We start from the raw sequence: 72089 nt of genomic DNA, 5'->3' as shown, positions 1-72089 counted from the left end.
TTATTAATAAATAATGGATAATATATATCAGAGTGTGTTAAAACCATGGCAAAACATAGTAAAATGGTATGATATCCCCTAGCATGGAATATTTCAGGCTAAAAGCAAAAAATATATATATATATAAAACTAAATATATGTCCGATCTGGGAAAAGAGGTTATATAAAAAGTGATGATATAAAAAATACACATTTCACAGATTACATTATATCATTTCATTCAAACCCTTGGGTGATAGGGTGTGAATCCAGAAATTTTCTCTCCTCCTTAACGTATTAAATCTCTGATTCACACTCCTAGCAATCTGTTCAATGGGGGTGGCATGAATACAGTTGAAATCCCCATTGTGTCTCTCAGTCAGGTGTCGAGAGACACTAAATTGGAGGAAACCATGAACTGTGTTGCGCCGATGTTTGTTGAGGCGTTCCCTGAAACATCTAATCGTCCTTCCCACGTATTGCAAGCCACAAGGGCACTGCAGTAAGTATATAATATATTGGGATCCGCAATTTAACAGTGATTTAATAGGAAAAGTATCCACCGTAGTTGTAGAGGTAAAGGTTTTGCATTTATGTGAGATACTCGAGCAGCATTTGCACCGTGCAATTCCACAGCTGTAGCTCCCTGTAGTATCAAGAAAAGTGGAGGAGTGTGCAGTCTGAGATTTCAGTTTACTGGGAGTTATCAGATTACGTAGAGTACGGGCTCTACGAAATGTAATTGGGGGTTTGGATGGAAGAAGGCTATTGAGATGGGGGTCTGCAAGTAAGATAGACCAATGCTTGGTTAAAATCTTTCTAATATCTTGATGTTCTCTACTATAGGTAGTTATGAAATTAGCAGAACGATCAGTGTTACTAGAGGATGAACACTACCCCAGCACACTCCATATGCATGTTAGAACAAAACAGTGTTATACATTTTAATGTAGATTCGCCGCAAATAAATTCGGATCGAACCAAATTATTTTGAAAAATTTTGGGAATCGGCCAAATCGAACTTTTCAAAAGTTATTAAATAGAGACAAAAAGGAACAAACGGTAAAACCTGGAGTAATGCTAGTGTCACACTACCTGCCATTTCTTTTGAAATACAGGGTGGGCCATTTATATGGATACACCTTAATAAATTGGGAATGGTTGGTGATATTAACTTCCTGTTTGTGGCACATTAGTATATGTGAGGGGGGAAACTTTCAAGGTGGATGGTGACCATGGCAGCCATTTTGAAGTCGGCCATTTTGAATCCAACTTTTGTTTTTTCAATAGGAAGAGGGTCATGTGACACGTCAAACTTATTGGGAATTTCACAAGAAAAACAATGATGTGCTTGTTTTTATTATTTATTCTTTCATGAGTTATTTACAAGTCTCTGAACACTTATAAAATATGTTCAATGTGCTGCCCATTGTGTTGGATTGTCAATGCAACCCTCTTCTCACACACTGATAGCAACACCGCAGGAGACATGCTAGCACAGGCTTCCAGTATCCGTAGTTTCATGTGCTGCAGGATGGGCAAAACAAAAATTGGAACAGGACCCTTCAGCCAAAGATTTTGTTCAGTGATGAGGCAAACTTTTATGTGAATGGTGAAGTTAACATCATCGCTATTGGTCTGACACTAACCCACATTGGATAGATCCCTCCAAGACTGTTGGAACACAGGACATTATCCCATTTTATATTGTTAAGGGCTTCTCTGAGTTGATCGAACTTTGCCTTCCTAAAGTTCATTGTTTTTGTGGCCCCTCGAGAGATTCCATTATTGAAGAACAAGTTATAATGTATTATATTATGATCACTATTTCCTAGGTGTCCATCTACTTGCACATTAATTACTCTGTCAGGTACATTGGTTAATATTAAGTATAGTAGGGCGCCCCCTCTGGTAGGGCCCTGCACCATTTGGGACAGATAATTGTCTTTAGCTATAGTCAGAAACCTGTTTCCTTTATGAGATTCCCAGGTCTCAGTATCTCAGTTTATACCAGGATAGTTAAAGTCCCCCATTATCTTCACATCATTTTGATTTGTTGCCTTGTTTATTTGCCTCAACAATTGATCTTCTGGCTCTTCCATTATGTTTGGTGGCTTATAGCAAACCCCTATCAGAATTTTTTTATTTTTATCTCCATATATTTCTACCCATAATGACTCCACATTATCGTTTCCCTCCCAAATATCCTCCAGTAGTGCGGCCTTCAAATTGGACAGTGTGGCACTTAAAATGGATGATTGGATCGCCCGCAGCGCTGCTGCAGGGATCAAATCATCTATAATGGCAGATGGATGTCCCCTCACGTGCCTATGTTCACTTACTGGGGTCTTCTACTCTGATCTGAGATCGAGCAGACCGGAGCAGAAGGTTGCTACAAATTTTCTCCTATCGGACATGAAAAGTGTAAAAATAAAAATGTAAAAAAAAAAGTAAAAAAAATGCGAAAAATCCCCTCCCCCAATAAAATTGTAAATCATCCCTTTTTCCCATTTTGATCCCAAAATGCGTAAAAAAAATTAATAAACATATTTGGTATCGCTGCATGTGTAAATTTCAGATCTATCAAATTTTAATATTAATTATACGGCGTTTAGGTTTAAAAAAAAAAAAGTCCAAAACTGCTGCTTTTTTGTCACATTTTTTTCCAAAAAAATTCATAAAAAGTGATTGAAAAGTAAAATGTAAGCAAAAGTGGTACCGATAAAACTACAAATTACGGCGCAAAAAATTAGCCATCATACCACCTTGTATTCTGAAAAATTAGAAAGTTATAGGTGGTAAAAATAGTGCAATTTCAACCACACTAATTTTGTTAAAATAGTTTGAGATTTTTTTAAGCGGTTCAATTATAGAAAATCATATAACATGGGTATCATTTTAATTGTTTTGACCCACAGAATAAAGAAAACATATCAGTTTTACTGTAAAATGCCCAATTTGAAAACCTTTCAAAACCTTCCAAAATTAGTTTCTTCTCAATTTCTCCACATAAATATTTTTTTTTGCTTGCGCCGTACATTTATGGTAAAATGAGTGATGTCATTACAAAGTATAATTGATCACGCAAAAAACAAGCCTCATATAGGTCTGTGCATGAAAATGTAAAAGAGTTATGATTTTTAGAAGGCATGGAGGAAAAAATGAAAATGCACAAATAAAATTGGCCTGGTCCTTAAAGGGGTACTCCTGTGGAAAACAGTTTTTTTTTAAATCAACTGGTGCCAGAAAGTTAAACAGATTTGTAAATGACATCTATTAAAAAACTTTTACGCTTACAGTACTTTTTAGCAGCTGTATGCTACAGAGGAAATTCTTTTATTTTTGAATTTCTTTTTTGTCTTGTCCACAGTGCTCTCTGCTGTCACCTGATGCCTGTATCAGGAACTGTGCAGAGCAGGAGAAAATCCTCATAGAAAACCTATGCTTCTCTGGACAGTTCCTGACATGGACAGAGGTGTCAGCAGAAAGCACTGTGGACAAGACAAAAAATAAATTCAAAAAGTAAAGAATTTCCTCTGTAGCATACAGCTGCTAGTAAGTACTGGAAGCTTGCTCTTTTTGAGTGTTGCTGTGTAAGAGGGGGCGTGAAAGAGGAGTTTCAAAAACTGTGATTATCTGTTGTGCGGAGTGAATCTGTGGAGTGGTTGCGACTGCCTATAGCCCACATTCTTATTTTGGGTAAGTTTTTCTCTTTTGCACATAGTGGGATAACTGTTAGAGTTTAAACACCCTTTTTCATTTTTTTTTTTTTTTTCTCTGTTCCACCTCTAGGGGGAGGAGGAGTAGATTGGGCACAGGTGTATAAATCTTAGCTTGGGACTCTTATTGAGAGCTTGCTCTTTTTGAGTGTTGCTGTGTAAGAGGGGGCGTGAAAGAGGAGTTTCAAAAACTGGAGTTTGAAAGCAGGAGGTTGAGATCGCTGTGAGTTTTCATTTTTGAACCTACAAGGTCTACAAAAAATTTTAAGTGTCATTTTGACTGTCTGTTTTTTTTTGTGAAATCCCCATAATTAGATGGCCTCCATGTTGGAAAATGCAGTCCAATGTACATCCTGTTCAATGTATGCAATCCTTGAACAACAGTTTGAGGGTGCATATTGTTGTGCGAGATGTGTGCTAGTTGTCCGTTTGGAAGCCCAGATCCTGCATCTAGAGGGGCGACTGGCAACAATGAGAAGCATTAACAACATGGAGAGGAGTCTCCTGCTCACTGAGCAGGCACTCTCGGGAATAGAGGTGGGGGAGGACAGTGGGACGGAGTTGCAGGACAGTCAGGCAGTTAGCTGGGTTACAGTTAGAAAGAGGGGTAGGGGAAAAAGTGTCAGGGAGGCTAGTCCTGAACTGGCACACCCCAACAAGTTTGCCCGCTTGGCAGATGAGGGGGATGCCATTACAGAGCTAGCAGAACTGCAGCAGGATACCGCCTCTGACCGCCAGGGGGGTGTCTGCTCCAGTAAGGAGGGAGGGAGGAGTACAGGGCAGGCCAGACAGGTACTAGTGGTGGGGGACTCAATTATTAGGGGGACAGACAGGGCAATCTGTCACAAAGACCGGGATCGCCGAACAGTGTGCTGTCTGCCTGGCGCACGAGTTCGGCACATCGCGGATCGGGTTGACAGGTTGTTGGGCGGGGCTGGAGAGGACCCAGCAGTCATGGTACATATTGGCACCAATGACAAAGTAAGAGGTAGGTGGAGTGTCCTTAAAAATGATTTCAGGGACTTAGGCCGCAAGCTTAAGGCAAGGACCTCCAAGGTAGTCTTTTCTGAAATACTACCAGTACCACGAGCCGCACCAGAGAGGCAGCGGGAGATCAGGGAGGTAAACAAGTGGCTCAGAAGCTGGTGTAGGAAGGAAGGGTTTGGGTTCATGGAGAACTGGGCTGACTTCGCTGTCGGTTACCGGCTCTACCGTAGGGACGGGCTGCACCTCAATGGGGAGGGTGCAGCTTTGCTTGGGGAGAAGATGGCTAGAAGGGTGGAGGAGTGTTTAAACTAGGGACTTGGGGGGAGGGAACCTACAGCAAAGAGGGGGAAGATAGTGTAGATAGAGAGGTGGGAATTATAAATGTACCTGGGGGTGGAGCGGAGGGAGGGGTTAGAATAGTTAATAGGAATAGGCTTCATAGGAAAATAAAACTTACACCCTTGAATCCCATTAACCCCAATAACATAAAGGATGGAAATGTAAAGTGTATGTTCACAAATGCCAGAAGCCTAGCAAATAAAATGGGGGAGCTTGAGGCCTTGATACTGGAGGAACATATTGATATAGTTGGGGTCACTGAGACATGGCTGGACTCCTCGCATGACTGGGCTGTCAATCTGCAGGGGTTTACATTGTTTCGCAAGGACAGAACGAACAGAAAAGGTGGTGGAGTCTGTCTGTATGTAAGAAGTGGTATGAAAGTCAGTGTGAACGATGCCATAGTGTGTGATGATTCTGAGGATGTGGAATCATTGTGGGTAGAATTACAAAAGGAGGGAAATACTGAAAAAATAATATTTGGGGTAATCTACAGACCCCCTAATATCACTGAAGAGATAGAAGTTCGGCTTCATAAACAAATAGAGAGGGCCGCCCGGGCAGGTACAGTGGTAATAATGGGAGATTTTAACTATCCAGATATAGATTGGGGTCCGGGGTTGGCTAAAACTACAAAGGGGCGACAATTCCTAAATTTATTGCAGGATAATTTTATGGGCCAGTTTGTGGAGGACCCAACAAGAAGTGATGCCTTGTTGGATCTGATCATTTCCAACAACGCAGAGCTGGTTGGTAATGTAACTGTGCGGGAAAACCTTGGTAATAGCGACCACAATATAGTTACTTTTGACTTAAAATGTAGAAAACAAAGACAGGCGGGGAAGGCAAAAACATATAACTTTAAAAAGGCAAATTTCCCTGGGCTGAGGGCTGCACTACAGGACATAGACTGGGGGGAGGTGTTCTCAAATACTGATACAGAAGGTAAATGGGACATCTTTAAATTAACTCTAAATAACTATACAGCTAAATATATACCAAAGGGGAACAAATATAAACGATTGAAACTAAATCCTACATGGCTGACACATGATGTTAAAAGAGCAATAAACAGCAAAAAAATAGCCTTCAAAAAATACAAATCTGATGGGTCAGCGATAACATTTAAACAGTACAAGGAGCTTAATAAAATCTGTAAAAATGTAATAAAAACAGCAAAAATTCTAAATGAGAGACAGGTGGCCAAAGAAAGCAAAACTAATCCTAAATATTTTTTTAGATATATAAATGCAAAAAAACCAAGGACAGAGCATGTAGGACCCCTTAATAATGATAATGGGGAGGTTGTCACAGGCGATCAAGAGAAGGCGGAGCTACTGAATGGGTTCTTTAGTTCTGTATACACTATGGAAGAAGGAGCTGACATTGGCCAGGTCAGTGCTGGTAACACATCATGTAATGTACTGAACTGGCTTAATGTAGAGATGGTACAAGGTAAGTTAAGTGATATAAATGTAAGCAAATCCCCAGGACCGGATGGACTACACCCAAGAGTTCTTAGAGAGGTAAGTTCAGTAATATCTGTACCCCTGTTCATGATATTTAGAGATTCTCTGGTGTCTGGTATTGTGCCAAGGGACTGGCGCAAGGCGAATGTGGTGCCAATCTTCAAAAAGGGCTCTAGGTCTTCCCCAGGAAACTATAGACCGGTAAGTTTAACGTGCATTGTGGGTAAATTGTTTGAAGGACTTATAAGGGATTACATACAGGAATACATAGGGGATAATTGTATTATAAGTGATAGCCAGCATGGGTTTACTAAGGATAGAAGTTGTCAAACCAATCTAATTTGCTTTTATGAAGAGGTGAGTAGAAGCCTTGACAGAGGAATGGCTGTGGATATAGTGTTTCTGGATTTTGCTAAAGCATTTGATACTGTCCCTCATAGACGTCTGACAGGTAAGTTAAGGTCTTTGGGTTTGGAAATTTTAGTTTGTAACTGGATTGAACACTGGCTCATGGATCGTACCCAGAGAGTGGTGGTCAATGATTCGTACTCTGATTGGTCCCCGGTTATTAGTGGTGTACCCCAAGGTTCAGTACTGGGACCGCTGTTGTTTAATTTATTTATCAATGATATAGAGGATGGTATTAACAGCTCTGTTTCTATCTTTGCAGATGACACCAAGCTTTGTAGCACAGTACAGTCTATAGAGGATGTGCATAAGTTACAAGATGACTTGGATAGACTAAGTGTCTGGGCATCCACTTGGCAAATGAGGTTCAATGTGGATAAATGTAAAGTTATGCATCTGGGTACTAATAACCTGCATGCATCGTATGTCTTAGGGGGGATTAAACTGGCAGAGTCACTGGTAGAGAAGGATCTGGGTGTACTTGTAGATCACAGACTACAGAATAGCATGCAATGTCAGGCTGCTGCTTCCAAAGCCGGCAGGATATTGTCATGTATCAAAAGAGGCATGGACTCAAGGGACAGGGACATAATACTCCCCCTTTATAAAGCATTGGTACGGCCTCACCTGGAATATGCTGTTCAGTTTTGGTCACCTGTCCATAAAAGGGACACTGCGGAGTTGGAAAGGGTGCAGAGACGCGCGACTAAACTAATATGGGGCATGGAACATCTTAGCTATGAGGAGCGATTAAAGGAGTTACAATTGTTTAGTCTTGAGAAGAGACGTTTAAGGGGGGATATGATAAACGTATATAAGTATATTAATGGCCCATACAAAAAATATGGAGAAAAACTGTTCCAGGTTAAACCCCCCCAAAGGACGAGGGGGCACTCCCTCCGTCTGGAGAAAAAAAAGTTTAGTCTCAAGGGGCGACACGCCTTCTTTACCGTGAGGACTGTGAATTTATGGAACGGTCTACCTCAGGAACTGGTCACAGCAGGAACAATTAACAGCTTTAAAACAGGATTAGATACATTCCTGGAACAAAATAAGATTAATGCTTATGAAGAAATATAAAATCTCATCCCTTCCCCAATATCGCGCCACACCCCTACCCCTTAATTCCCTGGTTGAACTTGATGGACATATGTCTTTTTTCGACCGTACTAACTATGTAACTATGTAACTATGATAAAGATTTTTAAATAGAAGTAATTTACAAATCTGTTTAACTTTCTTGCACCAGTTCATTTAAAAAAAAAAAACGTTTTCCCCCGGAGTACCCGTTTTTAAGGCCAAAATGGGCTTGGTCCTTATGGGGTTAAAGGAGATAACTCATGAAGAAACTCAGGCCCCCTGCATTCTCCTGTATGGGGCCCCAGCTCTCCCATGGAGTGAACGTCATGACCCCCACCCATAGCACGGGCTGCCATGCCCCCTCCATATATCTCTATGGGAAAGCCAAAAATAGCCGAGCAGCTCTCCCATAGAGATATATGGAGGAGGCGTGGCAGCCGCTGGTTCGCGTGGGTGTCATGAGGCACCGCTCCAGGGGAGAGCTGGGGCCCCGTACAGGAGATCGCGTGGGGCCCAAGCACTCGGACCCTCCCATAAGCTTAAACTAAAACGTATGCGTTTTTTTTCATGAGACTACTCCTCATGAGTTGGCAGAGGAGGAGATTGCACTTGCTTAGGATTACCTCTGACATTTACTGAAGTGGACACAGTAAAGCCAAGTAAAGAAACAGCAGGCAAGACCATACTAACAATGCATTGCATTACTATTGTAAATGACCCAGAAGAAATTATTAGAGGTGAGCGAATTTTAGAAAGATTTGATTTGGCCGATTCACCGAATTCTCCAAAAAACTGTGGTTCGGTCCGAATTTATTTGTGGTGTATCTGTATTGAAAAGCGGCTATTTATGGCCCACAGAGAGCCTCAAAAGGGGTGTAGAACACTTTGCCTTTCTGTAAAATGCATGGGGTCTGCGCTGGGTTAGTGAAATAATACTGTTATTCAGTATGACATGCAGATTAGAGGCGTTGCTATTAGAATCACGGTCGCAGAGCAGTACAATGACAGAGCATGGCATCACCATGAGGAGCCTGTATAGTGGTTGAATGACACAGCGTGGAGTTAGCGGCAGCATGAGGAGACCATATAGTGGCTGAATGACCCAGCCTGGAGGTGGCAAAAGCCCGGCGAGATCACAGGGCCTCACAATTGAAAAGATTAAAGATAGTTTTTTACATTTAAAATGAAGATTTCAAATAGATGAACCTTAAAAGTTTTATTTAATGTGCCAGCAGCATAGACCACATGGCAGTACAGTGACACAGCCTGGAGGTGGCAGAAGCATGAGAAGACCATATTGTGGCTGAACGACACAGCCTGGAGTTGGCGAATGCATGAGGAGACCATATAGTGGCTAAATGACACAGCCTGGAGTTGGCGGTAGCAAGAGCAGACCATATAGTGGCTGAATGACAGCCTGGATTTGGCAGCAGCATGAGGAGACCATATAGTGGTTGAATGACAGCCTGGAGTTAGCGGCAGCATGAGGCGACCATATAGTCGCTGAATGACACAGCCTTGAGGTGGCAGAAGCATGAGGAGACCATATAATTGCAGAATGAGACAGACTGGAGCTGGAATCAGCATGAGGAGAATATATGGTGGAAGTGTGAGACAGCCTGGTGTTGGCATCAGCAGCATCCTGAAGTCCTGAAAGTGACCCGGTGGCATAGTAGGGTGGTGGATGGCAATACCAGTACCCGGTGACAAAGGTGGGTGAAAAAAGGAAAACTTGGAATCAGATGTGTGGCATCAGGTGGGTGGCAGGATCAAAACAGTAGCTGAGGCAGGTAGGCAGAAGAAAATTGTCACTTTTCTAAAAGTGTTAGTGTGCACAAGTAAGTATTGAGGATATGCATTACGTAAAACTTAACTTTTAATAATATTTAAGATAAAATATATGTACCCAAAATTTTTTTGAAATCAAACAAAAGGAAAGGTGTGCAAAAAACACCATTTGCCACCTACATCACCAAGTATTGATGTGATGCAAAGACCTCTAAAAGGTGGAAGGGAACAACATATGATTCATTGTAACTGGTGGGGGGAAAAACTTCCCAAGTAAGGCCCTACTCTCCCATTATTAATTCCCTTCTTGGCAAGTGTTACTCGCCCTAAAAAGGGCAGCCCCACACAGGAACCTCTCCATATTTCCACCTACAAACACTGTCATTTCACATGGTTTTTAGGTGGAAATAGAGAGAGGTTCCTGTGTGGGGCGGCCCTTTTTAACCCCTTAAGGACCAAGGGCATATGGGTATGCCCTGGCTCCCTGGTAGTTAAGGAACAAGGGCGTACCTGTATCAGTAGCCATCCCGTGCAAATGCCCTGGGGACCCCCCCAAGTTGGCGATCGACGCAAATCGCCAGTCAATTCAGACCGATCAATCACTGTCCTGCTGGGTGGTGATTGGGGTCGGCGGGGGTCTCTTACCTTTCCCTGATCTGGTGCAGCAGCGGCGATGGTCCCGGCGGTGCAGGCGGCAGGATACAGCAGGAAGTGAGGCATGTTCCCATCCTGCTGTTGCTTGGCAACAACTCTCAGCACGCACAGCCAAAGGGCATGCTGGGAGTAGTAGTTTTGCAACAGCTGGAGTTCCAAGTACAACTCCCAGCATGCCCTTTGGTAGTCTGTGCATGCTGGGGGTTGTAGTTATGCAACAGCTGGAGGCACATTTTTTCTATTACAGCTGGAGGCACATATTTCTATCACACTGCTGGGAGTTTTAGAAGTGTTCCTCCAGCTGTTGCAAAACTACAACTCTCAACATGCCCTTCGACTGTCTATGCATGCTGAGTGTTTAAGTTTTGATCGGACTTTTTGATCACTTTTTATTCATTTTTTAATGGTATAAAAAGTGACCAAAAATGCGCTTTTTTTAACTTTGGAATTTTTTTGCGCGTACGCCATTGACCGTGCGGTTTAATTAATGATATATTTTTATAGTTCGGACATTTACGCACGCGGCAATACCACATATGTTTATTTATTTTATTTTTTTACACTGTCATTTTTTTTATGGGAAAAGGGGGGTGATTCAAACTTTTATTAGGGAAGGGGTTAAATGACCTTTATTAACACTTTTTTTTTACTTTTTATTTTGCAGTGTTATAGGTCCCATAGGGACCTATAACATTGCACACACTGATCTGGATCTCAGGCACGGAGCAGTCATTCGCCGATCGGACACCGAGGAGGCAGGTAAGGGCCCTCCCGGTGTCCTGTAAGCTGTTCGGGATGTCCCGAACAGCCCGACTGAGCAGCCGGGTCACTTTCACTTTCACTTTAGAAGCGGCGGTCAGCTTTGACCGCCACTTCTAAAGGGTTAATACCGCATTTCGCCGCGATCGGCGATGTGTGGTATTAGTGCGGGTCCCGGCCGTTGATGAGCGCCGGGACCGACGTAATATGATGCGGGATCGCGGCGCGATCCCGCTTCATATCGCGGGAGCCGGCTCAGGACTTAAATATACGTCCTGCGTTGTTAAGGGGTTAAATGTGACATGCCCCCCAAAAACCATTTCAGAAACACTCACTCTCCAAAATCCCACTGTCGCTCCTTCCCTTCTGAGCCCTCTAGTGTACCCACAGAGCACTTGACATTCACATATGAGGTATTTCCTTACTAGAGAGAAATTGGGTTACAAATTTTAGAAAGATTTCTCTCCTTTTACCCCTTGTAAAAATTCAAAAACTAGGTCTACAAGAACATGCCAGTGTAAAAAAAATGAAGATTTAGAATTCTCACCTTCAATTTGCTGCTATTCCTGTGAAACACCTACAGGGTTAAACTTTTTGAATGTAATTTTGAATACTTTGAGGGGTGCAGTTTTTATATTGGGATAATTTATAGGGTATTTCTAATAAGAAGGCCCTTAATAAGAAGGCCCTTGAAATCCACTTCAAAACTGAACTGGTCCCGGAAATTTTTTTGAAAAACTTGGAAAATTGCTGCTGAAATTTGAAACCCTCTGATGTCTTCCAAAAGTAAAAACATGTCAACTTTATGATGCAAACATAAAGTATATTCAATGCAGCCTCCAGCCTCCAGTGACCATAGGTCGCACTTCAGACTACCTCCACACACGGCTATACGCCGGCTCTTTACTCTGACCTCCACAGCAATCCGGATCTGATGAAGGTCCAGGTAGGACCGAAACGTCATACTGTTTAACTATTGGATTGCTAATAAAATCTAAATCTACTTCACCGTGAGAAGTGGTGTGCAAAGTTTTTTCTTTTATATGCAAACATAAAGTAGACATATTGTATATGTGAATCAATATATAATTTATTTGAAATATCAATTTTCCTTATAAGCAGAGAGCTTCAAAGTTAAACAAATGCAAAATTTTAAATTTTTTCATCAAATTTTTGCATTTTTCCACCAAGAAATGCTGCAAGTATTGATGACATTTTACCACTAACATAAAGTAGAATAAGTTACGAAAAAACTGTCTCGGAATCAGAATGAAAGGTGAAAGCATTCCATAGTTATTAATGCTTACAGTGACAGTGGTCAGATGTGCAAAAAATGGCCGGGTCCTAATGTGAAAATGGGCTGGGTCCTTAAGGGATTAAGAGAAGTAACACTTTCCTCGAAAAGATGGAAGGGAACAACGTATTGTCCATTGTAGCAGGTGGGGGTAAAAAAATTCCCCTGTAATGCCCTACTCTCGCCCTATTAATTCCCTTCTTGGCGAGTGTTGTTCTCCCAAAAAGGGCGGCCCACACAGGAAACTCTCCCTATTTCCACCTAAAAACCCTGTGAAATGGCAGTATTTGTAGGTGGAAATAGGGGGAGGTTACTGTGTGGGGGTGCCCTTTTTAGGGCAAGTAACACTTGCCTAGAAGGGAATTAATAATGGGAGGGTAGGGCCTTACAGGGGAAGTATTCACCCCCACCGGTTACAATGGACCATATGTTGTACCCTTCCACCTTTTAGAGGTCTGTGCATCACATCAATACTTGGTGGTGTAGGTGGCACATGGTATTTTTGCACACCTTTCCTTTTGTTTGATTACAAAAAGAATTTTGGGTACATATATTTTATCCTTAGAAAAATTACGTTTTAGCTAATGCATATCCGCAAAACTTACTTGTGATCTGATGCCAAGGAATGTCTGAAACTGGGGAGCAGCACCTTAAATATGTTTTGCACTATCCATATTTGTGAAGTGTTGGTGTGGCACCATGGTCAATCTACTCTGATGCATCAGGCATTGGTGGGTGGAAATCCTGGCTGATCCATGCCTGATTCGTCTTCACAAAGGACAGTCTTTCCACATCTTTAGTTAACAGACGACTTCTCCTTGGGGTTGCTATGGCCCCCGCCACACTAAACACCTGCTCTGATGGCACACTACTGGCCGGGCAGCATGGCTTTTCCAGGACAAACTCTGCTAGTTGCTGCCACAAATCAAGTTTTGCTGCCCAGAAGTCCAGTGGATCTTCAAGGTGTGTTGGTCATGTCAAGATATGCCACCACCTGCTGGTTCAGGTCCTGCTCCAGGTCTGCCTGCTGCTGATGAGTTGCTTCACTATGTGGGTGAAGAATGCAATTTAAAGGACAACTGCATCGGGTGTCTGTCTATTAGTACAGGTACTACAGTAGCTCCCAGCATGGAACAGTCTGTTCCATGCTGATAATAGTAGTACCTACGGTAAATACACCCTGTTCCAAATTATGATGCGAATGATATTTTTCTCATTTACCCAATTAATTGATGTAAATAACAGTCAGCATAATTCTCATATTATCACCTATTAAGAGTATAATTCAAATTTTATTGAACAAACCTAATAACGATAACAGTATATATATATTTTTTTTTTAAATAAAAAAAAACATACAATGCACTGTTACAAATTATTATGCACAGTAAGTTTCAAAACACTTAATAGGTTGTAAAGAACTGAATGTTGTCATTTTTTTGCAGTTGCAGCTTATTTACTGAAATCAAAAGCTATTTCAATCAAACTTTTAAAAACATTTGAACTTGTTACGCCGAGCGCTCCGGGTCCCCGCTCCTCCCCGGAGCGCTCGCAGCATTCTCTCATTCGCAGCACCCCGGTCAGACCTGCTGACCCGGTGCGCTGCGATATTACTCCCAGCCGGGATGCGATTCGCGATGCCGGACGCCCCCGCTCGTGATGCGCATCTCGGCTCCCGTACCTGACCCGTTCCCCGTCTGTGTTGTCCCGGCGCGCACGGCCCCGCTCCTTAGGGCGCGCGCGCGCCGGGTCTCTGCCATTTAAAGGGCCGCTGCGCCACTGATTGCCGCAGCAGGCCTAATCAGTATTCTCACCTGTGCACTCCCTACTTATACCTCACTTCCCCTGCACTCCCTCGCCGGATCTTGTTGCCATTGTGCCAGTGAAAGCGTTTCCTTGTGTGTTCCTAGCCTGTGTTCCAGACCTCCTGCCGTTGCCCCTGACTACGATTCTTGCTGCCTGCCCTGACCTTCTGCTACGTCCGACCTTGCTCTTGTCTACTCCCTTGTACCGCGCCTATCTTCAGCAGTCAGAGAGGTTGAGCCGTTGCTGGTGGATACGACCTGGTTGCTACCGCCGCTGCAAGACCATCCCGCTTTGCGGCGGGCTCTGGTGAATACCAGTAGCAACTTAGAACCGGTCCACCAACACGGTCCACGCCAATCCCTCTCTGGCACAGAGGATCCACCTCCAGCCAGCCGAATCGTGACAGTAGATCCGGCCATGGATCCCGCTGAAGTCCCACTGCCAGTTGTCGCCGACCTCACCACGGTGGTCGCCCAGCAGTCGCAACAGATAGCGCAACAAGGTCACCAGCTGTCTCAACTGACCGTGATGCTACAGCAGCTATTACCACAGCTCCAGCAACAATCTCCTCCGCCAGCTCCTGCACCTCCTCCGCAGCGAGTGGCCGCTTCCGGCTTACGATTATCCTTGCCGGATAAATTTGATGGGGACTCTAAGTTTTGCCGTGGCTTTCTTTCGCAATGTTCCCTGCACTTGGAGATGATGTCGGACCAGTTTCCAACTGAAAGGTCTAAGGTGGCTTTCGTAGTCAGCCTTCTGTCTGGGAAAGCTCTGTCATGGGCCACACCGCTCTGGGACCGCAATGACCCTGTCACTGCCTTTGTACACTCCTTCTTCACGGAGATCCGAAGTGTCTTTGAGGAACCTGCCCGAGCCTCTTCTGCTGAGACTGCCCTGCTGAACCTTGTGCAGGGTAATTCTTCTGTTGGCGAGTACGCCATCCAATTCCGTACTCTTGCCTCCGAATTATCCTGGAATAATGAGGCCCTCTGCGCGACCTTTAAAAAAGGCCTATCCAGCAACATTAAAGATGTGCTGGCCGCACGAGAAATTCCTGCTAACCTGCATGAACTTATTCATCTTGCCACCCGCATTGACATGCGTTTTTCCGAAAGGCGTCAGGAGCTCCGCCAGGATATGGACTTTGTTCGCACAAGGCGGTTTCTCTCCCCGGCTCCTCTCTCCTCTGGTCCTCTGCAATCCGTCCCTGTGCCTCCCACCGTGGAGGCTATGCAAGTTGACCGGTCTCGCTTGACACCTCTAGAGAGGACACGACGCCGCATGGAGAACCTATGCCTGTACTGTGCCGGTACCGAACACTTCTTGAAAGATTGTCCTATCCGTCCTCCCCGCCTGGAAAGACATATGCTGACTCCGCACAAAGATGAGACAGTTCTTGATGTCTACTCTGCTTCTCCACGCCTTACTGTGCCTGTGCGGATATCTTCCTCTACCTTCTCCTTCTCTGCTACGGCCTTCTTGGATTCCGAATCTGCAGGAAATTTTATTTTGGCCTCTCTCATCAACAGGTTCAACATCCCGGTGACCAGTCTCGACAGACCCCTCTACATCAATTCTGTTAACAATGAAAGATTGGACTGTACCGTGCGTTACCGCACGGAACCTCTCCTAATGTGCATCGGACCTCATCACGAAAAAATTGAATTTTTGGTCCTCTCCAACTGCACTTCTGAAATTCTTCTTGGATTACCGTGGCTTCAACGCCATTCCCCTACCCTTGATTGGTCCACAGGAGAAATCAAGAACTGGGGTACTTCTTGTCACAAGGACTGTCTTAAATCGGTTCCCAGTACTCCTTGCCGTGACCCTGTGGTTCCCCCTGTATCCGGTCTTCCTAAGGCTTATATGGACTATTCTGACGTTTTTTGCAAAAAGCAAGCTGAGACTTTGCCTCCTCACAGGCCTTATGACTGTCCTATTGACCTCCTCCCGGGTACTACCCCACCCCGGGGCAGAATCTATCCTCTGTCTGCTCCTGAGACTCTTGCCATGTCGGAGTACATCCAGGAGAATTTAAAAAAGGGGTTTATCCGCAAGTCCTCCTCTCCTGCCGGAGCTGGATTTTTTTTTTTTGTGTCCAAAAAAGATGGCTCCCTACGTCCTTGTATTGATTACCGCGGACTTAATAAAATCACGGTAAAAAAACGCTACCCCTTACCTCTTATCTCGGAACTCTTTGATCGCTTACAAGGTGCCCACATCTTTACCAAACTGGACTTAAGAGGTGCTTATAATCTCATCCGCATCAGGGAGGGGGACGAATGGAAGACCGCATTTAACACCAGAGATGGACACTTTGAGTATCTGGTCATGCCCTTTGGCCTAAGCAACGCCCCTGCCGTCTTCCAAGACTTTGTTAATGAAATTTTTCGTGATCTCCTATATTCCTGTGTTGTGGTTTATCTGGACGATATTCTGATTTTTTCTGCCAACTTAGAAGAACACCGCCAGCATGTCCGCATGGTTCTTCAGAGACTTCGTGACAATCAACTTTATGCCAAAATGGAGAAATGTCTCTTTGAATGTCAATCTCTTCCTTTCCTAGGATACTTGGTCTCTGGCCAGGGACTACAAATGGACCCAGATAAACTCTCTGCCGTCTTAGATTGGCCACGCCCCTCCGGACTCCGTGCTATCCAACGTTTTTTGGGGTTCGCCAATTATTACAGACAGTTTATTCCACACTTTTCCACTATTGTGGCTCCTATCGTGGCTTTAACCAAGAAAAATGCCAATCCCAAGTCCTGGTCCCCCCAAGCGGAAGACGCATTTAAACATCTCAAGTCTGCCTTTTCTTCCGCTCCCGTGCTCTCCAGACCTGACCCATCTAAACCCTTCCTATTGGAGGTAGATGCCTCCTCAGTGGGAGCTGGAGCTGTCCTTCTACAAAAAAATTCTTCCAGGCATGCTGTGACTTGTGTTTTTTTTTCTAGGACCTTCTCCCCGGCGGAGAGAAACTATTCCATCGGGGATCGAGAACTACTGGCCATTAAATTGGCGCTTGAGGAATGGAGGCACCTGCTGGAGGGATCAAAATTTCCAGTTATCATATACACTGATCACAAGAATCTCTCCTATCTCCAGTCTGCCCAACGACTGAACCCTCGCCAGGCTAGGTGGTCGTTGTTCTTTGCCCGTTTTAACTTTGAAATCCATTTTCGCCCTGCTGACAAGAACATTAGGGCTGATGCCCTCTCTCGTTCTTCTGATGCCTCTGAAGTAGAGGTCTCTCCGCAACACATCATTCCTCCGAACTGTCTGATCTCCACTTCTCCAGCTTCCATCAGGCAAACTCCTCCAGGGAAGACCTTCGTTTCTCCACGCCAGCGTCTCTGGATTCTCAAATGGGGACACTCCTCCCACCTCGCAGGCCATGTGGGCATCAAAAAATCCTTGCAACTCATCTCTCGATTTTATTGGTGGCCGACTCTGGAGACTGATGTTATTGATTTCTTGCGGGCCTGTACTGTCTGTGCCCGGGATAAGACTCCTCGCCAGAAGCCTGCTGGTCTCCTTCATCCTCTGCCTGTTCCTGAACAGCCTTGGTCACAGATTGGTATGGACTTTATTACGGACTTGCCCTCATCCCGTGGCAACACAGTTGTTTGGGTGGTCGTTGATCGATTTTCCAAGATGGCACATTTTATTCCTCTTCCTGGTCTTCCTTCAGCGCCTCAGTTGGCAAAGCAATTTTTTGTACACATTTTTCGCCTTCACGGTTTGCCCACGCATATCGTCTCAGATAGAGGCGTCCAATTCGTGTCTAAATTCTGGAGGGCCCTCTGTAAACAGCTCAAGATCAAATTAAACTTCTCTTCTTCTTATCATCCCCAATCCAATGGGCAAGTAGAAAGAGTTAATCAGGTCCTGGGTGACTATTTACGGCATTTTGTTTCCTCCCGCCAGGATGACTGGGCAGATCTTCTACCATGGGCCGAATTCTCATACAACTTCAGAGTCTCCGAATCTTCTGCTAAATCCCCATTTTTCGTGGTGTACGGCCGTCACCCTCTTCCTCCCCTCCCTACTCCCTTGCCCTCTGGTTTGCCCGCTGTGGATGAAGTGACTCGTGATCTTTCCACCATATGGAAAGAGACCCAAAATTCTCTTTTACAGGCTTCATCCCGGATGAAAAGATTTGCTGATAAAAAAAGAAGAACTCCCCCCATTTTTGCTCCCGGAGACAAGGTATGGCTCTCCGCTAAATATGTCCGCTTTCGTGTCCCCAGTTGTAAACTGGGACCACGCTATCTTGGTCCTTTCAAAATCAAGTGCCAGATCAACCCTGTCTCTTACAAACTCCTTCTTCCTCCTTCTCTCCGTATTCCCAATGCCTTCCATGTCTCTCTCCTTAAACCACTCATCCTTAACCGCTTCTCTCCCAAAGTTGTTTCTCCCACTCCAGTTTCCGGATCTTCTGACGTCTTTTCTGTGAAGGAGATTCTAGCATCCAAGACGGTCAGAGGTAAAAGATTCTTCTTGGTCGACTGGGAGAATTGCGGCCCTGAGGAGAGATCCTGGGAACCTGAGGACAACATCCTGGACAAAAGTCTTATCCTCAGGTTCTCAGGCTCCAAAAAGAGGGGGAGACCCAAGAGGGGGGGGTACTGTTACGCCGAGCGCTCCGGGTCCCCGCTCCTCCCCGGAGCGCTCGCAGCTTTCTCTCATTCGCAGCGCCCCGGTCAGACCTGCTGACCGGGTGCGCTGCGATATTACTCCCAGCCGGGATGCGATTCGCGATGAAGAGGTATTCTTTGAAGCATAAGATGTTTGATTGTCATGCATGAAAAGGATTTTATTACAGAAAGCATTCTGTACCAGGGAAGAAAGTGGTAACTCAAAAACTCCACATACTTTGTAGAGGTCATCTTTACACCTTCGGGGACCCTAAAGGAGCCTACCAGCTCTCTTCCCATGATTACGGCCCAAAACATGACTCCACCACCGCCTTGCTGACATCTGAGCCTTGTGGGAACAGGGTGAGCATCCACAAACCAAAATAAACTTTAAAGGTCAACAGAGATTTATGGATATGGGGAAACCTAACAAAAGATGAATGGCTTTAATTAGTAATCAACAGGGGAAAAGAATCATTCAGGCTATTAAAAATAGGAAAGACAAGATACTGAATAACCCCAAGGATTTCATTCAAGAATTTTACAGATATTTTGAGTTATTATATAAATCAGAATCTGAATTTAGTCAATGGGAATTAAAAAATTATCTAGATGGAATTGAGCTGCCTAAAGTTCCAGATGAGGAGTTGGAGGTACTTAATGGTCCATTAACTGTGGATGAATTATATAAAGCCCAGGATACAATTAGAGGGAAGACGTCTCCAGGAGGTGACGGATTCCCCTTTGAAATTTATTGAAAATTCGGGGAGGTTTCGGCATTGGTTAGAGTTATAAATAGTTCTCTCATAAGTGGAGAATTGCCAAGATCAATGAGTGAAGCCAATATAATACTATTGTTAAAACCGGATAAGAAAGAGGAGGAAATAGAGTCCTATAGACCAATATCACTGTTGAATACTAATATTAAAATTGTAGCAAAAGCTTTAGCTAATAGAATACAGAGAATTATACCAGGATTAATAAATAAAGACCAGTGTGGATTTATTTGGAGTGATAGATGGGAATCCCACTCCATCCTGTTTTTGGACAGGGTTAAAGCTTTTGACAGGGTGGAGTGGGATTTCCTTTGGGGAGCATTGGGAAATATGGTTTGTGAGGAGATTTGATTGAAATAATTAAGTTGATGTATTTAAAGGCAAGGGGTAAGATAACTATAGATGGTTTGAGTTTGAAAGGATTTATGTTATCCAGGGGGACCAGGCAGGGTTGTCCCCTGTTTCCCTTGCTATTTGCGATGGTTATTCAACCACTGGCAGGTAGTATAAGGGAGGATTCTTTAATAGTGGGATTTGGAGCGGGGGGGGGGGGGGGAGAGGGGACAAGATTACAATGCATTCAGATGATATTCTGTTGTTTGTGGAGGATCCCCAAAAATCTTTGTCAAAAATAATAGAAATTATAAATATGGTAAATTTTCTGGATTAGCAATCAATTGGTTGAAATCAACAATTATGCTATTGGGAGAAGAAAATATAAGGCAGATACACTGGTTAAGACTAATAAAAAAGGGAGAGAGTTTCAAATATCTGGGGGTATATCTATCAAGGGAGATAGGAAAATACCCTAAGGTAAACACTCTAAAATTAATTAAGGAAATAGAAAAGAAAGTGAATATATGGTGAATAAATAATGATTTAAATTTGTCAAAAGCAGAAAAGATTATATTAATTCAGTTCTGATGCCCAAAATCTTGTATGTATTTGGGTCAGCACCGATTTGGTGTGAAACAAAGCTGTTTAACCCCTTAAAGGGGTTCTCTGGTGCTTACACATCTTTTCCCTTATCCAAAGGATAGGGAATAAGATGCCTGATCGCGGGAGTCCCGCCGCTGGGGACCCCCGGGATCATGCACGTGGCACCCCGTTTGTAATCAGTCCCCAGAGCGTGTTCGCTCCGGGACTGATTACAGGCGTCCACCGGGCCGGCGGCATGTAACGTCACGCCTCCGCCCCCGTGTGACGTCATGCTCCGTGGGGTGCCGCGTGCATGATCCCGGGGGTCCCCAGCTGCGGGACTCCCGCGATCAAGCATCTTATCGCGATCAGGCATCTTAGGGGGAAAGATGTGTAAGCACCGGAGAACCCCTTTAACGAGGAAGGACGTATATTTACGTTCTCCGCCGGCTCCCGCGACATGCCGCAGGGTCACGCAGTGACCCCGTGTCATATCGCGTCGGTCCCGGCGGCCATTAACGGCCAGGACCCGCTGCTAATGCAGGACATCACTGATCGCGGTGATGCCCTGTATTAACCCTTCAGACGCGGCGATCAAAGCTGACCGCTGCGCCTGAAGCGAAAGTGAAAGTATCTCGGCTGCTCAGTCGGGCTGTTCGGGACGGCCGTGGTGAAATCGCGGCGTCCCGAACAGCTTACAGGACACCGGGAGGGACCTTACCTGCCTCCTCGGTGTCCGATAGGTGAATGACTGCTCTGTGCCTGAGATCAGGAGGCAGGAGCAGTCAAGCGCCGATAACACTGATCACAGGCATGTTAATACACGTGTAAAAGATCAGTGTGTGCAGTGTTATAGGTCCCTATGGGAGCTATAACATTGCAAAAAAAAAGTTTACAAAAAAGTGTTAATAAAGATCATTTAACCCCTTCCCTAATAAAAGTTTGAATCACCCCCCTTTTCCCATAAAAAAAATAAAACAGTGTAAATAAAAATAAACATATGTGGTATCGCCACGTGCAAAAGCTTATTTTTGGTCACTTTTTATACCATTAAAAAATGAATAAAAAGTGATCAAATAGTCCAATCAAAACAAAAAGGGTACCGATAAAAACTTCAGACCACGGTGCAAAAAATGAGCCCTCATACCGACCTGTACGTGGAAAAATAAAAAAGTTATAGGGGTCAGAATAGGACATTTTTAAATGTATACATTTTCCTGCATGTAGTTATGATTTTTTCCAGAAGTATGACAAAATGAAACCTATATAAGTAAGGTACCATTTTAACCGTATGGACCTACAGAATAATGATAAGGTGCCATTTCTACCTAAATATGCACTGCGTAGAAATGAAAGCTCCCAAAATTAGCAAATGGCATTTTTTCCTCGATTTTGTCGTACAATGATTTTTTTTCCGTTTCGTCGTGGATTTTTTGGGTACAATGACTAATGTCACTGCAAAGTAGAATTGGTGACGCAAAAAATAAGCCATAATATGTATTTTTAGGTGGAAAATTGAAAGGGTTATGATTTTTAAAAAGTAAGGAGGAAAAAACTAAACTGCAAAAACTGAAAAAAAGGGGTTAAAAAATTATAAAAAATTTTAATTCATTGATCTGGGGTACAAAAAGAATGAGAATTAAATTGAGAATTTATGTCAAACGAAAGAGAATGGAAGATTGGAATTTCCGGATATACATACAAGTATTTTATGGTAGGACAAATTAATTTTTTGATGGAGAGGAAAAAATAACTCGACTTGTTGTTGTCCAGCAGTGGTGGGATATATATATATATATATATATATATATATATATATATATATATATATATATATATATATATATATATATAAAATATATATCCAAAATAGATGCAGCACACCACCGGATTCAATACAAAGGGAAGAGGTTTATTCCATGATGTATTACAGACAACGTTTCACCAGCCTCACGCTAGCTTTTTCAAGCTTTTTGAAGGAGCCAGCCGGCTGAGGCTCTAGTTTGCTTGCACCCCAACATCATCTCTTCTGGCTACCTGGTGTGCTGTGCTGCTCATATTGGAATTTTGGAAAAAAAAAAAAAAACAAGTTGAATCTTAACCTAAAGGAAGTTGTAATTCATCCAGTCTAAGAAATCTGGACCACTATTGCTGGAATATGTGAAATAAGTGTACAAATGAATATGTTCAGACATTAGGAGTGGATTTATAGATGAACAATGGGGAAGATTCTCTTTGTTGCCCATAGCAACCAATCGGAGCTCCACTTTCATTTTACCAGAGCAAGATGAGAAATTAAAATGTTTTCCTTTCATTTCATGTTTGCTCTATGAATGCTGCAATACACTTGAAAACTAAGGCTTGGGTAACAGGGTGGTTTCGACTACGACAGGGGGGACATGACCACCAAATGCTGTGTCACACTACAATGATCATGCTACACTGCAGCTAAGGCCAGTGAAAGGGGACATGCTGCAACCCACAACCCAAACCAATTTAGTTACCTTAGTCCCAGCATAACACGATCCATGCAAAGTGACACAGCTATATTTGTTCTTGTGACCCCTGTCACATTGTAGCCCCTGTCTAATATCCTATTTAAATAGCAAAATCTGTACAATTTTATATAAATGAAAAAAAAAGAACTTCTGTGATCACAGAGTACAAGAGGTACAAGAATGCAAATTCCAACCACTCTTACTGAGAACATGCTGAGGACAGAACTAAATGTGCCTTTTTTACTTATGTACAGTGCGTTAGATTAGTTAAAAGAGTGGCACGGAGTGGAAAAAACCCATAGCAAAGGGAAGGACTTAAATTTCGTGAAATTTTCTAAAGTCTGTACAAAAAAAAAAAAATCCACTGTTACATTTTATTTTATTATTTACAGTAGAGACAAGCCCTGTCAGCTTAGATCCCTTCTAGCTTGGTAGTTCCATTTATCTATATTTTTTCAGTTTTACAAAATACAGAAATGTAATTTAGCTGCGGCAGAAAGATACTTGCACCAATACTGGGACCATCCTTACCACTGAGAATCCCGGGGATGATGAACTAAAAGCTGTGTGACAAATGATGAAACAGATAAAACAAGTAGTAAGGAAATGCATATTCTACAGAAAATATTTTAGACCACACTATTGACCAGCATGTATCATGTTTCAAGGTTTGTAGAAAATGTTAAACTTGTTGCATATGAGTAGGGATAAGTTTCCACTTTTTTTTTTTTTTTTTTTTTTTCTGACAGTTTTTGGAATACTGCCACTGCAGTTTTTTAGCCAAGGCCACAAATGTATTCAAAAGGAATAGGACATATAAAGGAAGGACTTACACTTCTCCTCCCTTATGGATCCACTTCTGACTTTGGCTCAAAAACTGCCAGAAAAAAAACCAAGTGGAAACTTAGCCTCGGGGTAGCAACAATGCTATACCCATGTCTACCAAATAAACACCATTTGTTTTATAGGCTGGCATATGTGATGATGCAGGAGGTAGCTTCTCTGTACTTTATGTTACCACAGTATAATTGCATTATAAAAATAGGTGAGTGCTGATGCGTATTATACTGTTCACTTCTTGTATATATATATATATATATATATATATATAAACATTTCATGCAAATTTGAAAAATATGTATTATGTTCCTGCAGTGCCAGCATCTACTCCAGGCCAATTTGGGCATATGCCAGGGCACACTAGAGTTGGGAGGCCAGTGGCAGTCTGGATAAATATGCTTTATGCTTCTCAATGTGAGATAGCTGGTCCACTGTGGCTGTAACCCAAATTCTACATACACCTCAAGCCATCCCTGCTTTCTGGGTACATAGTATATTGTGTGTGGATACATTTCTTCAGGGTGATTTAAACTGCATGTGGTAATCTTTTCAAACTTCACCAAACGGTAAACATTGGTAATATGTGAGAATTGATAAATGCACAAAATAACAATAATAAACAAATACTATACAACCAGAAAAAAAGAACAACTCTCATAGTTGGTCTGTCCTAGTCCTAGGTCTCTATGGCATGCCGAGGATTAATAAATGGTATTTTATTTATCACAAGACTTTTATAAAAAGTGCTTCTGTATTTTGAATACATTTCTGCTAAACTTTGAGAAACTGGATTGTCTGCCCTACTGTTAGCTGCTTTGATAATGCAATTACATTCTGTCCTTATTCCTGAGTAGCCATTTGCTGAGTCCTTTATTAGCTTTATGACAATCTCTCAGAATAGGGATTTAGTTGTGCATTGGAAATGAGTCAGCTCTGGATTATAGCTAAAATATGTTTAATTTTCAAAATGTCTGAAACTTTGAAAAGTGTGCATTATCTGTTCAAAGTAACATTTTCATATTGATCAAATTTCAGGTATCATTTACTGACAATATGGCTGGGTTCATTATTTACACTTATATTTTTAGCTATAATCTTACGAATGTAAATAAAATACATGGGTATTTTTTTTTCACTATGTGGAAATAGTCACATATAATCACATGTCACATGGCAGCAAAATGACAGAGCCTGGAGGTGGCATCAGTAGGAGGAGACCATATAGTGTCTGAATGGCACAGCCTGGAGTTGGCTGAAGCATGAGGAGACCTCAGGCCTTCACAATCCCTAAGAAAAAAAGACGAAGTTTGAAATTTAAAGTCAATATTTTGGGTACCTAGTACTACCATAACAAAAGTTTTCATTCCCAGGCCCAGCAGCATCAGTGAACCATATATTGCCTGAATTGCACAGCCTGGAGTTGGCAGCATCATGAGTAGACACCAGAGCTTCACAATCCTTAAGAAAAAAAAAACTAAGTTTGAATTTTAAACCGAAGATTTGGATAGCTAGTGCTCTCATAACAAAATTTTTATTCCCAGACTCAATCCCAGCAGCACCAGTAAACCATATATTGCCTGAATGGCACAGTTTGGAGTTGGCTGAAGCATGAGGAGACCATATAGTGTCTGAATGGCACATCAAGGAGTTGGCAGCAGCATGAGTAGACACTAGGCCTTCACAATCCCTAAGATTACAAGATGAATTCTGAAATTTAAACCGAAGATTTTGGGTAGCTAGTGCTACCATAACAAAATTTTTATTCCCAGACCCAGTCCCAGCAGCATCAGTAAACCATATATTGCCTGAATGGCACAGCCTGGAGTTGGCTGAAGCATAAGGAGACCATATATTGTCTGAATGGCACATCCAGGAGTTGGCAGCAGCATGAGTAGACACTAGGCCTTCACAATCCCTAAGATTACAAATTGAATGCTGAAATTTAAACCAAAGATTTTGTGTAGCTAGTGCTACCATTACAACATTTTTATTCCCAGACCCAGTCCCAGCAGCATCAGTAAACCATATATTGCCTGAACGGCACATCCTGGAGTTGGCTGAAGCATGAGGAGACCATATAATGTCTGTAACGCCGAGCGCTCCGGGTCCCTCTCCTCCTCCGGAGCACTCACGGCGTTCATCTCTTTCCTGCAGCGCCCCGGTCAGACTCGCTGACCGGGAGCGCTGCTCTGATTCCCCCGGCGGGGATGCAATCCACGCGGCGGGACGTGCCCGCCCGCGGGTCACATCCCGTTCTGGTTACCTGCCCCGTCCTCTGTCTGCTCAGCCCCGGCACGCGCGGTCCTGCTCTCTAGGGTGCGCGCGTTCCGGGTCTCTCAGATTTAAAGGGCCAGTGCACCATTAATTGGTGCCTGGCCCAATCTGTTCCAATTACTGTGAATAGTATATAACCCACTCCCCCTTCCTGTCCTTGCCAGATCTTGTTGCCCTAGTGCCCTGAGAAAGCGTTCTGTGCGTTCCCAAGCCTGTGTATCCAGACCTTTGCTGTTGCCCCTGACTACGAACCTCTGCCGCCTGCCTTGACCTCTTGCTACATCCGACCTTGCCTTCGCCTTGTCCTTGTATACTACGCCTATCTCAGCTGTTAGTGAGGTCGAGTCGCTATCGGGGGATATGACCTGGGAGTTACCGCCGCAGCAAGTCCATCCCGCCTTGCGGCGGGCTCTGGTGAAAACCAGTAACTTCTTAGAACCGGTCCCCTGGTACGGCCCACGCCATCACCTCACTAACACAGAGGATCCACTACCCGCTTCCAGTCCGGTTCTTGACAGTAGATCCGGCCATGGATCCCGCTGAGGTACCGCTGCCAAGCCTCGTGATCGCCCAGCAGTCCCGGCAGATCATCCAACAAGGACAGCAGCTGTCGCAATTGACTACTATGTTTCAGCAGCTTCTATCTCCTCCGCCAGCTCCAGCATCTCCTCCACAACGAGCTGCCGCTTCCACGTCCAGAATCCGCCTGTCTCTACCTGACAAGTTTAATGGGGATTCTAAGCTCTGCCGTGGATTCCTGACCCAGTGTTCGCTGCACCTGGAGATCATGTCGGACCACTTTCCCACTGAACGGTCTAAGGTGGCATTCGTGGTCAGTCTGCTATCTGGAAAGGCCTTGTCCTGGGCCACAACGCTTTGAGACCGCAACGATCCTGCCACTGCTACCATTCAGTCCTTCTTCACCGAGGTATGCAGTGTCTTTGAGGAACCTGCCCGTGCCTCTTCCGCTGAAACAGCCTTGCTGAACCTCGTCCAAGGAGACTCTACAGTGGGCAAATATGCCATACAGTTCTGTACTCTGGCCTCTGAGTTGGCCTGGAATAATGAGGCTCTTTGCGCGACCTTCAAGAAAGGTTTATCCAGCCACATCAAGGATTGTCTGGCCGCACGAGAGATACCCTCCTCCCTGACGGAACTCATCCACTTGGCTACCCGCATTGATATGCGCTACCTTGAAAGACGCCAGGGGCTTCGCCAGGAAAAGGATCTTGTTCACACCAGGCGTAATCCGCGCCTGCCTCCTCTCTTCCAGCATCCATTGCAACCTGTTACTAAGCCTTCTGCCGAGGAGGCCATGCAAGTGGACCGGTCTCGCCTGACCCAACAAGAGAGGACTCCCCGTAGGAACGAGAACCTGTGCTTTTACTGTGTGAGCTCTGAGCATTTCCTAAGGGACTGTCCTTTTCCTCCTCCGCATCAGAGAGAATGCATGCACCTAGTGAACGTGGGTGAGGCGATGCTAGGTGTGAACTCTTCCTCTGCACGTCTTACTATTCCAGTACGGATTTCCTTGCCCACTAAGTCTTCCTTCCCTGCTGAAGCCTTTCTGGACTCTGGGTCAGCAGGAAATGTCATTAAAGCCTCACTCATCAACAGGTACAATATTCCTGTTACCCGTCTCGTCAAATCTCTCTTCATTGCCTCGGTGAATGGAGAGAGACTGGTCTGCACCGTGCATTACCGCACCAAACCCCTGCTCATGAACATTGGAGTTCACCATCTTGAAAAAAATGTAATTTTTCGTATTGCCCAACTGTACTTCAGAAATTCTTCTTGGCTTGCCCTGGCTCCAGCGTCACGCACCTATCCTCGACTGGGCCACTGGGGACGTTAAGAGTTGGGGAACTTCCTGCCACAAGCGATGTCTTAAGTCGGTTTCGGTCAATCAAGTCTCCATCGCTTCTCCATTGTCTGGTCTTCCTAAGGCCTTTTATCAGACGTTTTTTGTAAAAAGCAAGCAGAGGCCTTACCTCCACATAGACCCTATGACTGTCCTATCGACTTGCTCCCTGGTACCACTCCGCCCCGTGGAAGGATTTACCCTCTCTTTGCTCCTGAAACGCAAGCCATGTCTGAATACATTCAGGAAAACCTTGTTACGCCGAGCGCTCCGGGTCCCCGCTCCTCCCCGGAGCGCTCGCTTCACTCTCCCCGCGGCAGCGCTCCGGTCACGTCCTCTGACCCGGGGCGCTGCGATTCCGCTGCCAGCCGGGATGCGATTCGCGATGCGGGTAGCGCCCGCTCGCGATGCGCACCCCGGCTCCCCTACCTGACTCGCTCTCCGTCTGTTCTGTCCCGGCGCGCGCGGCCCCGCTCCCTAGGGCGCGCGCGCGCCGGGTCTCTGCGATTTAAAGGGCCACTGCGCCGCTGATTGGCGCAGTGGTTCCAATTAGTGTGTTCACCTGTGCACTTCCCTATATCACCTCACTTCCCCTGCACTCCCTTGCCGGATCTTGTTGCCTTAGTGCCAGTGAAAGCGTTCCTTGTGTGTTCCTTGCCTGTGTTTCCAGACCTTCTGCCGTTGCCCCTGACTACGATCCTTGCTGCCTGCCCCGACCTTCTGCTACGTCCGACCTTGCTTTTGCCTACTCCCTTGTACCGCGCCTATCTTCAGCAGCCAGAGAGGTGAGCCGTTGCTAGTGGATACGACCTGGTCACTACCGCCGCAGCAAGACCATCCCGCTTTGCGGCGGGCTCTGGTGAAAACCAGTAGTGGCTTAGAACCGGTCCACTAGCACGGTCCACGCCAATCCCTCTCTGGCACAGAGGATCCACTACCTGCCAGCCGGCATCGTGACAGTAGATCCGGCCATGGATCCCGCTGAAGTTCCTCTGCCAGTTGTCGCTGACCTCACCACGGTGGTCGCCCAGCAGTCACAACAGATAGCGCAACAAGGCCAACAGCTGTCTCAACTGACCGTTATGCTACAACAGTTACTACCACAGCTTCAGCAGTCATCTCCTCCGCCAGCTCCTGCACCTCCTCCGCAGCGAGTGGCCGCTCCTGGGATACGCTTATCCTTGCCGGATAAATTTGATGGGGACTCTAAGTTTTGCCGTGGCTTTCTTTCCCAATGTTCCCTGCATCTGGAGATGATGTCGGACCTGTTTCCCACTGAAAGGTCTAAGGTGGCTTTCGTAGTCAGCCTTCTGTCCGGAAAAGCCCTGTCATGGGCCACACCGCTCTGGGACCGCAATGACCCCGTCACTGCCTCTGTACACTCCTTCTTCTCGGAAATCCGAAGTGTCTTTGAGGAACCTGCCCGAGCCTCTTCTGCTGAGACTGCCCTGTTGAACCTGGTCCAGGGTAATTCTTCCGTTGGCGAGTATGCCGTACAATTCCGTACTCTTGCTTCAGAATTGTCCTGGAATAATGAGGCCCTCTGCGCGACCTTCAAAAAAGGCCTATCCAGCAACATTAAAGATGTTCTGGCCGCACGAGAAATTCCTGCTAATCTACATGAACTTATTCACCTAGCCACTCGCATTGACATGCGTTTTTCCGAAAGGCGTCAGGAACTCCGCCAAGATATGGACTCTGTTCGCACGAGGCGTTTCTTCTCCTCGGCTCCTCTCTCCTCTGGTCCCCTGCAATCTGTTCCTGTGCCTCCCGCCGTGGAGGCTATGCAGGTCGACCGGTCTCGCCTGACACCTCAAGAGAGGACACGACGCCGTATGGAGAACCTCTGCCTGTACTGTGCTAGTACCGAACACTTCCTGAGAGATTGTCCTATCCGTCCTCCCCGCCTGGAAAGACGTACGCTGACTCCGCACAAAGGTGAGACAGTCCTTGATGTCTACTCTGCTTCTCCACGTCTTACTGTGCCTGTGCGGATGTCTGCCTCTGCCTTCTCCTTCTCTACAGTGGCCTTCTTGGACTCTGGATCTGCAGGAAATTTTATTTTGGCCTCCCTCGTCAACAGGTTCAACATCCCGGTGACCAGTCTCGCCAGACCCCTCTACATCAATTGTGTAAATAATGAAAGATTGGACTGTTCCATACGTTTCCGCACGGAGCCCCTTCTTATGAGCATCGGATCTCATCATGAGAGGATTGAACTTTTGGTCCTCCCCAATTGCACCTCGGAAATTCTCCTTGGACTTCCCTGGCTTCAACTTCATTCCCCTACCCTGGATTGGTCCACTGGGGAGATCAAGAGTTGGGGGTCCTCTTGTTCCAAGAACTGTCTAAAACCGGTTCCCAGTAACCCTTGCCGTAACTCTGTGGTTCCTCCAGTAACCGGTCTCCCTAAGGCCTATATGGACTTCGCGGATGTTTTCTGCAAAAAACAAGCTGAGACTCTACCCCCTCACAGGCCTTATGATTGCCCTATCGACCTCCTCCCGGGCACTACTCCACCCCGGGGCAGAATTTATCCTCTCTCTGCCCCAGAGACTCTTGCCATGTCCGAATACGTCCAGGAGAATCTAAAAAAGGGCTTTATCCGTAAATCCTCCTCTCCTGCCGGAGCCGGATTTTTCTTTGTGTCCAAAAAAGATGGCTCCCTACGTCCTTGCATTGACTACCGCGGTCTTAATAAAATCACGGTTAAGAACCGCTACCCCTTACCCCTCATCTCTGAACTCTTTGATCGCCTCCAAGGTGCCCACATCTTCACTAAATTGGACTTAAGAGGCGCCTATAACCTCATCCGCATCAGAGAGGGGGACGAGTGGAAAACGGCATTTAACACCAGAGATGGACACTTTGAGTATCTGGTCATGCCCTTTGGACTGTGCAACGCCCCTGCCGTCTTCCAAGACTTTGTCAATGAAATTTTTCGTGATCTGTTATACTCCTGTGTTGTTGTATATCTGGACGATATCCTAATTTTTTCTGCCAATCTAGAAGAACACCGCCAGCATGTCCGTATGGTTCTTCAGAGACTTCGTGACAACCAACTCTATGCCAAAATTGAGAAATGTCTGTTTGAATGCCAATCTCTTCCTTTTCTAGGATATTTGGTCTCTGGCCAGGGACTACAGATGGATCCAGACAAACTCTCTGCCGTCTTAGATTGGCCACGCCCCTCCGGACTCCGTGCTATCCAACGCTTTTTGGGGTTCGCCAATTATTACAGGCAATTTATTCCACATTTTTCTACCATTGTGGCTCCTATCGTGGCTTTAACCAAAAAAAATGCTGATCCCAAGTCCTGGCCTCCTCAAGCAGAAGACGCCTTTAAACGACTCAAGTCTGCCTTTTCTTCGGCTCCCGTCCTCTCCAGACCTGACCCTTCCAAACCCTTCCTATTGGAGGTTGATGCCTCCTCAGTGGGAGCTGGAGCTGTTCTTCTACAAAAAAATTCTTCCGGGCATGCTGTCACTTGTGGTTTTTTCTCTAGGACCTTCTCTCCAGCGGAGAGGAACTACTCCATCGGGGATCGAGAGCTTCTAGCCATTAAATTAGCACTTGAGGAATGGAGGCATCTGCTGGAGGGATCAAGTTCTCCTGTTATTATCTACACCGACCACAAGAACCTCTCCTACCTCCAGTCTGCCCAACGGCTGAATCCTCGCCAGGCCCGGTGGTCTCTGTTCTTTGCCCGATTTAATTTTGAGATTCACTTTCGTCCTGCCGATAAGAACATTAGGGCCGATGCTCTCTCTCGTTCCTCGGATGCCTCAGAAGTTGAACTCTCTCCGCAACACATCATTCCACCTGACTGCCTGATCTCCACTTCTCCTGCCTCCATCAGGCAGACTCCTCCAGGAAAGACCTTTGTTTCTCCTCGCCAACGCCTCGGAATCCTCAAATGGGGTCACTCCTCCCATCTCGCAGGTCATGCGGGTATCAAGAAATCTGTGCAACTCATCTCCCGCTTCTATTGGTGGCCGACTCTGGAGACGGATGTTGTGGACTTTGTGCGAGCCTGCACTATCTGTGCCCGGGATAAGACTCCTCGCCAGAAGCCCGCTGGTTTTCTTCATCCTCTGCCTGTCCCCGAACAGCCTTGGTCTCTGATTGGTATGGATTTTATTACTGATTTACCCCCTTCCCGTGGCAACACTGTTATTTGGGTGGTCGTTGATCGATTCTCCAAAATGGCACATTTCATCCCTCTTCCTGGTCTTCCTTCTGCGCCTCAGTTGGCTAAACAATTTTTTGTACACATTTTTCGTCTTCACGGGTTGCCTACGCAGATTGTCTCGGATAGAGGCGTCCAATTCGTGTCTAAATTCTGGAGGGCTCTCTGTAAACAACTCAAGATTAAATTAAATTTTTCTTCTGCATATCATCCCCAGTCCAATGGACAAGTAGAAAGGATTAACCAGATCTTGGGTGATTATTTGCGACATTTTGTTTCCTCCCGCCAGGATGACTGGGCAGATCTCCTCCCATGGGCCGAATTCTCGTATAACTTCAGGGTCTCTGAGTCTTCCTCCAAATCCCCATTTTTCGTGGTGTACGGCCGTCACCCTCTTCCCCCCCTCCCTACTCCCTTGCCCTCTGGTCTGCCCGCTGTGGATGAAATTTCTCGTGACCTTTCCATCATATGGAGAGAGACCCAAAATTCTCTCTTACAGGCTTCATCACGCATGAAGAAGTTCGCGGATAAGAAAAGAAGAGCTCCCCCCGTTTTTTCCCCTGGAGACAAGGTATGGCTCTCCGCTAAATATGTCCGCTTCCGTGTCCCTAGCTACAAGTTGGGACCACGCTATCTTGGTCCTTTCAAAATTTTGTGTCAAATTAATCCTGTCTCTTATAAACTTCTTCTTCCTCCCTCTCTTCGTATCCCTAATGCCTTTCACGTCTCTCTTCTCAAACCACTCATCCTCAACCGTTTTTCTCCCAAATCTGTTCCTCCCTCTCCTGTTTCCGGCTCCTCGGACATCTTCTCGGTCAAAGAAATTTTAGCTGCCAAAAAGGTCAGAGGGAAAAAATTTTTTTTAGTGGACTGGGAGGGTTGTGGTCCTGAAGAGAGATCCTGGGAACCTGAGGACAACATCCTAGACAAAAGTCTGCTCCTCAGGTTCTCAGGCTCTAAGAAGAGGGGGAGACCCAAGGGGGGGGTACTGTTACGCCGAGCGCTCCGGGTCCCCGCTCCTCCCCGGAGCGCTCGCTTCACTCTCCCCGCGGCAGCGCTCCGGTCACGTCCTCTGACCCGGGGCGCTGCGATTCCGCTGCCAGCCGGGATGCGATTCGCGATGCGGGTAGCGCCCGCTCGCGATGCGCACCCCGGCTCCCCTACCTGACTCGCTCTCCGTCTGTTCTGTCCCGGCGCGCGCGGCCCCGCTCCCTAGGGCGCGCGCGCGCCGGGTCTCTGCGATTTAAAGGGCCACTGCGCCGCTGATTGGCGCAGTGGTTCCAATTAGTGTGTTCACCTGTGCACTTCCCTATATCACCTCACTTCCCCTGCACTCCCTTGCCGGATCTTGTTGCCTTAGTGCCAGTGAAAGCGTTCCTTGTGTGTTCCTTGCCTGTGTTTCCAGACCTTCTGCCGTTGCCCCTGACTACGATCCTTGCTGCCTGCCCCGACCTTCTGCTACGTCCGACCTTGCTTTTGCCTACTCCCTTGTACCGCGCCTATCTTCAGCAGCCAGAGAGGTGAGCCGTTGCTAGTGGATACGACCTGGTCACTACCGCCGCAGCAAGACCATCCCGCTTTGCGGCGGGCTCTGGTGAAAACCAGTAGTGGCTTAGAACCGGTCCACTAGCACGGTCCACGCCAATCCCTCTCTGGCACAGAGGATCCACTACCTGCCAGCCGGCATCGTGACAAACCTAAAAAGAGGTTTTATCCGAAAATCTTCCTCTCCAGCCGGAGCTGGATTCTTCTTTGTTTCCAAAAAAGACGGATCTCTACGCCCTTGTATAGATTACCACGGTCTTAATAAAATGACAGTAAAGAATCGATATCCTTTGCCTCTTATCTCCGAACTCTTTGACCGACTGCGTGGGGCAAAAATCTTCACCAAACTAGATCTAAGGGGTGCATATAATCTCATCCGTATTCGACAAGGTGATGAATGGAAAACCGCCTTCAATACTAGAGATGGTCACTTCGAATACCTTGTCATGCCCCTTGGACTTTACAACGCCCCCAGTGTTTCAGGACTTTGTCAATGAGATCTTTCGGGACATGCTGTATTCCTGTGTGGTAGTCTATCTGGATGACATCCTCATTTTTTCCCCCAACCTAGAAGAACACCGCCTCCATGTCCGTCAAGTGCTTCAGCGCCTACGCGAAAATCATCTTTATGCCAAGAATGAGAAATGTCTCTTCGAACGCAGCAGCCTACCCTTCCTGGGTTACATAGTGTCCGGCCAAGGCCTTCAAATGGACCCTGACAAGCTATCTGCCGTTATGGATTGGCAATCAAGTTGGCACTCAAAGAGTGGAGGCACCTTCTGGAAGGGTCCCTTCATCCCATCATCATCTACACGGACCATAAAAACTTGTCCTATCTCCAGTCCGCCCAGCGGTTAAATCCTTGCCAGGCTAGATGGTCATTGTTTTTTGCCCGTTTCAATTTTCAGATAAATTTTCGCCCTGCGGACAAGAATATCAGGGCAGATGCTCTATCAGGTTCCACTGATGTCTCAGAATCTGAAGCCTTTCCTCAACACATCATACCTCCAGAATGTCTGATCACCTTTGCCCCTGCTTCTCTAGTGCCAATTCCTCCAGGAAAAATGTATGTTCCTCCACGTCTTCGCCTCCAAACTCTCAAATGGGGTCATTCCTCCCACCTGGCTGGTCATGCTGGAATCAAAAAGTCCATACAGTTAATTACCAAACATTATTGGTGCCCTCTCTGGAGAAAGATGTGACGGATTTCGTACGGGCCTGTACAGTGTGCGCACGTGACAAAACTCCACGCCAGAAGCCAGCTGGTCTTCTCCTTCCTCTTCCCGTACCGGAGCTACCATGGTCCCATATAGGTATGGACTTTATCACTGACCTTCCTGTATCTCATGGCAACACTGTCATTTGGGTAGTTGTGGATTGTTTTTCCAAAATGGCTCATTTTGTCCCGCATCCAAGTCTTCCTTCTGCGCCTCAATTGGCTAAACAATTTTTTCTCCACATTTTTTGTCTCCACGGACTTCCCACGCATATTGTGTCTGATAGAGACGTTCAATTTGTTTCAAAATTTTGCAGAGCACTTTGTAGTCAATAAAAATCAAATAACATTTCTCTTCCTCCTATCATCCGCAATCCAATGGACAAGTGGAAAGAGTAAACCAGATCCTTGGTGACTGCCTTCAACATTTTGTCTCCTCCCGTCAAGACGATTGGGTTGATCTTCTGCCCTGGGCTGAATTCTCGTACAACTTCAAATATTCAGAATCTCCCTCCAAATCTCCATTTTTTGTGGTGTACGGCCGTCATCCTCTTCCCCCCTTCCCCATTCCCACTTCTTCTGGAGTCCCTGCCGTGGACGAATTGACTCAAGACTTCTCCTCCATCTGGAAAGAGACCCAAAATAGCTCCTACTGGCCTCATCTCGCATGAAGAGACATGCTGACAAAAAGAGAAGAATTCCTCCTATCTTTTCCCCTGGTGACAAAGTCTGGCTCTCTGCCAAATACATCCGTTTCCATGTCCCTAGCTACAAGCTTGTTCCTCGGTACCTCGGGCCATTTAAAATCAAAAGTCAAATCAATTCTGTCTCTTGCAAGCTCCATCTTCCTTCTTCTCTCGATTTTCCTAACTCTTTCCATGTTTCTCTTCTCAAACCTCTCATACTTAACCGCTTTTCTACCAAGGTCACTGTTCCTGCTCCTGTTTCTGGCTCCTCTGATGTCTTCTCCGTCAAGGAGATCCTCGCCTCCAAGGTCGTCTGAGGTAATAAAAGATTTTTTTTAATTGATTGGGAGAATTGTGGGCCTGAAGAGAGGTCCTGGGAGCCTGAGGCCAATATTTTGGACAAGGATCTTATCACAAATTCCTTGGTTCCAAAAAGAGGGGGAGACCTAAGGGGGGTACTGTAACGCCGAGCGCTCCGGGTCCCTCTCCTCCTCCGAAGCGCTCGCCGCATTCATCTCTTTCCTGCAGCGCCCTGGTCAGACTTGCTGACCGGGAGCACTGCTCTGATTCCCCCGGCGGGGATGCAATCCACGCGGCAGGACGTGCCCGCCCGCAGGTCGCATCCCGTTCGGGTTACCTGCCCCGTCCTCTGTCTTCTCAGCCCCGGCATGCGTGGTCCCGCTCTCTAGGGCGCGCGCGCCGGGTCTCTTAGATTTAAAGGGCCAGTGCACCATTAATTGATGCCTGGCCCAATCTGTTCCAATTACTGTGAATAGTATATAACCCACTCCCCCTTCCTGTCCTTGCTGGATCTTGTTGCCCTAGTGCCCTGAGAAAGCGTTCTGTGTGTTCCCAAGCCTGTGTATCCAGACCTTTGCTGTTGCCCCTGACTACAAACCTCTGCCGCCTGCCTTGACCTCTTGCTACATCCGACCTTGCCTTCGCCTTGTCCTTATGTACTACGCCTATCTCAGCTGTTAGTGAGGTCGAGTCGCTATCGGGGGATACGACCTGGGAGTTCCCGACGCAACAAGTCCATCCCGCCTTGCGGCGGGCTCTGGTGAAAACCTGTAACCGGTCCCCTGGTACGGCCCACGCCATCACCTCACTAACACAGAGGATCCACTACCCGCTTCCAGTCCTGGTACGGCCCACGCCATCACCTCACTAACACAGAGGATAATCTACCCGCTTCCAGTCCGGTTCCTGACAATGTCTGAATGTCAAATCCAGGAGTTGGCAGATGTATGAGTAGACACTAGGCCTTCACAATCCTTAAGATTACAAGATGAATTCTGAAATTTAAACTGAAGATTGTGGGTAGCTAGTGCTACCATAACAACATTTTTATTCCCAGACCCAGTCCCAGCAGCACCAGTAAACCATATATTGCCTGAATGGCACAGCCTGGAGTTGGCTGAAGCATGAGGAGACCATTAAAATATAAGAATTTTAAACAGAAATCTAAGATTTTGAATCTGAAATTGAGGATTTTGAAATGGAACTTTTAACTCCCAAGTTTTAGTGCCCCGGGCCCCGGCGTGTGCCTACAAAGGACCTAATATAACAAGGAGTCACATGTCACATGGCTGCACAATGACAGAACCTGGAGGTGGCATCAGTAGGAGGAGACCATATAGTGTCTGAATGGCACAGCCTGGAGTTTGGCTAGCTAGTGCTACTATAACAAAAAAAATTATTCCCAGGCCTTGCAGCATCAGTAAACCATATATTGCCTGACTGGCACAGCCTGGAGTTGGCTGAAACATGAGGAGACCCCAGGGCTTCACAATCCCTTAGAAAAAAAATGACAAAGTTAGAAATTTAAGCTGAAGCTTTTCGGTAGCTAGTGCTACCTTAACAAAAAAATTTTTTTCCAGGCCCAGGCCCAGCAGCATCAGTAAACCATATATTGGCTTAATGCCACAGTCTGGAGTTGGATGAAGCATGAGGAGACCATATAGTGTCTGAATGGCTCAGCCTGGAGTTGGCAGCAGCATGACAAGACCATTTAAATCTATGATTTTTAAATTTAAGATTTTTCAATTGATATAATGGATTTTGTTATTGGAATTTCACTACTGTGCCTGACATACTTATTGCGTATATGAGGGGATTACAATACGCTTCACTACACTTAAAACAGTATTTGTCTAGAACAGCAGCAGGTGTGTACTATTGGCTGTCCTTTCACATTATATAGACCCTAGACAGATTAACAGGTAAAAAATAGTACACTACTTAGATGTACATATGCGGTATGCACTGATGAGGGCAGAAAAAAGCGCTACAATACACCTAAAAACTCTGTATTTTTGTAAAACACCAGCCGGTGATTACTTTTGTCTGTCCTTTCATAGTATGTAGGCCCTTTACAGATTAACAGGTACAAAATAGTACAATACTTTGATGTAGGTATGTGGTATGCACTGATGAGGGCAGAAAAATGCGCTACAATGCGCCAAAAAACTCTGTATTTTTGTAAATCACCAGCTGGTGATTACTTTTTTCTGTCCTTTCACAGTATGTAGGCCCTTGACAGATTAACAGGTACAAAATTGTACACTACTTAGATGTACGTATGTGGTATGCACTGATGAGGGCAGAAAAATGCGCTACAATACGCCTAAAAACTCATAAAACAACAGCCAGTGATTACTTTTCCCTGGCCTTTCACTCTATGTAGGCTTGTTACAGATTAACAGGTACAAAAAAGTGCACTGTGGTCTGTGGGGTGGAGTGGCCCAGAGCCAGGCGCTTGGTCGGGCAGTAGTGGGGCTGCCTGGCTACTGGGTCGCTCCCCCCATTTGGCATGGGGTCTCGGAGGCAGTGGTCGCCGCCGGGCGCTACGCCAGTGTCAAGCTTGGGACCCACTCTAACGAGGTGGCCTTGACGTGGCGAGAGGGCTTGTACTTTTTGATCAAAATGTATACTAGCAACCTGTTAGTTTTTGAAATTATGCTGAGAAGCAAGTAGATCAAATTACAAATGGTGGATGTGCGGCTGTGTTTCTCTTTTTGTGTTGCATATGTTGTATGCATGTATGAGGGTAAAAAAATGCGCTACAGTACACTTGGAAAACGTATTTTCGTAAAACACCAGCCATTGATTACTTTTGCCTGGACTTTCCTAGTTTCTAGACTTGTTACAGATTTACAGCTACAAAATAGCACACTGCTTTGATGTAGATATATGGTATGCACGTATGGGGGCAGAAAAATGCACTACAGTCTGCTGAAAAAACTTATTTTTGCATAACAGCAACAGTACACAACAGTGCAGCACCACAAAAAAAAAAGTATTAAACCCAAAATTGCACTCTGTCAAGGAGTATTAAGAATGGAGTGAACTGCTGGTTATTATACCATCTACAGACTAGTATAAGCAGCAGATGATTTCTTGTGGAAAAAATACACAGAATTGCGCTGAAAAATCATTCATGCCTCCTCTGCTAAGGTTGATGGAGTTGAGGCAGCTTGTTGAAATGTATGAGGCAAACGAAAGCTATCTGCCCCCTCTGATAAAATGCTAAATAAAGTGACTGAGGTGAATGGCTAGCGAATAAATCCTTTTCAGTGAGAACAAGCAAAGCACTGGACTGCTCTCTGTCCACAATGCTGATGTGACTAGCAGTTGGAAGTGGAACGCTGTACTATGATCAATTCAGCGTCCTATCCCTCTGCAGTGTATGGCATGAAATGAGCAGCCGCAAAATGGCTGCCGATTATATAGGGCTGTGACTGAATGCTGATAGGCTGCCTCCTGCATGTGATTCAGGGTCATCCCGCCTACCTCCCTTCCCGCCTTCCCTTCCCACCTTCCTAGCATCCCCTGCCCCATGTACTGACATGGGAATCTGCCATTTTAGGTGTCCTGGACCCTGGAACGCTGTAAAATTGAGTTTAATGAAGCGTTGCGAATCGAATATTGCCTGAAATTCGTAACGAATTCAGGTTCCTCTGTTTATATTCGCTCATCTCTAATAGCAACCAATCAGATTGCTTTCATTTTTCAGAGGCCTTTTCAAAAAATAAAAGAAGAGATCTGATTGGTTGCTATGGGCAACTCAGCAACTTCTCTTCTGGACAGATTTTAATAAATCTCCACCAATATTGTATCCTTTACTAGCTGTTATTTGAGAAAAAAGACCAATATGACCATGTTTTGTTTTCTTGTACTACAAACCCATAATCCTACCATATATCCCACATAATAGTGCTGTTTAATTCCTAAACAATACCCCCATATAGTAAAAAATAATACATGGTGGTTTTAACTTGCCCCTGATGTTCACGCCCCTAGGAAATATAAGCAGTGGGCAATTGCCTAGTTTTGCCCTCCTAAGGATATGTTTACACTGAGGGATTTCTGTGCCTTTTCTGAGATTCCTTTCTGCAAAGCTGGCAGTGAATTTTTTGCAGATTCCTTGCAGAATGTGTGCGGAATTTCTGTTGAATTTGTGGGTATCTGTCTGCTCAACACACAGATTCCAGATGGAATTCAAAGTCCAATTGACTTTAAGGGACAGCAGAATGGGAGTGAATGGGACAGCAGAATCCCCATTTAACACAATGGGCCTCATTAACTAAGTTTTTCTGAGTAGATTTTGAATTGCTTGTTTTTCAGTGGTCACAGTTTTTTCCGACAGCTACTCAGATAAGAGACATGACCACCTAGATAGGGGCATGACCAACAACAGTTTAAAAAAATCCCAAAATACTTAAAGGGGTACTCTGGGGAACTTAACCCATAACCCATCCTTTCCCTCTCACCAACCAATGTATTTGTCTAAATATCATTCATTAGCTGTACAGAGCAGTTTCCCTGTTTCAGCGGTCATTTATATGCAGTGAGTGAGAGAAAGACGTCATTATCTGATCCAGCTTGTCTTGGTGTAAACCCCTCAGTGAGACCTAGACAAGACAACACCACATGATTTCTGTCTGGTCTAGAGCTCTGGCTTCACAGGCACACCTCCCCCCCCCCTGTGTTTGCCATGCGAGAAACTCATAAAGATTCTCAGTCTCCTCCGCACATAGCGCTGCTCTTTTCCTGCTGTAGATCTAATCACCGACTGCTGACATTCAGGGCACAGCATGATTTATTGCTGGAGGGAAGAATAGTCTGAAAGAAAAGACCTGTACAGTGTGTACATAACTACACAGCATGCACACAGGACAACATGGGCCAAAGAAGCTGCCAAAACCACATGGATTACTACAGAGGACACAGAACAAGTATTGTGGTGGCTTTGGGGCATTTTTATTTTTATTAACTTCCCCGGAGTGCCCCTTTAATAATGTTCTCACATAAAATGTGGTGAATTTGAGCTCTGGAAACCTAACACCTCATGTGTAAAAAAAAAAAAAAGTAAAACATAGAGAAAAGTGCAAAAGTAGATAAAATTTGTAATTACAATGGAAAAATACCAGTCAGGAAAAAAAAAAACACAGAGAAACCTACACTCCACTCTTAGTAAATGAGGGTTAATGTGCAGTAGATTTTGCCGAATTTCCAAGCTGAATGTTTCCTGCAGATTCTGCCTGGAAATTCCGCCGTGTATACATTACCTAAGGCTCGTGTACAGGAACTGTATTCTGCCTATCTATCTATCTAGAATTAATTTACCTGAATATTAAAATATGAGACAGTCATAGGATTAAGCTACAGCCTCTTAATGAATTATGCAGTACTGTGGCTGCCATGCATGCTATGCTTTGAAATCTACTCCAGCTCTGAGGTAGTGTAGCTTTCAGGTACAGTATATGCTAGCTTGTTGGCATATAAGTTAGGTGTGAATCCAGGTAGAAAAAACAGACAAGGCCGCACATCCACAATTTTGTATTATGATCTAATTGCTTCTCAGCATAATTTCAAAAACTAACAGGTTGTTAGTATACATTTTGATCAAAAGCTACAAAGCCCACTCGTCACATCAAGGCCTATTAGGAGTGGGTCCCTCACATCCCTAGCATAAAATGGTGTAGCACCGAGCGGCGCCTACCACCGCCGTGACATCGTGCCCACAGGGGGAATGACCCACTAGCAGAGCGGCCCCAGAGCCACCCAAACCAGTCTCCGGGCCGCACCCCCCACAGACACGGCTCTGCAGCAGCAACGGACACCGCACAGCACCACACCAGTGTGAACAAGGTGTAAAGCACACTTACCATGTGCTCCCAGTCAGACTGGGAGGCTGCTAGAAAACGAAGGGCCATGTGTAGCTACCTGCTACTTATATAGGGTTGGGCTGAGGGGGTGGGGAAGAGTGCAGGCCAAGTGGAAAAAAAAAAAAAGGAGGGGATAGAATACACAATGTGAATCCAGGTAGAAAAAAAACAGACATGGCTGCACATCCACAATTTTGTATTATGATCTAATTGCTTCTCAGCATAATTTCAAAAACTAACAGGTTGTTAGTAGTGTTGAGCGGCATAGGCCATATTCGAATTCGCGAATATTCGCGAACATATGGACGAATATTCGTCATATATTCGCGAATATTCGCATATTCGTTATATTCTCGTTTATTTTCGCATACGCGAAAATTCGCGTATGCGAAAATTAACATATGTGAATATTAGCATATGCAAACTTTTACATGCGCGAAAATTCGCATATGTTAATTTTCGTATATGCGAATTTTCGCGCGCCAGTCTCACACAGTTGTATTACAGCCTTCTTTACACCACACAAGCTGGAAGCAGAGAGGGGTGATCACTGTGATGTGTACTGTGAAGAAAAAAACAAAAAAAAAACGAATATTCGTAATTACGAATATATAGCGCTATATTCGCGAAATTCGCGAATTCGCGAATATGCGATATTCGCGAATAATATTCGAATTGCGAATATTCGCGAGCAACACTAGTTGTTAGTATACATTTTGATCAAAAGGTACAAAGCCTTGTAATTCACATGTTATACATCTGTCCAGAGCATATCTGTTTTTTACTGACCTCTTTTCTGTGACGGAAGTTCAGTAGTTTTTCTAGTTGCTTTTGACTATCGTCCACACTCACGGCCATGTTTTTTCACTGTTGTGGACAAGATGTCAGTGCTTGCAGGCGTTGCTGTTTTTTTTTCTCCTGCAATGGTTTTGCCACTTTTCCACACCCCTGTAATAAATATTCATTGAATTGTTGCGGGAGGATGGATGTTTCGTCCCGCTGTCAGCTTGCCCTGCGCCCGGCTCACAATGTACTGAATACCCTGTATCAGCGCTGCGGCTGACATGTAACCCCTTCCCCACCATGGGGACCATACGCCCGTGGGGGGAATCGGCTATCATGACTCCCCCTGTGGGCACACGGTCCCCATGGTGGGGGAATTAGTAACATGTCAGCCGCAGCACTATCACAATTCCAGCTTCTCACCCCGCAGTCCCTACATCAGGGAATGAAGGAATTGCTAGCAGCAGCAAGCAGTCCCCACAACAGGGAACTAATCACATGTGACTTGTGGGCGCTGCTCTGCTTCCTAACCCCCCCCCCCCCCCCCAAGTGATGTACCCGCAAGGGTTAACTGTGAGCCACAGCAGCGCTGTACATTCTCCCCACATCAGGGGGCCGGCTCCTTACATGACAGCACGCTCAGCCTATCACCGGCCAGGCGGGACATCGCTACGGCCGGTGATACGCTGACGCTCTGTGACAGCATGAGGATCGCAGCAGAGGACCGTGAAGCCATTACCGTAGCAACGGGGGAACATAGAAAGGTGAGTCAAAGTTTATTTTGTTTATTTTTGCAGCCCGGGCACAGGAATATGTCAAATTCATCAGTACAGATGTCCTTTAACCCTTGTGGGGACATCGCTTTGGAGGGGGAGAGGGGAAAGGGCAGGAAGCAGAGCAGCGCCCGTGGGTCACATATGATTAGTTCCCGGATGTGGGGACAGCGTACTGCGGATGACAATTCATTCATTCCCAGACATGGGCAGAATGGCTCACAGTTAACCCGGGGACATTACTTTTGGGGTGGGGTAGAAGCAGAGCAGCTCCCACATTTCACATATGATCACTTCTCCCCGCTGACAATTCCTTAATTTCCTGATGTGGGGTGAGAAGCTGACAGTGAGGGTGGGATGAGTATACTAATGAACAGGGCAGGGAATGGGAGTGCTATAGGGAAAGAAAACAAAACGGCCACAAATAGGGCTGGGCGGCATCGCAAAAGACAGGAGACAGGCTACAAGGCATGCTGGGAGCTGTATTTTCTAAAACAAAGGCAAAAGGGAAATAGATGCTACACTACATGGACACACTTGTGCAATGAAAGGAAAAGAAAGACAAACAAAGAGCAAGCACGAGACCAGAGATAACAAGAAAACTCACCTGCAAGGGTAAGTTGAAACTGAAAAAACACATTGGCCTCCCGAGTACCCCTTTAAAGAAAACAATAGTTGTATTATCCTTAATATTGCATGGAACCAGAATGTTGCCAGGCTTACACATACACAACCCATGATCCCCAAAAAAGAAAATTTTTTCCAGCTTTTCATACAAAGCTATTTCATTTTTACTATTTTGGGACATCAATCTAGTTGCAAAATACAATGGGAAAATACAGTGCCTCTTCACTTGCAGGACTCAAAACCTGTTGCAACTTTCAAAAAAGGATAATTTTCTGAAAATGTTTTCAATGTGTACAAAAGCATTTCTTCACTTTTTACTGTTTCTTTACTATTTTGAGACACCGCCACCCATCCTGTTGCTACTCCCAAAAAGGAAGAATTTTTTAAATGCTTGGATAAAGCCATTGCAACTTCTGATACCTCCGTGTGCATTAAACAGGTTACTTTGTGTAACTTTATATCAGTATTAACCCCTTAAGGACTCATTAATTAACCCATTTTAACCTTAACCCTTCCCACAGAACGCCGTATATATATGACGGATGACGCGATACCTTAGCGCATTCCGCGGTATATATAGGGCGCTCAGTAATCCTGCGCTGCACGGGTTATGCCATCAGAAATTTGGGGCCCCTTACACGGCTCAAGGCCTGGGCCCCCCCCTCCCTTGGCCCACCCCCAAGTTTGCCCCCAGTGTCCGCCCGCTATTTTATCCATCGTCTATGAAAAATATATTTTAAAACACAGGACAAGAAAAACAAGAGCCCTTTAGTTCAGAGAGGAAGGAAGGAGGAAACATCACCATACATATCACCGCCACACTGGTATGATTAAATCCAGTATATTGAGACAAATATTACCAGTATACAAGGAGGAATATTATCACCATACCTGTACATATTACCGTCATACTGTTACTGACTAAATCCTGTATACTGAGACCAATATTACCAATAATAATACCAGTATAAAAGTCAGACTAATACACCACATAGTGATTAAAATAAAACTACTGAACCAAAATTCCCCCATACAAAGCCCACATAGTAGTAACCCAGGCTCTACACAGGCTCTTTAGACCGTATAAGTGATTACAGTGCAGTTACACCTACTAACTCACAGGAGGTGCCTTCTTGGAGTCGTTCTCTTTCCTTTACTTCTTTGTCTTGCTCAGACCGTCATGAAGTCTTCTTCCAACCATGACTCATCTCCATAGAATCTGCCAGACAACAATCATATTAGGCTCAGCACTTTTTCAGCACTTTTTTTATCCCACATGTTCCCTACCCTAAGTGCCCCAAATTATGTCCCCCTTGGTGCTATGAATAGTATAAGGAAGTAGATAAGTGTGTTGGGGGAAAGGGTAGGGGAACAGGGTGGTGGTGGGTAGGTTATTTCCCCTTCCCTATTAAGTAATGGCCCCAGTAGGTAGGTAGGAAATCCCCTTATAAGTTAGAACCCCCCCCCCCCCCGCCCCAGTAGGTTAATAATGTAAGTAATTAAGTAATGCCCAGTAATGCTCCCAGGTAGGTAATGTCCCTGTAAGGAGGCAGTAGGTCATGCCCCACGATGTAGTTAATGCCCCCAGTAGGTATGTAATAGGTAATGCCCCCAGTAGATAATAGGTTTAAAAACTGTACTGCAACCGCATACGTTTTTTTTTAACATGGACGTCAATGGGAAACGCACATGTATACGGTTCCATATGGGAAAAACGTATACGTTTTTACTTTGCACATGCACATTTGAATCCTAAAGTCCCCACCCAAGACCCCTCCCATTAAAAATGGACAAAATTTTCAAAAACGTATGGGTTTTTTTTCAATAAAAACTGACGCAACTGTATGCACTTTTAAAAACAGTATACTGTTTAAAAACACATACAGTTAACTTTTTTCCATACTGTTCCATCCGTTTTTTTGCCATACGGTTTTCTTTAGAAAAACGGAATGAAAAATGGCAAATACGTAGTGTGAACCCAGCCTAAGAGACAAAAGAACATATTAGTGCATAAACAGTGGTATAGAACTGAGATATAGCATGTTACAGTTTCTAAGAAATATGTTGTTGTGTGTGTTGTGTGTTGTGTGCTTGCTCTTCTAAGTGTTGCTGTGTAAGAGGGGGCGTGAAAGAGGAGTTTCAAAAACTGTGATTATCTGTTGTGCGGAGTGAATCTGTGGAGTGGGTGCGACTGCCTATAGTCCACATTCATATTTTGGGTCTTTCTCTCTTGCACATAGTGGGATAACTGTTTAAACACCCTTTTTCATTTTTTTTTTCTCTGTTCCACCTCTAGGGGGAGGAGGATAAGATTGGGCACAGGTGTATAAATCTCAGCTTGGGACTCTTATTGAGAGCTTGCTCTTCTGAGTGTTGCTGTATAAGAGGGGGCGTGAAAGAGGAGTTTGAAAGCAGGAGGTGGAGATCGCTGTGAGTGTTAATTTCTGAACCCACAAGGTCTACAAAAAATTTGAAGTGTAATTTTGACTGTCTGTTTTTGCCTATACATTTGTGAAATCCCCATAACTAGATGGCCTCCATGTTGGAAAATGCAGTCCAATGTACATCCTGTTCAATGTATGCAATCCTTGAACAACAGTTTGAGGGTGCATATTGTTGTGCGAGATGTGTGCTAGTTGTCCGTTTGGAAGCCCAGATCCTGCATCTAGAGGGGCGACTGGCAACAATGAGAAGCATTAACAACATGGAGAGGAGTCTCCTGCTCACTGAGCAGGCACTCTCAGGAATAGAGGTGGGGGAGGACAGTGGGACGGAGTTGCAGGACAGTCAGGCAGTTAGCTGGGTTACAGTTAGAAAGCGGGGTAGGGGAAAAAATGTCAGGGAGGCTAGTCCTGAACTGGCACACCCCAACAAGTTTGCCCGCTTGGCAGATGAGGGGGATGCCATTACAGAGCTAGCAGAACTGCAGCCGGATACCGCCTCTGACCGCCAGGGGGGTGTCTGCTCCAGTAAGGAGGGAGGGAGGAGTACAGGGCAGGCCAGACCGGTACTAGTGGTGGGGGACTCGATTATTAGGGGGACAGACAGGGCAATCTGTCACAAAGACCGGGATCGCTGAACAGTGTGTTGTCTGCCTGGTGCACGAGTTCGGCACATCGCGGATCGGGTTGACAGGTTGTTGGGCGGGGCTGGAGAGGACCCAGCAGTCATGGTACATATTGGCACCAATGACAAAGTAAGAGGTAGGTGGAGTGTCCTTAAAAATGATTTCAGGGACTTAGGCCGCAAGCTTAAGGCAAGCTTGGTGTAATCTACAGACCCCCTAATATCACTGAAGAGATAGAGAGGGCCGCCCGGGCAGGTACAGTGGTAATAATGAGAGATTTTAACTATCCAGATATAGATTGGGGTCCGGGGTTGGCTAAAACTATAAAGGGGCGACAATTCCTAAATTTATTGCAGGATAATTTTATGGGCCAGTTTGTGGAGGACCCAACAAGAAGTGATGCTTTGTTGGATCTGATCATTTCCAACAACGCAGAGCTGGTTGGTAATGTAACTGTGCGGGAAAACCTTGGTAATAGCGACCACAATATAGTTACTTTTCACTTAAAATGTAGAAAACAAAGACAGGCGGGAAAGGCAAAAACATATAACTTTAAAAAGGCAAATTTCCCTGGGCTGAGATCTGCACTATAGGACATAGACTTGGGGGAGGTGTTCTCAAATACTGATACAGAAGGTAAATGGGACATCTTTAAATTAACTTTAAATAACTATACAGCTAAATATATATCAAAGGGGAACAAATATAAACGATTAAAACTAAATCCTACATGGCTGACAAATGATGTTAAAAGAGCAATAAACAACAAAAAAATAGCCTTCAAAAAATTCAAATCTGATGGGTCAGCTATAACATTTAAACAGTACAAGGAGCTTAATAAAAATCTGTAAAAATGTAATAAAAACAGCAAAAATTCTAAATGAGAGACAGGTGGCCAAAGAAAGCAAAACTAATCCTAAATATTTTTTTTTAGATATATAAATGCAAAAAAACCAAGGACAGAGCATGTAGGACCCCTTAATAATGATAATGGGGAGGTTGTCACGGGCGATCAAGAGAAGGCGGAGCTACTGAATGGGTTCTTTAGTTCTGTATATACTAGGGAAGAAGGAGCTGACATTGGCCAGGTCAGTGCTGGTAACACATCATGTAATGTACTGAACTGGCTTAATGTAGAGATGGTACAAGGTAAGTTAAGTAATATAAATGTAAGCAAATCTCCAGGGCCAGATGGATTGCACCCAAGAGTTCTTAAAGAGGTAAGTTCAGTAATATCTGTACCCCTGTTCATGATATTTAGAGATTCACTGGTGTCTGGTATTGTGCCAAGGGACTGGCGCAAGGCAAATGTGGTGCCAATCTTCAAAAAGGGCTCTAGGTCTTCCCCAGGAAACTATAGACCGGTAAGTCTAACGTGCATTGTGGGTAAATTGTTTGAAGGACTTATAAGGGATTACATACAGGAATACATAGGGGATAATTGTATTATAAGTGATAGCCAGCATGGGTTTACTAAGGATAGAAGTTGTCAAACCAATCTAATTTGCTTTTATGAAGAGGAGAGTAGAAGCCTTGACAGAGGAATGGCTGTGGATATAGTGTTTTTGGATTTTGCTAAAGCATTTGATACTGTCCCTCATAGACGTCTGACAGGTAAGTTAAGGTCTTTGGGTTTGGAAATTTTAGTTTGTAACTGGATTGAACACTGGCTCATGGATCGTACCCAGAGAGTGGTGGTCAATGATTCGTACTCTGATTGGTCCCCGGTAATTAGTGGTGTACCTCAAGGTTCAGTACTGGGCCCGCTGTTGTTTAATTTATTTATCAATGATATAGAGGATGGTATTAACAGCTCTGTTTCTATCTTTGCAGATGACACCAAGCTTTGTAGCACGGTACAGTCTATAGAGGATGTGCATAAGTTACAAGATGACTTGGATAGACTAAGTGTCTGGGCATCCACTTGGCAAATGAGGTTCAATGTGGATAAATGTAAAGTTATGCATCTGGGTACTAATAACCTGCATGCGTCGTATGTCTTATGGGGGATTAAACTGGCAGAGTCACTGGTAGAGAAGGATCTGGGTGTACTTGTAGATCACAGACTACAGAATAGCATGCAATGTCAGGCTGCTGCTTCCAAAGCCAGCAGGATATTGTCATGTATCAAAAGAGGCATGGACTCAAGGGACAGGGACATAATACTCCCCCTTTATAAAGCATTGGTACGGCCTCACCTGGAATATGCTGTTCAGTTTTGGTCACCTGTCCATAAAAGGGACACTGCGGAGCTGGAAAGGGTGCAGAGACGCACGATTAAACTAATATGGGGCATGGAACATCTTAGCTATGAGGAGCGATTAAAGGAGTTACAATTGTTTAGTCTTGAGAAGAGACGTTTAAGGGGGGATATGATAAACGTATATAAGTATATTAATGGCCCATACAAAAAATATGGAGAAAAACTGTTCCAGGTTAAACCCCCCCAAAGGACGAGGGGGCACTCCCTCCGTCTGGAGAAGAAAAAGTTTAGTCTCAAGGGGCGGCACGCCTTCTTTACCATGAGAACTGTGAACTCATGGAACAGTCTACCTCAGGAACTGGTCACAGCATCAAAAATTAACAGCTTTAAAACAGGATTAGATACATTCCTGGAACAAAATAACATTAATGCTTATGAAGAAATATAAAATCCCATCCCTTCCCCAATATCGCGACACACCCCTACCCCTTAATTCCCTGGTTGAACTTGATGGACATATGTCTTTTTTCGACCGTACTAACTATGTAACTATGTGAGATATATATTTCTGAGTTATGTGTACTGGATTCTGAATGTACACTAATGAATTTTGTACAATGTACTATGTGTACATTGTATTGAGTGAATAGAGTCAGTCTTGGTATCTGATGGGAATATTTCCCATAGGCGTTAGTGAGGGCTGACACTATTTGTTACTCCCAGAGGAGCTGGGAGGGCACCTTTAAGTAACACTATAACACCTGAAAGAAAATAAGTACCGTATTTTGTGTCCAGGAATTGATACTTCTGTACAATAACTCACTACAAAATTAATATTCGAGGAAGAAAACAGTGAAGGGGTGGGCAACTTTACTATTGGTTGCTAGGGATGTTGTTAATAACCTCTGACAAGTTTATTTGCATCATTTTAGTTGGCCCATAAGTGAAAAGAAGGAATAAACGAATATTCACAATATGCAAATATGCGAATATGCGCATATGCGAATATGCGCATATGGGGAAAAAAGTGAATATTCAAAATTTCGAATATATAGAGAATATATTTGCTATATTCGCGAATTCGCAAATTTTCTAAATTCGTGATAAAAATTTGAAATGCGAATGTTTGCGCCCAACACTAATGCTGATGAGATGCTTGTGCTTCTTTAGTGCAGGTACAAGAGCAGGAACTAGGAGAGTGAATTGATTGACTACAGCCCTTTATATAATACGCGGCTGGACTAAGCTCATTGGTCAGCAAACCTGTCAGTTATGAGCCCAGTGAACTCTGAGTACATCACATGACCTCCAAAGGTCATAAGCATTTTATACATTACAACTGTGTATCACGTGACCACTAAGGTCCGATACATATATTTCCTATCCATTAAATACACATATATATATATATATATATATATATATATATATATGTATATTTATATACATACTTTACTTAAGACGACTAGGGGTAAGCCCTACAGGAGAGCCCTATAGACATGGAGGGACTCTAGATGCGGGGACCTTAGACAAGGGACAGGACCAGGTCCTGTACCGGGACACCACAGATAGATAGATAGATAATAGATAGATATGAGATAGTTATGAGGTAGATAGATATAAGATAGATAGATGGATAGAAAAAGATATTAGATAGATAGATAGACATAAGATAGATAGGTAGATTGGAGATAGATAGATACGGCCTGGGCCCTAAATAAATAAAAAGATAGATCTATAAAAGTGTTCCCAAATACAGTGCCTCCAGCTGTTGCAAAACTACAACACACAGCATGCCCACACAGCCAAAGGCATACTGGGAGTTTTAGTTTTGCAACAGTTGGAGGCACTCTGGTTGAGAAACAATGAGATGGAGGTACACATGTTTCTCCGAAAATAAGACCGGGTCTTATATTAATTTTAGTCACAAAAAACACACTAGGGCTTATTTTCAGGGTAGGGTATGTACCTTGAACAACATGGGGGGCTGTAGCAGTGTGGAGGATGGGGGGCTGTAGCAGTGTGGAGGATGCCGCACCCCCCCCCATCTTCCACACTCCTGCAGCCCCCCATCCTCCACACTCCTACAGCCCCCCATCCTCCACACTCCAACAGCCCCCCATCCTCCCCTTCCCCGTCATCCTCCACACTCCTACAGTGCCCCCCACCCCTCTGCCATAATAAACTACAGTACACAATTCATCCCCAGCGAAGACCAGCACTTCCCTACCTTCATACTGTAGCGTCCGCAACTTGTACTGTACGGAAGCTGCAGCTCTCGGCAGCGATGGGATCTCCTTCTGTTGCTTAGCAGCCGGGGGGCAGGGACACGTCCTAGACTTCGGCCGTGCATTTGCGCGGATGTTTTAAAGTGACAGCGTCCCTGCCCCGGCGGTAACTTGCTGCGGGCCAGCCAAGGGGGGTGGGTATTTGGGAAGTCTGTGGGCATTAATGGCGGCCGCAGTCTTCCAGTTGATTATCCCTGGCCTAGGTTTTATTTTCGGGGTAGGGCTTATTGCAGCCCACCCGGATAATCCTGCTAGGGTTTACTTTCGGGGTAGGGTTTATTTTCGGGGAAACAGGGTAGGCACTATCTCATTGTTGTTGTTTTTTAACCAGGGTACCTCCAGCTGTTGCAGAACTGCAACTCCCAGCATGCCCACATAGCCAAAGGCATGCTGGAAGTTGTAGTTTTGCAACAGCTGGAGGTACCCTGGTTGAGAAACAATGAGATGGCGGTAAATAAACACTACCTCATTGTCTCTCAACCAGGGTGCCTCCAGCTGTTTCATGAGATGGTGCCTATTTACCTCCCACTAATCCCCAAATTGCATCCCGCCTCCCCTCCCCAGAAAGTGACTTACTTTGTTTGTTGGATAGTAGGGTGAAAAATGGGGGGCGCTCCCAGGGTGGAATGAAATGCAGAATCTGTTGCCAAATCTTGCTGGTGGCTCACCAGTTGTGGTTGTGAGCTGTTATACAAAAGCTGCTGCACTCCGACCGGGTCTGGGCTCTTATGCAAGAACCAGTGGAGAGACGGGATAGGTAGCTGGTAGCTACAGAACAAAGGCCGGTTTTTAAGGGAGGCGCTGCTGTATGTATACGAAAGGACGGAGAGACTCAAGCCATCACAGGTAAAACATGTTTATTTTGCAAAAAAGAGTGGACAACGCGTTTCGGCACACTTAAGGTGCCTTCCTCAGGTCCAAAGAGTACAATACCAACTTCTATATTAGTAGGCAGAGTAACTGCTCATGATCCTGTGTGTGGTGGCGCTGGCATGGTCCTGACGTACAGCAGCGCCTCCATTAAAAAACGGCCTTTGCTCTGTAGCTACCAACTACCTATCCCGCCTTACTTTGTTTGGTTGAACCCAGCTGTGGGCATGGGAAGTCTTCCTGTTCCCAATGGCAATCGAGTGTCAGGATCTTTGGTGGAGAACAGGGAGCACAAAGTATTAGCCTACTCCACCAATAGTGTGAGGAAAGGGGCGTCCTCTCTAATCTCCTCCTCTGATTTTGTCTCAGACTGTAAGCGTGGCTGCAGCCCCTGATATTGCAGGTAATGTCTCTGGCAGTGGGCCCCCTCTGTCCACCCCTGAAAGCAGGAGACCACTTTAAACAGCGGTCTCCTGCTTTTGTGCTTGGGCTGCAGGCTGCTAAAGGGGGGTGCAGCTGGGGTACTGGCTGTACCCCCCTGATGGCGGCCCTGGGTGAGAGAACACTTCCGCCTGACACCCAGGGACCCCATCTGATTAATCCTGGTCAGCGATCGGGTGTGCAGGTGTGGCGGGTTCTCGGGTGTGTGGCGGTGCTTTTGCAGAACTTCTGGAGCGGCAGGTGTGCGGAGGTCAGGCAGTCCGGCGGCGACAATGCGGCGGGTATGTGCTCTCCCTCCACCAGGTGCAAAACTACAACTCCCAGCATGCCCAGACAGTCTGGGCATGCTCCCAGTTGTTGTTTTGCAATATCTGGAGGACCACAGTATTGAGACCACTGTTTCGTGGTCTCTAAACTGTGGTTCTCCAGATGTTGCAAAACTACAATTCCTATCATGCTCACCCAGACACTGGCTGTCTAGGCATGCTCGGAGTTGCAGTTTTGAAACATCTGGAGGGCCACAGTTTTGAGACCACTATGTTAATGCAACATGCCCCCCAAAAACCATTTCAGCTAAATTCTATTTCCAATATCCCATTGTCGCTCCTTCCCTTCTGAGCCCTCTAGTGCACCCACAAAGCACTTTACATCTACATATGAGATATTTCCTTATTCGAGAGATATTGTGTTCAAATTTTTGGGGGGGCTTTTTCTCCTTTTACCCCTTGATAACATGGAAAAAATGGGTCTACAATAACATGTCAGTGTAAAAAATGAAGATTTGGAACTTTCTCCTCTACTTTGGTGCTATTCCTGTAAAACGCCTAAAGGGTTAACAAACTTTCTGAATGTCATTTTAAATACCTTGAGGGGTGCAGTTTCTATAATGTGGTCATATATGGAGAATTTCACAGAAAGCCCCCTCAAAAACACTTCAAACTGGCGGCTAAAAAATTAAGATTTAAAATTTTTGGTAAAAACTTGGAAAAATTGCTGCCATATTTTGAAGCCCTCTAATGTCTTCAAAAAGTAAAAACATGTCAACTTTATGATGCAACATAAAGTAGACATATTGTATATGTGAATCTTTATATAATTTATTTGGCATGTCCAATTTTCTTACAAGCAGAGAGTTTCAATGTTGGAAAAATGCTACATTTTCTAAATTTTCATTAAATCTTGGATTTTTTTCATCAAGAAATTATGCAAGCATCGACAAAAATTTACCACTATCTTAAGGTAGAATATGTTATGAAAAAACAATCTCGAACTAAATTTGGAAGTAAAAGAATCCCAGAGTTATTAATGCTTAAAGTGACAGTGGTCACATTTGCAAAAAATGGCTGTGTCCTTAAAGGGGTACTCTGGTGAAAAACTTTTATTTTTTATCAACTGGTGCCAGAAAGTTAAACAGATTTGTAAATTACTTGATCAAAGGAAAATGAAGACAAACCGGCACTCACCATTCTTCTCTTTAAAATTATTTCTCTAATGCAAAATACTCACAACATATAGAACGTAGAAGTGGGAGAGGGATCGACGTGGGGGGGGTACACAAACAGGCATGCCTGTTTGTGCACCCCCCACGTCGATCCCTCTCCCACTTCTATGTTCTATATGTTGTGAGTATTTTGCATTAAAGAAAAATTTTAAAGAGAAGAATGGTGAGTGTCTGTTTGTCTTCATTTTCCTTGGATTAAGAAGTTTGGATTATTTGCTGTTTCTAGAGAATCAGAGCACAACCATGGCCCACATTTATCATTGTCTTTAGACTGTTTTTTGTGTCTAAAAAAGGGGCAAAAAAGGCGCAAACAGGGTTTTTTGCGCCTTTTTTTGCCCCTTTTTGTTTACACATTTCTGCTGATTTTGAGTTGCAATCCACTGATTTTGAGTTGCAATCCACTGATTTCGGCAATAGACATGATATGGAACGGATTTATCACTGCCCCTTTTTGTAAAAAGGAGCAAAAAAAGGCGCAAAGCCACTGAAAAGTCTCTAAAACTACACCGGCCCAGACATGGTGTAGCTTTTTGGTGTATGTGTAGACAGAAATTTCAGAAAATGTGACCTGCACAAAATTTATCAAAGCTCTTTTACCTTTTAATAAATTTGGTGCTCCTACACATTATCAGCACACAAAAAAAAAGGTGTAAAAAAATTCTTCACTTGCACTGCAATGATAAATGTGGGCCCATATCTCTATATTGTTCTCATATATGACATATTACATCCCAAGTCCCAACAAGTATAACCTAGCAGTGCTGGACATTGTCGCTTGCTTTTGTGTTTAGATTTGTAAATTACTTCTATTAAAAAATCTTAATCCTTCCTGTACTTATTAGCTGCTGAATACTACAGTGGAAATTATTTTCCGTTTGAAACACAGAGCTGTCTGCTGACATCATGAGCACAGTGCTCTCTGCTAACATCTCTGTCCATTTTAGGAACTGCAAGAGTAAAAGGAAATCCCCATAGCAAACATATGCTGTTCTGGGCAGTTCCTAAAATGGATAGAGATATCAGCAGAGAGCACTGTGCTCATGATGTCAGCAGACAGCTCTGTGTTTCAAAAAGAAAAGAATTTCCGCTGTAGTATTCAGCAGCTAATAAGTACAGGAAGGATTAAGATTTTTCAATAGAAGTGATTTACAAATCTTTCTGGCACCAGTTAATTAAAAAAAAAAAGTTTTTCACCGGAGTACCCCTTTAAGGTCAAAAAGGGCTTCATCCTTAACCCCTTAAGGACTCAGCGTTTTTCCATTTTTGCATTTTCTTTTTTTCCTCATCACCTTCTAAAAATGATAACACTTTCAATTTTGCACCTAAAAATCCATATGATGGCTTATTTTTCTACTTTTCTACCAATTCTACTTTGCAGAGACATTAGTCATTTTACCAAAAAATCCACGGCGAAATGGAAAAAAAAATCATTGTGCGACAAAATTGAAGAAAAAGTTTCATTTTGTAATTTTGGGTAGTGTTGCTCGCGAATATTCGCAATTCGAATATTATTCGCGAATATCGCATATTCGCGAATTCGCGAATTTCGCGAATATAGCGCTATATATTCGTAATTACGAATATTCGTTTTTTTTATTTTTTATTTTTTCTTCACAGTACACATCACAGTGATCACCCCTCTCTGCTTCCAGCTTGTGTGGTGTAAAGAAGGCTGTAATATTACTGTGTGAGACTGGCGTGCGAAACTTCGCATATGCGAACATTCGCATATGCAAATTTTCGCATATGCTAATTTTCGCATATGCTAATTTTATATATGCCAATATTCACATGTGTTAATATTCGCATACGCGAATTTTCGCATATGCTAATTTTATATATGGCAATATTCACATGTTAATTTTCGCATACGCGAATTGTCGCATATGCGAAAATAAAACGAGAATATAACGAATATACGAATATTCGCGAATATATGACGAATATTCGTCCATATATTCGCGAATATTCGCGAATTCGAATATGGCCTATGCCGCTCAACACTAATTTTGGGGGAATCCGTTTCTACGCAGTGCATTTTTCGGTAAAAATAACACCTTATTTTTATTCTGTAGGTCCATATGGTTAAAATGATACCCTACTTATATAGGTTGGATATTGTCGTACTTCGGAAAAAAACTCATAACTACATGCAGGAAAATTTATATGTTAAAAATTCTCATCTTCTAACCCTATAACTTTTTTATTTTTCCGCGTACGGGCCGGTATGAGGACTCATTTTTTGCGCCGTGTTCTGAAGTTTTTATTGGTACAATTTTTATATTGATCAGACTTTTTGATCGCTTTTTATTCATTTTTTCATGATATAAAAAGTGACCAAAAATACACTATTTTGGACTTTGTAATTTTTTTGCGTGCACGCCATTGACCGTGCAATTTAATTAATGATATATTTTTATAGTTCGTACATTTTCGCACGCGTGGCGATACCACATATGTTTATTTTTATTTACACAGTTTTTTTGTTTTTGTTATGGGAAAAGGGGGGTGATTCAAACTTTTAATAGGGAAGGGCTTAAATGACCTTTGTTAACTTTTTTTTTCCACTTCTTTTTTTTTTGCAGTGTTATAGCTCCCATAGGGAACTATAGCGCTGCACACACTGATCTCCTATGCTGATCCCTGCAAAGCCATAGCTTTGCAGTGATCAGTCAGATAGGGGCTCGATTGCTCAAGCCTGTAGCTCAGGCTCGGAGCAATCAATCCCCGATCGGACACCGCGGAGAGAGGTAAGGAGACCTCCGCCTGCATCCCAGCTAATCGGGACATCGCGATTTTATCGCGATGTCCCAATCAGCCCGACTGAGCTGCCGGGAACCGTTTATTTTCGTTTTCAGACGCGGCGATCAACTTTGATCGCTGCGTTTGAAGGGTTAACAGCACGCAGCACAACAATCGGTGCTGCGCGCTGTTAGCCCAGGGTCCCTGCTATGATTAGCAGCCGGGACCGACCCGGTGTGATGCGGGGTCACGCCGTGACCCCCTTTTTAACACCGGGACCGGGCTTAGGGCGTACAGGTACGCCCTAAGTTCTTAAGAGGTTAAGGGGTTATATGGGTGCTGTCATATTCAAAAACATTTTATATGTTGTGCATCTTGGCGAAACATTAACCTTTCTGATATACTTCATAAGAAAATGTTATTCGCTTTTTCTAGAAATCATGGCTTATAAAATCATGGCTTTGTCCAAGCGGAAGCACAGTCAAATTCCAGTAAGTGAGGGTGGGTTAGCACTTCTCTGCGCTCTCTCCTGTCTGATAGTGCTACTTTGTGCTCTCTCCTGTCTGATAGCACTTTTCAGTGCTCTCCCATGTCTGATAGGAAATAGGACAAAAAGGAGATAACATTTTCTTATGAAGTATATTAGAAAGGTTAATGTTTTGCCAAGATGTACAATATACTGAATAAAAACTTTTTGTATCGGAAAGTGCCCATTTAAGGACTCTTAGCACTTTTTTTGCAAATCTGAACTGTTAGGCTGCATTTACACTTCGGTTTTTACATTACGAGTGCCTCTCCCGTACCCCAGCCGGACCAGCGCTGAAATCCATTTACTTTAATGGGCCGATCGGAGTCAAACGGTGACTCCGGTCGGCTCATTTTTGACCGTATTGTGACCAGACCTAAAACCGTAATATACTAGTATACTTTTACTTATTATTCCGATTCCAAGATTGTTTTTTCATGACATATTCTGCTTTAGGTTAGTGGTATATTTTTGTCAATACCTACATCATTTCTTTGGGAAAAATTGCAAAATTTCATGAAACTTTTGAACATTTTACATTTTTCTAACTTTGAAACTCTCTGCTTTTAAGGAAAATGGGCATGCTAAATAAATGATATATTGATATACATTTAGTATGTATACTTTATATTTACATCATAAAGTTGACATGTTTTTACTTTTTGAAGACATTAGAGGGATTCAAAGTATAGCAGCAATTTTCCAAATTTTCATGAAAAATGTAAAAAGTTGAATTTTTCAGGGACTAGTCAGTTTGGAGTGGATTTGAGGGGCATTTCTGTAAGAAATCCCCCATATATAGAAACTGCACCCCTTTAATGTATTCAAAATGATATTCAGAAAGTTGTTTAACCCTTTAGGTGTTTCACAGGAATAGCAACAAAGTGGAGGAGAAAACTCGAAATTTCTATTTTACACTAACATGTTCTTGTAGCCCCATTTTATTTTATTTATTTATTTATTTATTTTCATTTTTTACAAGGTGTAAAAGGAGAAGAAGAAGAAGTATGGAAATACCTCATATGTGGGCGTAAAGTGTTCTGCGGGTGCCCAACATGGCTCGGGAGGGAAGGAACAACTTTGGGATTTTGGAGAGAGAATTTTGCTGTTTGATGTTTTTTGGGGGGAATGTTGCATTTAGGCTAAGTTTCCACTTGTTTTTTTTGTGTGTGTGTGTGATTTTTTCAAAAACGCCAATAAAAATGCCCATTCTTGGCATTTTTGCTTTTTTAGTGAAAAAACGCTTTGGCCAGATGTTAGCTGCAAGTCTATAGGGAACTGCAAAATGACATATACACTTGACGACATTTTTCAGATTCGTGTTTTTTTAATCCTTTTGGAGTTTTTTCACTCCTCTTGGTTTTCCTGCTTCTTGTTGAGACTACAACGCTTTTTTCACTGAAATCGTTTTTTCTGATACAGTAGGGATGGAAAAAATTGCAGCTAACAAAATTGATACTTTTTAGAAAAAAATTTTGATAATTTTCAAACAGGGACCAATTTATGTGAGCGGGCAGGGACATAAAAATGTAGCTGACAATATTAAAAATGTATAAAGGGGCCATTTAATTATAAAAGTAATATATTTTTTTTATTAATTTTGTGAAACTTTTTATTAATAATGTGTTTTAATTATGTGTTTAATAAAGTGTGTGTGTTTTTAACTTTTTTTTTTTAACTTTATTCTCTTTCTTTTATTTGTTATTCAGGTACTACTACTACTCTCAACATGGAACACCCCCCCCCCCCCCCAACTGAAAGAAAAAATAAATAAATATATATATAGTGGTCCCCCAAAAAATGATGGTAATCCGTTCCAAATGAACCATCGTTTGTGGAAACCATCGTATGTTGAGGGATCCGAGCAATGTAAAGTATAGGAAGTTGTACTCACCTGTCCCTGCCGCTGCGGACCGTCACCGCTGGTCACCGCTGCCCTGGATGTCGCCGCGTCCCCGTGATGTCCCCGCTGCTCCGGAAGGTCTCTGCTGCCCGGGAACGTCGCTCTCACGTCGCCATCATCACTACGCACACCGCTCCGATTGCATGACAGGGCAGCGTGCGCGGTGACGTGATGGCGACGATGGAGAGCACCAGCGATGGAGGGGATCCCGAAGAGGATGCTCCGGAGCCCCGAGGACATGTAGGAGAACATCACCAGAGCACACGGGGAACCGTAAAGACAAGGTCCGGCACTAGGTTGCAGGTAAAAACTTCTTATTCCTTTATTTCAAGATTCTGCAGTACAGGGTAGAAAGTCTGGCGCGTTTCGCTAAAGAGCTTAATCGTAGACTTAATCGTGAGTCTACGATTAAGCTCTTTAGCGAAACGCATCAGACTTTCTACCCTGTACTGCAGAATCTTGAAATAAAGGAATAAGAAGTTTTTACCTGCAACCTAGTGTCGGACCTTGTCTTTTCTTCTACAAGTGAGTAGCCGGAGGCGGTACCGGCCGGTCTACGGCACAGGTGGCGAGGTGGGCGTGCACGGGGTGAGCGATTCACAAATCAGCCTTTGAGATAGATATATATATATATATATATATATATACATATATATATATATATGAATGAAACTAAATAAAAACGTTAAATAATGTTTCGGGAAAAAAATTTGACTTCTAGCGCAAAAAGCCCTGCGCCAAAAAAGAGCGGATATCTAATCAGTGGTGTGCATCACTGATTAGCGCTCGGTGGCGGCAGGGGGCGCAAAAATCAGTGGAGGGTCCAGCCACTCAGCCTAAATCAGTGGCTGGTGGCACAAACACAGACCCCTACAAAAAAAAAACTGAATGCCCAAATTGTAGGGGAAATGCACCCTTATGCACCCTTATTTTGAAGCCCACTTTATTGCTGGTTCACAACAAACTGAATTTTTTTGAAAGTTTGATAAGCCCAACATATCAAACTTTTCAAATGTTCACTGAACTCTATTCAGGAGTCAGGGCCTATTTAAATAAGAAAAACAGCAAAAAATTCCCCCCCAAAAACAGCACCCCACTGTTCCATTGTAGCGATTGGAGCCAAGTTGTAATACCACACACAACCTAAGGACAGGTTTGGTGCTGTTTTTGAAAGAAGGAAGATTTGTTTTTCTATTTCTGTATAAGTCCTTTAGCTGCTGGAATTAATACAACAGGGCGATTCTGTCTCTGTCTATACAAATGTTTATGGAAAATCCATGTTAAGAATTATTTGTCTTCCTTCATGTTGACATGATCCTGTTCTACAAGCAGTTATTTGTTTCGGAGACGTTTATAGGATCTTTATGAATAAAGAAGGATATATGTTCCACAATGGGACTTGCCTTTGCAGGAAGGAAATAATTTGTTTCCCTAAGTTTTCACTGGATCTACATCAAATGATTTATGACAATAGAGTTTCATTGGCCTCTGTATGGTAGGAACTGGCTTGTTGAGTGTATCTGTCAAGTTTGACAAATGTCTGATCAGTGCATTTTATGCCTGATAAATTATCTGTGAATAATGTGAAGTCATTGTCATATTGCTCAACAAAATAAGCTTTGCATATTAGAAAAGTCTAGCTCCAAGGTGAAAACTATTTGCCATCTCAGACATTGTTTAGCGTTATGGATTTTTTCTTTCTATTATGGAAAGGGTATAATAGATGGCTAGCACACGCTCAATATATAAGGGTTAAAGATTAGCTGTATTACATTTCCAGGAATGAAGAGGTTAACTCGACAGGCTGCGATCATTAACACACCATGAGCAGGGCATTTTAGACATTATGTAGGTAGCTGCACCCGTCATCTCCGTTTAGAAATCATTTATTCCCACAAATATATTTAAAGTGCACCTGTCACTGCGCATTAGCATTTTCTAATTCAGCAGGATATAAAAATACCAAAATATCAGGATTCTTAAGTGTTTCTGTAGTGCTTACCTTTTAAGACTTTCTCCTCCCTCTTGCGTTGACCTAATGTCTGCCACTACGATTTTCAAAGCTTGCAGAGAATACTTAATATTTAAAACATTCATACATCAACCCTGAAAATTTGTTTAGGGAAACATCATGAAACAGCCATAAATGCAATTTCTATTGTCTCCAGATTTAGGGTCCACAATGCTATGTAATAGGCAGCCTTAAAGGGGTACTCTGCCCCTAGACATCTTATCCCCTACCCAAAGGCTTCTGCACCCCAGACATCCGGTGCACTGAGCGAACTATGCTTTGTGCCAGATGACTGGCGATGTAGGGCGAGGCTCGTGATGTCACGGTCATGCCCCACTCGTGATGTTACAGCTATGCCCCTTCAATGCAAGTCTATGGGGGGGCGGCATGAGTCCCATAGACTTACATTCGCTGCAGGGATGTCACGAGTGGGGCACGGCCTTGATGTCACGAGCCTCCAGTGCTCTAAACAAATGCTGGGTGCAGCAGGGAGATCGCGGGGGTCCTCAGCTGTGGGATTCCCGCATTCAGACATCTTATCCCCTATCCTTTGGATAGGGGATATGATGTCTAGGGCCGGAGTAACCCTCTAAAAGAGAACCTGTCATCCCTTTCATGCTGCCTGAATAATAAGGCTGTCCCCTGGCTTCTTCTGCCTGCCCCACCAGCCTTGATTAATCTAAAAAAGGAAGAGATCAGTCAATTCTGCCAGGGACCGCTATGATGACTAATGGTTCTGGCAGCTTGAAAACGATTACAGGTTTTCTTTAAGTAGTTAAAGGGAACTTGTCAGGTCCCCTAAGTGCTATAAGTCCTCCCTAGCACATTTTAGATGAAGAGCCGGTGGTTGAACACTGTGCCCATAGCCTTTCTGGGATACCTAAACTTGTTAAAAGCAACCTTAATAGCCACTGCTCGCCACTGAGTAAGTAGTCTCAGAGGCAGTGAAGCCACGGCGCATGTAGTGTCAGGCTTTTCAGGAAGTTTCCAGGTTGAAAGGAGAGTGGAGGCATTGTGACTTAATTTGCTGCAGCTCTGGCTTGGATCTACTTACCTGGCGGCAAGCAGCAGCCATTATACTGTAGTTCTTTTTAACAAGTTACAACATCCGGGGAAGCTCATGGACGTTATGACGCTATGCCCTTTTATCTGAATGGTACTGGTGAGGACCAATAGCACATAGGGGACCCGACAGATTCCCTTTAACAACGTGAGTGAGTTATTTACTGGGTGGACAAAATATTTCTTGCAGTAGTTGTTACGATTCCCAAGACCTTTACCAAGAAAACACCAATGCTGTTGTTAAAGATTTCTATTCCAACCTAACCTTGGCCCTAGAGTTACAATCAGCATTTGGTAATTGAGTTTCTTTTCCTTGGGCATTTTTCACAGAAGTATTTAGATTTTTTGCATAACATTCATTCTGCAAATCTGAGCCACCATACATACACAAAGTGAGTGAAGTAGAATGAAAGTGACCATTGTACTATAGAAGAAATGAGATACAAAACAAATATTTCGATTCCAACTTTGTAACTGAAGTTCATAATTGGTGCAGTGTATTTTATGAGTGATTGGTGAACAGAAGTGCACTTTCATATTTGCTAATAGAAAACAGTGGTCTGCTCTGTGTATGACCCTGATCAGATAAAATATTCACAGAATAGTAGACCTCTGCAGCTGTTCAAATACTATAACTTTGTTTTATCTGGTCTATAAACTTATATTGAGGGTGATACCACGTGTGGCAACAAGGAAGAAGGTAACACTGTTTTTAGTCAGATGCCAGTAGCCAAACTTCCACAAATAGGATATCTATGACATGTTCTACTGCAGTGTCCCCAACTTGTTACTAGTTTTGCAACAGCTGAAGAGCTATGGGTTGTTGAACACTGTTCCACTATATTAAAGTGTACCTGTCCTTTGGAAAAACATTTTATATAATGTAGATAATACCATTATATGTGTATTTCTAATATACATTGGTTAAAAATGTTTATTTTTGGGTTAAAAATGCTCTCCTTGCAGCTATTGCCTGTGTGTCTCTATGAGGAATCCAAATACAGGAAGTGAGGGCAGGACAAGCAGGGCTCTGTGCAGGCTCCTGGCTTGTAAATCATCCTGATGTGTGAGCCGAGGGCGTGTCACAGAGCCTCAGTATGCTTGTCCTCACTGCACAGAGCCCCGCTTGTCTACCCTCACTTCCTGTATTTGGACTTCTCACAGAAACACACATGCAATAACTGCAGGGACAAAAATATACACATTATATATAAAGTTTTTGCTAATGACAGGTACAGTTTAATATTTTAACCCCTTAAGGATGGACCCATTTTTACCTTAATGACCAGGCTCTTTTTTTAAAGTTTTGACATGTGTCTCTTTATATGGTAATAACTTTAGAACAATTTTTGTGAGCGGAACAATTCTGAGATAGTTTTTTCGTGACTTATTGTACTTTATATAAGTGGTGCATTTTTGTTGACACGTAGCATTTTTTGTGAAAAACTCCAAAATATTGTAAAAAACTCAAACATTTCTGGCATTTTTTTTTTCATTTTATTTTTTTTATGGTGCTCACTGTGCAGTGAAAGGGATGTTATATTTATTCTGTGAGTCGGTACAATTATGGCGATACCCATTTTATATAGCTTATTATGTTCTTTTTCCTTTTCTGAGCAAAATTCTTTTTTCCCTTTTTTGTGTTATTTTCCGACAGCCGTAACTTTTACATTTTTCATAGGACGACATTGAGTGAGGGCTTATTTTTTGTGATACATGCTACCTTTTGATCTTTTTTATTCCGCTATTTGCACCAAAGTTGGCAAATTTTGCGCTTTTTAGTTTTTTTATGGCATTCACTGTACGAGATAATTTACATTATAGCTTTATAGTACACGTCATTACTGACATAGCAATACATAGTATGTATATGATTTGTGTTTTTTTATGATAAGACAGGGCTTTTATTGGGAAAGGGGTATTTATTATTATAATTTTTTTAATACTTTACACTTTTATAGATTTTTTTCCCACTTTTTACAGGTTATATTATTCTGCAATACATTTGTACTACAGCACAATATGACCTGATCAGCTGCACACAGTACAGCCTGTTTGATCCAGCCTCTGGCTGGATCTCACAGGCTTCCGTAGCAGGCAGACAGGAGGCCATTATCTGACCTCCTGCTGCCATAGCAACCAACAGCGACTCGCGATTGTATCGCAGTGCTGCCGATGGTGGACAGGAGGAGCACCCTCCCCTGTCAACACCATAGATACTGGCACAATCGCGGTCCCAGCAGCTGCAGAGGGACCCCAGCTGTGATTGACAGCCGGGTCCTGCAGCCGATCTCCTGAGCTGCAGGCAGCAGGGCAGAAGATCGTCAGGATTTAGGCATACGTCCCAGCATGTGAACATGTCGGGTGCTGGGACATATGCATACGTCCTATAGCGGGAAGGGGGTTAAAGATGTCATACATGTAAAGAGTCTACCAAGTCACAATACAATCACAGTCTCATATAGCACCTATCACCCAGAAGAAGCCATGAAATCTTGGTCAGACATAGAGGGTTTGATGCTGCACCTGTATGAAACAAAGACCTATATTTCTTATTATGAGAAGGTGTGCAATGTGTTACATTTGCTCCCGTTAGGCTAGGTTTTTTTCTGGCGTTTTTTTTTTGGAAGACCACTGCAGTTTTTGAGCCAAAGACTAAAGTGGATCCAGTAGGAAGGACAAGTATAATTCCTTCTTTTATATTTCCCATTTTTTTTTAAATACATTTCTGGCTTTGGCTCAAAAAATCCCCGGAGATCGCAGGGTTCCCAGCGACCGCCCCACCCTCTTTGGATAACATGTCTAGGGGCGGAGTACCACTTTAAAATCAAGCAGTCAAGCTACCAGCAACGTCCATAGGAAAAACAGAGCCACACCTAAGTATTGTCCAATCTTGGACTATGTGCAGACTATGTGAGACTATGATGGCATTGTGACTTGTGGAATCCTTTATATTTATGGAGATAGCAGAATTGTTGCCTGATAATTTGCTTAGGTCTGGAAGATATCATGGAAATATACATATGCATGTGCTAAATACACATATTTATTACACAGTATAATAATTCAGAGCAAAAAAAATATAGATTCTTACATTTCTTGTATCTGTACTATTTATTCTTTAAAACAATATGTAATCAATATTTATTTCCCTAATTCCTATCACCCTAACCACATATAAGCTTCAGGTCCATCTGGCTTATCCACATTTTATCGTGTTTTATGATCTTGCTGGCTTGCAGTGTAATTAATGGATACAATTTAAGATGATATATTACAATACGAATTTGCTATTGAATTTTCTGATGCTGAAAGCGTTAAGTACAGGGTGAGGACTCTTGTCAGTGATTTGGAACCCATGCATTTATGGTTCTTTGGTAGTAACAAGACTCCTGAAATGACAGAAGCAGTATGGCAGTAATTCCATGTAAATTACATTCTTAATGATCTGTGTCCATAGCTTCAAAATGCTGCATTTTCTTCACAAGCTGTAATGCTTCTGTCCCATTGACATCCAGCCGAGCTGCATTGTTAACACATACCTACCAATTTAAAGAAAAATATAGTGTTCCTGCACTTAGCTGCTTTAATCAATATTTTATGTGACCCAATAGCCACCATTTATTTTCCACCAATGTGCTTTAGGTGGCACACTATTACACAAACAATCCACTTAAAGCAAGCAGCAAAGCATCAACAAATAAGTAAATTAACAGGAGTAGAAATCAAGAGCATCAGTAAAATGGTCAATTCACCCTACAGGAGCTTCATTTTTATCTTTCTGCTGTCTTAGATATATATGGGTTGTAAGACTAACAGGTAACAACCAGAGTGAAGAATGAATTTGTTACAAATGTCACGTGTTACAGTGATGCAAAAGTCAGTAAGTTATAGGTTTATTACCACAATTAACCCCTTGAGGACCAAGACCATTTTCACCTTAAGGACCAGGCCAATTTTCTTTTTGCATTTTTGTTTTTTACTCCTCACCTTCTAAAATCCATCACTCTTTTATATTTCCATCTACAGACCCATTTAAGGGCTTGTTTTTTGCGGGACCAAGTGTAATTACACCACAACTTTGTAATTACACCACTCATTTTACCATAAAAGGTGTGGTGAACCCAAAAAATTATTTTTTTAGGGAGGAAATTTAAATGAAAACTACAATTTAGCAAATTTTGGAGGGTTTCATTTTCACTCTGTACACTTTATGTAAAAATTACATATTTTCTTTATTCTGTGGGTCAATACAATTAAAAGGATACCTATGATAACATACTTTTCTATTACTGTACTGCTTTAAAAAAAATCTCAAAATATTTGTACAAAATCAGTATATTCAAAACCGCCCTATTTTGACCACCTATAACTTTTTCATTTTTCCATATATAGGGCGGTATGAGGGCAAATTTTTTGCTCTGTGATCTTTACTTTTTATCGATACTACATTTGTGTATATGAAACTTTTTGTACATTTTTTGGGAATAAAATATGACAAAAAGAAGCAATTTGGGGCTTTTTATTTTTTTTACATTTACACCTTTCACCGTATGAGACCATTAACATTTTATTTTGATAGTTCAGACATTAATGCATGCGTCGATAGCAAATATGTTTATAATTTTTTTTTTTTTTACGCTTTTTGGGGTAAAATGGGGAAAAGGACAATTTCCATTTTTATTAAGGGAGGGGATTTTTCACACATTTTTACTTTTTATTTTTACATTTTTAAACTTTTTTTTACACTTTTTATGTCCCCATAGGGGACTATCTATAGCAATCACTTGATTGCTAATACTGTTCAGTGCTATGCATAGGGCATAGCATTGATCAGCATTATTGGCGATCTTCTGCTCTGCTCGATCTCAAACTAGAGCCGAAGACCCCAGGAGGTGAGGGGACCTCCGGACGCCATTGTAGATGATGGGATCCCCGCAGCAGCGCAGTGGGAAATCAGATCATCTATTTAAACATGCGCATTGCCGCAGGTGCCGTGATCTGTATTGTACTGATCACGGCGCTGATGTCCGCCATTACCAGCACGTCCCTGGCTGCTGATAGCAGCCGGGACCTGCAGTGCATGACGCAAGCACCACTCCGAGGTTCCCGGTCATGTACAGGAAGTAAATGTATGTCCTGGTGTGCAAAGTACCTCCGCACCAGGACATACATTTATGTTCGTGGTCGTTAAGGGGTTATCAATTGTAAGTAATTGAAAAGCAATTTTAAAAAAAATTGTTTTTTTTCTAAAACTGCACCACACTTGCCCAAAGATCTGGTTTTGCAGCTCATGTCCATTGAAGTGAATGGGGATGATCTGTAATACCACACCCAACCAATGGACAGGTGTGTTGCCATTGTTGAAAGAAAGACATAAAAAAAAGGTTTTCAAATGGACTATAAAATTCCTAAACAACAAAAAGGACTGTGGGCGGACGAATAATGCATCTGGGAAGGCAAATTATATGAAGAACATATATATTTACTAACAGGGCCATATGGCCCCACTAAGGCAAAAGCTCTTTACTAACAGACCATAACATTTTACCCTATGTACAATTATGACTTTAAACAAGAAATTGAATGGATCAACACTTCTGGGACAACAAATGAAAGTTCACAGAAGACCGGCACCACTGCACCCCAGTATACTGAGCATATTACGTGAGGGAGTATATGCTGTCCGGAACTAATGAATGCAGCTGAGTAGTGCTCAAAGTGGAAGCAATCCAGGCATGTAATGAATGAGAAAAGAAAGACTCGGCTGCAGAAACGACTTCTCTTTAATCCAAGAGGTAAAAACGAGACACACATCATAGTCAGGGAAGGTAAGGATGGAGGCAGGGGATGCTGGTGGAACTACACGGTTTTGTGCCTTGCTGGCACTTCTTCAAGCCACACGCACCACACATACTTGAAGAAGTGCCGGCAAGGCACGAAACCGCGCAGTTCCACCAGCACCAACTGTCTCCATCCTTACCCTCCCCGGCTATGATGTGTGTCTCGTTTTACCTCTTGGATTAAAGAGAAGTCGTTTCTGCAGCTTCGGTGAGTCGCTGAGTCTTTATTTTTTTATTCATTATACTATTGGGATAACAATGCTTGATGTCTAACATTTAAGTATTCTGCAAGAATACAGACAATTACACCTCCTATGTACATATATTCAATGCAGACACACAGATATAAAAAAAAAACTCTAATGTTCCACTGACATGTTTAATTCGCCATCATCAGGGATATTGGACAATTAGACAATGTGAATATAGTGTGTCATTTTCGTATCTTATTGTGTGAATGGCTGGGTCCTTAGTGGGACCACCTGGACTTATAAATATACAAATTGACAATTTTGTTAGAATGCTTAAATACTGATAAAGGACTTATCATACATGTCTGATATCTCGGACCTTACTATTCATCCATGATGTTAGTACACCATTATAATAGGGATCAAAAGCTTTTTTGCTTTTAAGCAAAAACTCCTTTGTCCCTTTACTTAAAGGGGTACTCCGCTGTAAACATCTTATCCCCTATCCAAAGGATAGGGCATAAGATGTTAAATCGCGGGAGTCCCCCTGCGATCTCTGGGCCAGCAGCGGAGGCGTCCGGAACACGGAAGCTTGCAGCTTTTGCGTTCATGACATCACACCATGCCCCCTCCATTCATGTCTATGAAAGGGAGGCGTGACAGCTATGTACTAGCCATCACGTCTCCTCCCATAGAGGTGAATGAAGGAGGCGTGGCGGCCGCCATCACCAGTCATCGGGCACTGAGCGGAGTTATAGAACTGTTATTTCTAGAATTAAGAGAAATATATTTTATTGTATACTGAAGAGAATCTAAAGGTCTACAAAATTTGTCAGAGATCCTCGAACTACAGCATTACTTGGATTTGGGGTTTTAGCTATTGTACATTGGTTGAGCTATTGAGATTGGCCACTTTATAAAGGGTGTTAAACAGGTGACTGCCTAAGGATCCCTCGGGCAAAGATTTACAATCGATTTGTGTTATAGTAATCTTTGAAATTAAGAAGTGTATCCTTGCATTTCATTAAATTCTAGCTAATGAGATAACTGTCTTCCCAAGGAGCGAATGATAAAGCACTGATGTCATAAAGCATAAATTAATCCTGCAAGGTTAAACAGTGGAACTAACTCGTGTTACCACTGAAGCCCCTACCAGCAGTTAAATTAACTGACATAAATACCATAAAATCTGTCTTTATTTTAGTCTCAGACGATGCTCCTCTTTACACCCCGGCTTTCAGTTTGTATAACTCATTTTTGCACATTATTGCATGGCCCATTTGCTAGTTAAAGAATTTCCTCTGGAAAAAAAAGGTTTTATGAATTTTCACACACATAGAGAGAAAAATGTATTTCTAATAGGTTGCTTGGGGAACATTTAAAAAATAAATTTGTGCAAATTTCTAAAAGAATAACAGTGCGTGCAAACTGTTCATTCCCTGCTTTGCATTGGCATTGTTTGTGGCATCTTGACATAATATCAGGAGGGGTGCACAGCAGAATAGAAAAATGAGAGCATCCTTGCTATGGGGATTTGCTCCAGCTCTGGACAGTTCCTGACATGGACAGAGGTGTCAGCAGAGAGCACTGTGGTCAGACAAAAAAGAACTTTGCAACTTCCTCTGTAGAATACAGCAGCTGATAATTACTGGAAGGATTAAGATTTTTAAATAGAAGTAATTAACAAATCTGTTTAACTTTCTGGCACCAGTTGATTTTAAAAAAAATAATGTTCTCCACCGGAGTACCCCTTTAAGTGTCATCTATTTAAAAAAGTGACATAAAATAAACCAATGCCTGAGATAAAATTATTACACACCTGTACCAATTAATTTTTTTCTTAATAAAAGATGGCATGTAGATAGCATATGTACAACCTGTAGTCAAAGTTCAGTTCCACCAATTGTGATTAATTTCCCTCAATATTTGTTTAGCATTCAAGAGGTTTGGCAAGCTGAAATGATTAATGGCTATCAATCACTGATCGGACCCTGCTGATCAGCTGTTCAGCACCTCGCACTATGCAATGAGTCCATAAGCCCTGTGCTGTTCATTGTGTAGTAGTTGCACCAGGGTACTGCATCTGAACTCCCATTTACTTCAATCACTGTCAGAGATTGATGGTCTATCCTGACCTATACTAGCCTATTTACTGAGGCTAGACACTGCTATAGCCAGTGATTAGCTGAGCGGCAATGTCTCATCTATTTACTGATGCTGGGGACGGCACCACAGTGGAGACTGGGCACCGTGATAACAGAAGCCTCAGAGGAGAGGTAAGTATATTTTTTTTTTTACCTTTTAGCAGGCAGCTTGGGCATAATATAAAAAAAAAACAGTAACAGACATATGCATCTTAATAATACAAATACCAACAAATGTATTTATTTTGGAGATTTTTGAAGGTTGGATTTTTGATTAAAACAAAGTACACACACACACACAGGTTTTCACAGGCCTCTTTAAAATGAAAGAAGCAATCTGATTGGTTGCTATGGGCAATTAGTCAACTTTTCCTCTGCACAGGTTTTGATAAATATATATATATATACATATATATATATATATATATATATATATATATATATATATATTCAATTACCTGCTGACTTGTTTATTTTTGTTACTCAATTATTTCTTTTGAACCTTTTCTTATCTTTTCTTATCTCAGTCTACCATCCAGATGTCCTATCTGCTGGTGTTGGTCATCCCAATGATGCATTTGACAACCATTATGTTAACATACAACTGGTAATTTTCAGCCCCACCATTGTTGCAATCCACTCAGTCATAACCCTTTGCACCTAATACCCTTTTTTGCGCTTTGTTGGCCACAGGCTGTTCCTCTGCCTACCCCAACAGCACTATTGTGACATTTGGTAAATCTTAAACAAAGAACAAGTGCTATTCGCTACATTTTGATATCTGTTTGTTTTTTTTCTCTCATGTTGCTGACTGGAGGTGTTTGGAGATAACAGGGTTGATATATTTTCAGGCAAAGATTATATCCCATTATAATGAGGCGGCTTAAAGGGTTCATGCATTTTGTAAGAGGCATTTAGATGTATTACTATAATTAGCACTGATGAGAAAACTGTTTGGAGCTGAATTACCTTGTGCAAGTTCATAGAGAGCTGCAGAAAATGAGCAGAGGGCCGGGCCCGTCCCTTGGAGAGCTGCACAATTTAGCCACTGCAGCTAATTGGATAATCATTTCTACCAAGCTCTTGGAGGCTCGGGGTTTGTCAATTTAATTTTTCTTTTTATTTTGGACACTGTCCTTGATATCTCCTCAAATAGTGTTTTTAACACAGTTATTCATCGATGGAACTATTCAAGGTCTTATGACGTTCTTTGTGCATATAT

This window comes from Hyla sarda, chromosome 11 (assembly GCF_029499605.1).
Source record: "Hyla sarda isolate aHylSar1 chromosome 11, aHylSar1.hap1, whole genome shotgun sequence".
Classification (NCBI taxonomy): Eukaryota; Metazoa; Chordata; class Amphibia; order Anura; family Hylidae; genus Hyla; species Hyla sarda.
This window is presented reverse-complemented; position numbering follows the sequence as displayed.